Source organism: Alexandromys fortis, unplaced genomic scaffold (genome assembly GCF_014885135.2).
Source record: "Alexandromys fortis isolate MF-2015 unplaced genomic scaffold, M_Fortis_MF-2015_v1.1 scaffold_229, whole genome shotgun sequence".
NCBI classification, from domain to species: Eukaryota; Metazoa; Chordata; class Mammalia; order Rodentia; family Cricetidae; genus Alexandromys; species Alexandromys fortis.
The window spans coordinates 299,514-371,602 of record NW_026068122.1 but is presented as its reverse complement, the minus strand read 5'-3'; the positions used below and the strand labels follow the sequence as shown (position 1 = coordinate 371,602).

General features: G+C 40.1%; 2 protein-coding genes across 3 annotated transcripts in view; both read right to left on the bottom strand.

Moving 5' to 3' along the window:
* Nucleotides 1-27,136: 27,136 nt before the first annotated feature.
* On the bottom strand, nt 27,137-55,584 carry Ccdc34 (coiled-coil domain containing 34). Its single transcript, XM_050125368.1, has 6 exons — nt 55,179-55,584; nt 50,851-50,986; nt 43,259-43,366; nt 31,945-32,103; nt 31,265-31,406; nt 27,137-27,613 (listed from the first exon to the last, which is right to left on the bottom strand). The coding sequence occupies exons 1-6, from the start codon at nt 55,523-55,525 to the stop codon at nt 27,399-27,401; spliced, it is 1,107 nt and encodes a 368-aa protein (XP_049981325.1). The 5' UTR covers nt 55,526-55,584; the 3' UTR covers nt 27,137-27,398.
* A 3,320-nt stretch (nt 55,585-58,904) lies between these two features.
* Lgr4 (leucine rich repeat containing G protein-coupled receptor 4) overlaps nt 58,905-72,089 on the bottom strand; it is a 102,278-nt gene continuing 89,093 nt past the window's right edge. For both annotated transcript variants that reach the window (XM_050125365.1, XM_050125366.1), the window contains 8 exons: nt 70,708-70,779; nt 69,656-69,721; nt 68,640-68,711; nt 66,472-66,543; nt 65,802-65,927; nt 64,886-65,001; nt 64,442-64,525; nt 58,905-61,922 (listed from right to left, as the gene is read on the bottom strand). In XM_050125365.1, coding sequence (XP_049981322.1) covers nt 60,646-61,922; nt 64,442-64,525; nt 64,886-65,001; nt 65,802-65,927; nt 66,472-66,543; nt 68,640-68,711; nt 69,656-69,721; nt 70,708-70,779 — 1,885 coding nt within the window. In that variant the 3' untranslated portion in view covers nt 58,905-60,645. The remainder of the gene's footprint in view (nt 61,923-64,441; nt 64,526-64,885; nt 65,002-65,801; nt 65,928-66,471; nt 66,544-68,639; nt 68,712-69,655; nt 69,722-70,707; nt 70,780-72,089) is intronic.

The window sequence follows — 72,089 nt, the reverse complement described above, 5'->3', positions numbered from 1 at the left end:
TCTGAAATGCAAGATAGACTACTCAAGAAAAACACGAAATTCCTCCATACCAGGAAAAAGGCTCATCTTTCCCCAAAAAGCAAAAATGGGACTGGTTTCCCGGTGATAGGGGGGAGACAAAAATACATGATTTAGAGTCAAAATGGGGCAGGTCAATGACAAGATAATTGCCTAGAAAGAGAAAAACAAGCAGGGAGTGAAGGAGAAAGGGAGGGAGGGAGGGAGGGAGGGAGGGAGGGAGGGAGGGAGGGAGGGAGGGAAGGAGGGAAGAAGAAGCAAAAAACACTGGCTCACAGTATCTCATCCAATCCATAGCTGTTCCTGCTTGAAAGCTGTACCTGAGCATGCTCACCAACAATAAAACCCTCAAAGAGCTGCTTCACAGTTTCTTTGGGGGGAAGAAAGGTCTGCTGAATTCTGTTTGTTGTATATATGTGCTTTACAGGTCTGCCTTCACTATTTTCATTTCTAAGAAATTAGACGTCAAAGACCTGGCTAGCCAATCATTATTTAATTCAGAAGTTTGAATCTGTGAGCTCGTGATTTTCCATGGGCCCTAAAATCATGGCATATTTATTCTCAATTTCTAAGTCCCAGGTGATCAGATTAGAAAAGGTACTCCTCATCATACTAAAATTATGCATCAGCCTAAAACAGGAAATAAAGATTAAATCACTTGAAGCTTGCTAGTCCTGACCAAAGACTAACTACCTTGGCATCTGGGAGAGCCTTAGCAATACAGGATCTCAGCTCCATCTCTAACACGACTTCCATACCTACAAAATCTGGGCCTGAATTTTAAGAAGATACCAGGGATCCCCATGTATATGAAAATACGTTAAGTCCCGACATTGGCAAGAATATCATCTTATTGCTTCCCTTTGGACTTTCACTGTTCAATGGCTTTACAAATGCATGCGGATGAAAAGGTGAGTAAATCTAAGAGCTTAGTGTTCCTGCCACATGTCTCCATCTGTGATGTGGGGACACGGTCTAGTCATTGGGGTGCAGTCTACACACCGAAAGCTCACAAGATTCTCTCTCTCTCTCTCTCTCTCTCTCTCTCTCTCTCTCTCTCTCTCTCTCTGTGTGTGTGTCTCCCTGTGTGTGTGTTTGTGTACGTGTGTGTAAAAATGGAGTAGATGTGTGTCTATCTGAATCAAAGAGAAAAAAGTGATACCTCAAAAGGGGGTATCACCCTCCCAGCCCTTCAAAGTCAGTGAGATTCTGATTGCCTAACAAGTCTGGTGTCTTTCACCTCCTCCATCAGACTATCCTGGTACCCTGCGATGTAACAGTAACTCCCTTTTAAGGAGCTAAGAGTCTGGTCACTTTGGCTTTAACATGCCAATTAAGAGCCTCATGGGGGCACCACCAAAAAAGGCAAAGCAGAAGTTTGACAATGTACTTTTTCTTTTTGCTGGGTACAGAATTCCTGAAACATTGTCACAGACCGTCAAATTAACCATGAAATAGTTTCAGGAAAGAAAGTAACTTTTTTCTCATCCACTAGCTTTCTATAAAGTTCCATTTTCTAGTCTTATGCTAAAATTGATCCTCCGGGCTGATGAAATGGCTCGGCGGGTAAAGGAGCTTGCTGCCAAGCCTGACCACCTCAATTTGATCCCTGGACCCCACAGGCTGAAAGGAGAGAACCAACCCCAACAAACTGCCCTCTGACCCACACATGCGTTCCACAGTTCATGGGCACCTACACTAAATAAAAAGAAACGAAAATATTTAAATTTATTTTCCCCAAACCAAATTCAAATTGACCATTAAAAGTTGGAAGAAAGAAGCCAAATGGCAAAGTTTTTTTTTTCTATTTTAAAAAAAAAGTATTAATGTGTGACTGGAGAAATGGCTCCCTGGTTAAGAATGTGTACCACTCTTACAGAGGACCTGAGTTCTATTCTCAGAACCCACACTGGGAAACTCATAATTGTCTGTAACTCCAGCTCTTTGGGGAATCTATCGCCTCTGACCTCAGTTGGCACTGCTCACCACACACATGCACGCACACACACACACACACACGCACACGCATACACATATATGGAGGGTACAGGAAGACTTTGTAGAGTCCATTCTCTCTATCTTCATGTGGGTTCCAAGGACTGAACTAAGGTGGTGAGGCTTGCTTGGCAAGTGCCTTTGTCTACTGAAAGACCTCACGAATTCTAAAACAGATTTTGTTTGAAGAAAGTTGTTGGAAATCAGTGTGGCAGTTTCTCAGAAAATTGGGAGTCGACCTACCTCAAGATCCAGCAATACCACTCTTGGGAATATACCCAAAAGATGCCCAATCATACTACAAAAGCATTTGTTCAACTATGTTCATAGCAGCATTAATTGTAATAGCCAGAACCTGGAAACAACCTAGATGCCCCTCAGTTGAAGAACGGATAAAGAAAGTGTGGCACATCTACACATTAGAATACTACTCAGCGGTAAAAAAACAATGACATCTTGAATTTTGCATGCAAATGGATGGAAGTAGAAAACACTATCCTAAGTGAGATAACCCAGACCCAAAAATATGAATACGGTATATATTCACTCATTAGTGGATTCTAGCCATAAGCAAAGGACATTGAGCCTATAGTTCATGATCCTAAAAAAGCTAATTGAGGGAACCATTTTGGGATTGGCAAGAAGCCTGGCACTGGAAGGGTTCCCAGGAGTCCACGGGGATGACCCCAGCTAGGACCCTGGGCAGTGGAGGAGAGGGTGCCTGAACTGACCTTGTCCCATAATCAGAATGATGACTATCTTGAATATCATCATAGAACCTTCATTTAGCGATGGATGGAGACAGAGACAGAGACCCACATTGAAGCACTGGACTGAGCTTCCAAGGTCCAGTTGAAGAGCAGAAGGAGGGAGAATATGAGCAAGGAAGTCAGGACCATGAAGGGTTCACCCACTGAGACAGTGTGCCTGAGCTAATGGGAGCTCACTAACTCCAGATGGACTGGGAATGAACAAGTATGGGATCAAACTAGTCCCTCTGAATGTGGTTGACAGTTGGGGCAGACTGAGGGGTCCTGGGATTTGTCTCTACTGCATGTACTGCTTTTGGGGATCTTATTCTCTTTGGATGCATACCTTACTCAGCCTGGATGTAGGGGGAGGACCTTGGACTTCCCACAGGGCAGGGTGCCTTGACCTCTCTTAGGACTGGAGAGGGTGAAAGGGGGGGGGGGGCATGGGAGGGAAGTGGGAGGAGGGGAGGAAGTGGGAATTTTGATTGGTATTATTTTTAAAGTAATAATAAAGTAATTGTAAAAAAAAAGAATGCCAAAGTGAAACCTAACTGAGTATAGTAATGAAAATTATCATTTTAAAAAGAAAGAAGAATTCTGTGGGCTAATGGGGGGTGCCACAATAAAAATTATAGCCATATTTGCTTTTACAGATTTTTGACTGAATTCTAAAAATCTAAGTGCCTTTTTAAAAAATGTACTTTTCTTTTTAAAGAAGTGATTCTTCGTGAGGCCTCGAGCTGTTGAGAACCGATACCATTGGCTTATCTCTCCCCTGAATCCTAAAGCTCCCTCTAGTGACCAAGGACATATGCCAACTACAGGTCTGGACATGAAACACCTTCTACAGCTTCCTACCTTAAATAATACCTTGCTTCTCTGGCATTTCCACAAATGTCAGCTCGTTTGACACAAGTCTTATGAACTGCCATTTCCCCTGGTCAGTACAGTAAACGGAGGCTGAAATGGGTCTGGTTCCGCACAGGTACTTGGCTAGTGGCCAGGAAACTGGCGCCTGAAGCCAGATCTACTGGAGTCCGCCATGAGGCACGCTCCGTTTTCCACAAGCATTGTGTAAGGTCACCCGTGGATATTCTCACAGACACTGCGATGCTTTCTCCTTAATGGGAGCCCTTCTAAGAGAGTTACAAGAGTGATTCTTGACTTTCAAGACAAGGAATTATGGACCTCTACTTACAAATGATTCTATGTGGTATCAGGAATTTCAGGACCATGTAGGACTCCAAGGACCCTCCGCCCCAAGTTAAGATTCCTTCAACATTTGAATGCAATCTTGGGATACTGAGAACTTAAGGATGATGAAATTTGAAGTTCTTCCCTCTTTCCCTTAATTAGAATGTTTTTCAAGCTCATTATTCAGACCACTTAGAATGATTAAGCAAATTAGTATGTATTTGTTAAGAGTTAAGAAAAAGTGAGTGGATGTTGCTATCAAGGAAACCAACATTCCCACAGGCATGTCTAGGATTAGGGGCAGACTAAAATATTTCAAGAAAAGTAGCAATTTGGAAGCACTTTTTTCAAATACAAGAGCATACAATAGTCTGACTGGCTGGTGCTATCTAACTGAAACAACAACATCGCAGACACAGAAGGGCTTTATTCAGTGAAGAAAACTCAGTGTTGTCTTTAAATTCTTAGCTCTTTTCAACCTGCTGTTTCCCACAGTTCTGGAAAAGCCAGAATGAACAGACAAGGCTCACCAGTTCACCTAAATGTCTCCCCCCACAAACCTAAACCCCATTTTAGTTTTTCATAAGGGGGGCAGGTTTTTGCCACGTAGCCCAGATTGGCCTCCAACTTGCTGTCCTATTATCTCTGATTCTTGAGTGCTGAGGTCATAGGTGTGCCTTCTTCCTAAGTTTTTCCATGTAGAGTCCAGGAGAGGGGCAGTGTCTGTACTACTCATTCGCATTCCTTACAGCCAAAAATGTCTCTGGCAGCCGTACACATCCAACAAATATTTAATGACTGAATGTGTAAATGGCCTTTAATGGGTCAGCTTCTCTGGGAGACTGCTCATGTCCTTTCCCGCAGTCAGGCAGTGGCCCCTGATTACCTAAGGCATTCCCCTAGAATCCTCCACATTGGTTGTTAACCTCAGGATATAGATCAATGGTTCTCAACTTTCTTAATATGGTGGTCCTTTAGTACAGTTCTTCATGCTGAGACGAGCCTCAACCATAAAATTATATTATTATTATTATTATTATTATTATTATGGTTTTTCAAGACAAAGTTCCTCTGTGTAGCTTTGGTGCCTGTCCTGAAACTAGCTCTTGCAGACCAGGCTAGCCTCAAGCTCAGAGATCTGCCTGCCTCTGCCTCCTGAGTGCTGGAATTAAAGACAGACATGTGCCACCACCACTCGGCCCATAAAATTATTTTCATTTCTACCTCATAACTGTAATTTTGCTATTGTTGTGAATCCTGATGTAAACAGCTGTGTTTTCCAATGGTCTAAGGCAACCCCTGTGAAGGGGGGGTCATTTGACCCCCAAAAGGGACCATGACCCACAGGTTGAGAACCATTGATACAGATACTTGGCCATGTTTATAAAAAGGTCTGTTCTCAAGCCAGAGAGATGGTTCAGCAGATAAAGGTGCTAGTTCTGCAATCCTAAGGGCCTGAGTTCAATCCCCAGTATCTACATAAAAAGTTAAATATGGTGGAATACATATATAATCCCTCCCAGCACTCTACAGAAAGCTGGGAGGTGAAAGCAGAACTTCCCAGGCACTCAAGGGCTGAGAGGACCACGCAGATGCCATAACAAGAGGTTCAGTCCTCTGTTGGCCTCAATTTTAGTTTCCTGAGATAGAGCAAGAAGTTTCTGAAAAAAAAAAAAAAAAAAACACAAAGGACAATCTCTAACATTCTCAACAGCAAGGCAAAGAGGCAAGGTTGCCCAAGCCATAACCAAATGATGATAACCACAGCTCAAGATGATATCCAAATAAGGACAAAGCCTGGAACTTGTCCAGGCCTGCCCCCAAATGGAAAACTAAAGCCCTGACCAGATGTGCTCAAGGACATATTTGTGTGGTCATTTTGATAGATGCTGAGTTTTTCTTTTTATAAAATCCAGTATCTCTTCATGTTCACCTGAGTTAACCCATAATAGAATAAATATGCCTCAATATAATAAAGGCAATATAGGACAAACCTGCAGCCAGCACTGTGTAAATAGGGGGAAATTCAAAGAATTTATAATAATAAGAGAAGGGTATCCACTTTCTCCGCTCTTATTCAATGTAGTGTTAGAATATTTATCTAGAACAAAATGCAACAGAAGCAAATAACAGGAGAACAAATCTCCCAAGCACCAGGATTCCAAACATACACCATTCTGGCTGGCTCTTTATGATCTGGGGATTAGATCCATGGCCTCACGCTTACAAGGCAAGCACTTAATCAGCTGAGCAATCTTCCCAGTCCCTACACCGTGGAGTTTTGTTCAGATACAAAGAAAATGGAATTATGTCACTTATTGGGATATGGATAGAACTAGAGGCCAGTTTATTAAATGAAATAAACCAGGCAGAAAAAGACAAATACTGTATCTTTTCTCTCCTTTGTAGAACCATGTTGCGTATAGACATATATAACCAGATTCACATGAAAACAGAAGGGATACCCCTTGAAGGGGAGAGAGGAAACCAGCAGAAGGGCAAAATGGAAGGGAGAGGGAAATGTCAGTTCTTGAGGAGTGAGAATGGAGGGTCTAGGGGGACGATGAATGTCACCGAAGTACATTGTAGCATGAACCCAGAGACAGATCATGTAGTTCAATCTGAAGATCAGAAAAGCAAAGCAGCTAAGCTACTAGAGACCTTTTAACTCTGTGAAAGCTTCAGACTAAAAGAGAGTGAGTTTCTGTCTCATCCTGCCTTATATTCCTCTCTAGTGCTGACTTCACAAATCACTTGCTGTCTATGAGAGACCATTTCACTTTTGCTCATATACTTAACTCTTGTCTTTTAAATCCCAATTCTTGTATTAATTCACCCAGCCAGTTTGCCTTGATGTCTAACCATCCCTCCTCTCTACACTTCTAGACAAAGCCATGTGCTAAATAAATGAAAATACAAGTTGAGAAAATAAATAAGTGAAACATAATAGTTAAAAAAATTTCAAAAAAGCATATTTTATTTTACAACTGACAAGTCAAAATGTATTTAAACAGTTTCTGGCAGATAAAAAAATTTCTAATCCAATGAACAGGCAAACAGTAGAGAAGATGACTGAGTGGCATGAGCTATGCAAAGTTTCTCAAGGTGCTTGGGATATAGTAAACCTCCTGCTAATTTCAGTTCTCACAGCAATTGATATTATTAATGTATTACAGAACTCAACTCCTCTGGTGGTGAGAAGAACAAATACCAAAACAACTTAAGACATGGCAGTGACAGGAAATTTATGACACAGATGTGACTACCAGGGAGTTTCCTTCCTGAGGATGAGTTCACCGCATACTTTCCCTGCATCACAGACGCTGCCTGGCCCTGGAAGATAGCTGTTGACTGGGCTAGAGAAACAAGGCTTGCAAAGCTATGGCATCTTCCAACTGAAGATCCAAAAGTCCGAGTCTACTCCAAAAACTCCCTCGTTTCAGCTTTGGTGTTTTTGTGCACTTTACATAAGGACATGTATAAGTGGGGTGATGACGGACAAGGGAGGAGTACACATAGAGTTTCAAACAACAGACACACTGTCTAGAGTTTTCTTTGGTATGAGAGCAAAGGAATGATGGATAGCAGCTTTACACACACCGCATGTTGGCACAGTAATTATCTTAATGATTGATCTTGGGTTCTTCGTTAATGCCCAAGATTTTTTTTTTTACAGGGCAGTAAACCTTTTTGGCTTCTACATACTGTTTCCAAATATTCCTTGGCTTTTGAATTTTTTTTTCAGAATCATGTGTTTTTAAAACCTTATTTTTGTGAAGGCGTAAGTCACGAACAAGGCCACACCAGTTTGGAGTTATGATTAATAGGGTGTTATTTATTTAAAGGGGAAAACTTACAGATCACCGTCCCAGACAACAGCCATCTGTACAACCAGGAAGGGAGTCTAGTCTCCGGCGGAGCAGGAAGTGAAGAGAGCGAGCAGAGGAAACAGCCGCTTTTTTAAAGGGAGAGAGACCACGCCCCAATGGGCTGGTATCACAGCAGCTATTGGTTGGAGGGGCGGAAGGACCTCCCGCAACATTTTTGCATAGTTTTCTCCTCCTTCTCCCCCCTCTTGTGTGTGTGTGTGTTATTAAAAACATAAAAAATGCTTAAATAAAAGATAGGAATAAAAAGAATACAGGTATTAGAGAATAGTTATATTTTAAATGTACACTCATGTGGCAATCATTCATGGACCAAAATGACAGATAGCAAAATCTGCCAAAGGAAAACAGTCCCCAAATTGAATTCAAGATCCTTTACTGGCTCAATCCATGTAAGTGACAGTGGCTGATCACACACAAGTGTGTAGGCATATGTGTAGATATGGTTATCTCTTACTCACTGTGTTTTACTGAGCTGGGCTCTCTTGCTTTGCCCCATTGATGAGAGACAGTGGTGACTGCCAGAGATAAAATAAGATTTGCTAAAAGGCACTATATTTCTCTCTGATTTCATCTTGATAGATTTCGATCGCCCAGGTATCCGGTGCTTTCTATGTCCATATCCAAAGGTTATCCTTGTGAGTAACTGTGAAAGAATGACCATGACTCTGCTATGTCCAAGCACTTCCCTCCCTGGCTGCTGCTGACAGTGACTGTTATCAGGTGTCTTTAGACATTGGGTGTTATGCTAGGCACATGGAAACCCAGTTCTGCTATTAACTAACAAGATAATGTTTTCTTGTTGCCAAAAAATACTGATAATAGAAAATACCCATGTAATAGGGTGATCATAACAAGTTAGTACCAAGTGCTTTAAGTAACAGAGGTATGTATTAAATAATATGTACAGTGTTCAGAAATTTAGGTAGCTTGCATGGGACCTTCTGTATGTGGGTGACAGTTATGTAGTTTGATCTGTTTACAGGGCTCCTAGTAGTAGGATCAGGACCTGTCCCTGGCACTTGGGCTGGCTTTTGGGAACCTATTCCCCATGCTGGGTTGCCTCACCCAGCCTTGATGCAGGGGGCAGAGGGAGCTTGGTCCTACCTCATCTTGATGTGCCATGCTTGATTGATGCCCATGAAAGGCCTGCCCCTTTCTGAGGAGACTGAGGAGGAGTAGATGGGGAAAAGGGTAGAGGGGAGGCAATTGAATGCAAAATAAATAAAAATTTTAATTAATAAAGTGTCCAGTGTTACTATTACTTACAACTATTTAAGTCAACCACCCTTTGATGTAGGAATAGTGATTCTATTTTATGGATGAGAGGATATCTAGCTTCAAACTCCCATGAAACGTGCTGTTCCTCAGTAAACGATGGATCAGTTAGAGTCTGATCCATTTCTCTTTGCTTCTGAAGCTCTTTACTGTTACACTGCCTCTTCAGTCTGATACATTTTCATTCTTACTCGGGATAGAATGACCTGCATTTCTGTCTCTGTTTTCTCATCTGTAGTACTGGAACAATACCAGTACCTAACTCCTGGGTCTATGAGTGTCACTTAATAAATACCATTCTGAGGTTTGTCCTATTGACACTCCTTTTTGAACTTAGCACCGCCTTCAGACTTTCTACACAAGAAAAACAAAGGTTTTTGCCCGCACAGTAAAGGCATGACCAGCTTTAACCTCATCTTTTACACAGTGACAGGAACGTTATATTGAAGGTCCTTTTAATCTGTTTAACATTTTACTTCTAACTCTCTCTTTGAACCTCTCTTGGAAAACTCTTACCATCTTTATGTAAGAACAACAGACTCAAACCACCTGAAATAACAGAAGTGGGGATTTTTAAAGGGAGATCTGTTTGTTCTGGAATACCATGAAAGCAGTCAGCTAATTCGGCAGATTAATAGCTTCAAAGCAGTTCAATTGGACCAACTCAAAGCCAAAACAGTCCTCACGGTCAGCATGCTAATGTTAACTAACGGTTGGCCTGACCAGTACATCATAAAGCTGCCTGAAATACAAGAGTGAAGTGGGGCCAGAGTTCGTACGCGGCTGTTCCGTGTTTGATTGTCTCAGCAGTTGTGTTAGGACTTGATGATCTGCAGCCCGGCTCAGGTTGTTAGTCCCGGCCAACTCTTTCTTCCCCCTCCTCATTGGAGAATTTCAAATGCTTTTCTGAAATTCATAGGAATCCTGTAAAAATACTCTTGTCAGAACTAGCAGAATTCTCTACTTCTACAGGAATTTAAACGCCGAGACATGACTCAAAGGGCCCACTTATACACAGCATCATCAGCATTAGATTGAAAACATTAGTGGAGGTGACCAGTGACCCAGATAATCCACAAAGAGTTGATTCTGGGATGTATCCTGGTATTTGCATTTGATCCTAGATATATCTGGAGTTCTTGGAATTGAGACCTGAACCAAAACAATGAGCTCACGCTGTTTAACTCAAAGAACCAGGAAACACATTTTTGATACCCTCTCTACCTTGAACTTGACCTCACCTCTACCTGCTACCATGTCCATCCAGAGTTGAGTTGCCCTATTCCAGACCAGCAACTTAAGTAGCCTGGGTTTTTTGTTCTATTTTGTTCTGTTTGTTTGTTTGATTTTGTTAGCCTTCAAACTTTGTAGCACACAGAAAAGGGAAATTTGCAATCAAGAGAGGAAAGGTCATTTCTAGTGGACTGCTAATGTGGCTGCATAGTGTATAAAGGGAGAATCAGACAGAGAAGGGGCGATCTTTGCTGGGCTTCTGTCTTTGCTTTTCTGTCTTTGCATACTGATTAGTGAGGGCTACACTAATGAAGGTTCCACAAGATGGTGAGGTACTCAACCTATGGCTTGTTGCACAATTAATTTTATTAAATTAAAGCATTACTCCATTGTTTTACCTTGAGGTTAAAAGCAGGACTGCTCTGTCATGTCACAAGATCAATTATCAGTACATAAATGCAAGTTAGATAGGATCTAGGATCCCATAAGAAAATGTTCTAAGTGTCTTTACTTCACAACTGATTCATGATCCAATGACAAACTATAAAAGGTTTCTTGCTGATGCTGTTGTTGCTGTTGACAAAGTCTCATGTGTACCTGGAATCTCTATGTCACAGAGGATGTCCTTGGACCCCTATGATCCTTCTCTCTCTACCTGCAGAGTTCTGGGGTGATAATTATTTGCCACTGGGCTTGAACACAGGGTTTGATGCGTTGTTGGCAAGCACTCTACCAACTCACCTGCATCTGTATCTCTAAAGCACTGTTTTAAAAACCTTTGTTGATTTTTAGAGTGTATGTTTCCATGTGTGTGTACACATGGGCACAGATGAATGCCTGGATAAGTCAGAGGGTAACTTGTGGGAGTTGATTCTCCTACTGTTTGAGTCACAATAATCAAACTCAGGTTGTCAGACTTGGCAGTCAATGCCTTTTCTATCTAACCTATCTCATTGATTCCCCAAGGATTATTTTCAAGATTGTGTGGGTGTTTCTGGAGGCCCTCAGATCTCTTGAAGCAGGAGTTATGAGTGGCAGGGACACGTGGGCACTGGGATCTAAACTCTGGTTGTGTGGAAAAACAGGAAACACTCTTAACTTTGGCTATCTCTCTGGCCTCAGTTTCCAAGATCTTAATTCTTTATTATCAAAACTATATATTAGTAACATTTATTTGTATACTAATAGCAAAAATCTAACTTTCCAGAGATCAGTTTAAAATACTATTAACATGCAATTAATTTTTCTGTTTTCCTCTATAGAGCTTATGTTGACAATTTAATGTATCCAGATCATTTCAAATTGAGCTGACAGCCGGGCGATGGTGGCGCACGCCTTTAATCCCAGCACTCGGGAGGCAGAGGCAGGTGGATCTCTGTGAGTTCGAGACCAGCCTGGTCTACAGAGCTAGTTCCAGGACAGGCTCCAAAGCCACAGAGAAACCCTGTCTCGAAAAAACAAAAAACAAAAAACAAAAACAAAAAAAAACTGAGCTGACATAGTGGGTAAAAGTTCTTGCTGTATAAGCGTAAGAACCTGAGTTCAACTCCCCAGCACCCATATAAAAAGTTAAGCAAGTGTGGTGGTTTAAATGAAAATGGACCCCAGGGGCTCATGTATTTGCATGCTTAGTCCTCACTGGACAAACTGGGAAAGATTAGGAGGTGGGCCTTGTCTGAGTGGGTGTGGCCTTGTTGGAGGAAGTGTGCCACTGAAGGTGGGCTTTCAGGTTTTCAAAAGCCCAAGCCAGGCCTAGAGTCTTTCTCTTCCTGCTGCCTACAGATCAGGATGTAAGCTCTCAGCTACTTCTCCAGCATCATGCTTTCATGCCTCACACCATGATGATAATGGATTAACCCTCTGAAACTGTAAACAAGCCCCCAGTTAAATGCTTCTTTTTATACTAGCCTTGGTCACAGTGTCTCTTCACAGCAGAGAACACTAACTAAGACAGCATGGTTGCATACGCCTGTAACCCTAGCATTGGGAAAAAGAGAGAGGCAGATCATTGGGTAGCTAGATTAGCCTGAAAACAGCAAACTTTCAACACAATTAGTCTGGAACAAGGGGATAAAGCAGAGAGCAACAGAAGACAACATCTGATGTTATTCTCAGGCCTCTGATGTGCATACATGGACAAGCACAGTTACACACTCATGTGCACGCACCACACACATACAAGCACATAATTTCTTAAAGGGTATCCTTTTGTTAAGCAATGCTTGTCATTCTCAAAATTTAGAGAATAAGACTCCATGATAGCTTTTTTAAAAAATGCAGACTTCTCAGTTCTAATACCACTGTATTAGAATATAAGTTTTATAAGTTTAGGGATGGTGCTTAGGGCCCCACACTTTAAAGCAACACCACAGGCAATTCTGATGTAGGTGTTTTGCAACATGTGTTTAGAATCACAAATGCACAGTAATAGATTAATTAGGAATTAAAAAGTATATTAGTTGTTTTATCACAAAACTTGTATTTTCAAATTATTGTCTTACCAAACCTGATTATAACAACTGTATTTAAAATAATACCAAATACTTGAAAACTTTTTAAACTTTATAATGTCAAGAAATTAGGTACACTGTAAACTGGTATTTTCTGATTTGGCGAGCCACTAATGTGAATACTTACTGCACACATGTTACTGTTTTTTTTTTTCTGAACTGAATCATTTAAAAAAATGGAAACAAAATCAGATTCTGTTCAGTGGGCTTTGTAATCTAGCTGGGGAGACAAGCTATAACCACACAGAAGTAAAGTTATGTGACTTAGAATGAAAATGAGAAATTGAAGGTGTAATTGATGAGGGATGGAGGAAAGGGGAAAGGAAGAGGGGCAAGACAGGCCTTGAGGTAGTGGTACAAAAGGTCAGAGAAGTATATCTGCATCTGAGTGACCAGATTCCACTATTTTGAATACTACCCATTAATACAAAAAAATTTCAGATTGTGTCAGTGGGAACATATTCCAAGGTTAAATGCAGCTCAGAGGCCCCGATGTCTAAGCTCCGGCATCACCAATAGTTTTTGTGGTGTAGGGCTCATTTACATTGTTTATGATCTCATATTTTTAGATGTGGAGTAAATAAACTTGATTTTACATGAAAACACACTCATGTGCTGGGCTTGTATTATGGGATATTTGTACACGTTGTGAAGATGTATTTGTTGTGATTGGTGCAATTAAAAAGTTTACCATAAATAAATAGCTAGGCAGGAGGTATAGGTGGGACTTCCAGACAGAGAGAGAGAAAAAAAAAATGAGAGGAGGAACCTAGGCTCAGGGATGTGGTCAGCAGACTCAGAAGAAGTTGGACGTGACATACTAAGAAGGGGTAACTGAGCCACATGGCAGAAAGTAGATTTTATAAAAGCTAGTTGGGCAAAGGCCTAAGCTAAGTCTAAACTTTCATAATTAATAATATGTCTCATTATTTTTGAGCTGGCGGTCCAGAGATAGATGGACAAGAAAGCTTGCCATGGACTTGAGTCTATTTTTGTTTTGGCAGTGTTGGGAGCAAACCAAAGTCAACCTCCGAACACGTCCATTTCCACTCTCTCTACCGTCACAGGAAAATCATTTCAACGCTTACAAAGAAAAGAAGATCATAAAAATGGGTCCAAAATAAGTTTACACTATATCTCAGACAAACGTGGTAACTTCTAAATTATGAACAAATACTTTGAACTTCCTGTACTACATTACTGCTCTTTTCATGAGCTAAGATTGACAAAAGCTACTTACAAATCTGCATCCGTCTCCCAGAAAAACTTAAATCACCATTTTTTTTTTATTTTTGAAGCTAGAACATTTTCATTGCTTTCCCAAATTCTTTAATTTGAAAAGGGAATAAATGAAGTGCAGTAAGAAACAGAAGCCAGAGTAAGACAGGTGGATGAGGTGAATCAACTGTCGGCCACCGTTAGTGAGGGAGGCCACTCATAAGTCACTGGGGTGCAGCACAGTGGCAAACAACCCCAAGTTAGTAACTTGGTTAGTCCATAGGCAGGAATCCAGGATGTGTTCAGGCCGAAAACATTTGGAAGCACAAGGGAATGTTTCTTATTGCTCTTTAGAAGGTGAAAAGAAAACCAAGAATTTTTTTTTTTCTAATGTCTTCATGGGATTAAGCCTGCTAAAACCTGAGCAGGGAGACAGCTCTTATCTGTCAAGTATGTCACTGTCCTCATGACCTGAGCTCGCTTCAATATCTAATAGTGAAATCATGTTCTGATATAAAGGCGAGGGGATAGGAGAGTGTGTGAAATTGAATGCACATATGCAGTTTTCTGAGAACACTGTCTAACTATCAAGACTTGGTGATTTTTTAAAAGCTGTGCTCTCAGAAATTCAAGTCACTCAAGTGTAGGTTATGGCCGAGAGGCTGAATGTTTCCCTAAATATCTCTAATCTGATTCCAAGAGGCTTAGAATCCTCTCCAGTGGATGCTCCTTCTTAGAGCAGAGTCACAACAGAGAGGAACTACATCACTTAGTGTCTTATCTAAGCCTCTTATGGAGAACTCACCTAGTTTTTGTTTTGTTTTGTCTTGTTCTTTGAGACAAGTTCTCCATAAGTCAGGCTGGCCATGAACTTGCAATCTTCTTATCTCCTCTGAGTCAGGTATTGTAGGTATGTATCACAAAGCCAAGCTACTCCCTGTTTCTTAAAACACCCCTTTCACTAGTTTTTTTGGTTTTGTTGTTGTTGTTTTTAACTGTGCTGCAGAGTCTGTTCTGTGTTCTTAATTAACTACTTCTCATCATTTCTTGATTTCTAGACACTGGTCTAAAAATAGGTCTTCTCACTTTTGTTTGTTTTTTCATAATCTTTCCCTTGGATCTTGAACTACATTTCTTTTTCTCTTTTCGTCTTTATGGTCTATGGTTTTACATGTTTACATAGTAAATTTGAGCTGTTCTTACCCACTCTCCTTCCTTCCCTACTGAAACCCTTCTTCCCAGTGTTTCCCCTCTACTTTTATGCTTTTCTTGTGTGTGATGCAGTACATTTAAATAGTTTCTTGATGGAACACAGGTGAAAGGTTACTAGCACAAGGGCAGTGTATCAGTGGCTACACCACTGAAGAAAATATCACCACCACTCTCCTACCCTCAGATCTCAACTGGCAGTAGTCCTCCGGGACAGGAAAGGTCTCATGGGTTCCTCTCCCACCTACGATAAGATGTTGATGTGCAGAAAACTATATTGGATACATTTTATTAAGTTCTAAATCAGTGGTACTAGGGCACTGTGCTGTGTTGTACTACACAGCCATTTAAAGCATGAGGAGATCTTTCCATTTGGATAGCATCCTCCTCAATCTTAGTAGCATTACACACACACACACACGCACACACACACACACACACACACACCACTTTTATGATTAAATAAAATTATTTCAAAGTCTCCTCTAGTCTGAAAGAATGCTGATGTCATAAAATTGAGGTTAGGATCACAGTTACCAGATGCTGGACCAAATAAGTAACCGATAAAGGGTATTGTGCTACTTAGTTAGGAGTTGTAGTTGGTATTGTGTAGGTGGTGACTATAGATCACAATAATGTAACTTGAAGATTTTGAATGTTTTCCTCAAAAAGATAGTGTTTAATGCAATAGAAATATCTACTAAAACTTAAACATGATGCAATGTATACATGCATCAAAATACCACATGATATGCCATAGGGTGTGAGTTTTATGTATTAGTTAAAATTTAATTTAAAGTCACCTCCAATGTTGCTGTTTTACTAGTTTCTAAATTCACTGAATTTATAAGTAAGGGAGACCCAAGAAGTTAATGCGAATAAAAAATGCCTAAAATTCACAGTGTAAATGTATGAAATGTCAAAGGATAAAAAGTATTATAGAAAATTAAATGTAGCTATTATGAAAAAAGTTGCTATGAACATAGTTGAGCAAATGTACTTGTGATAGGATGGAGCATCCTTTGGGTATATGTTCAGGAGTGGTATAGCTGGGACTTCAGGTAGATTAATTATCAATTTTCTGAGAATCAGCCAAAATGATTTAAAAAGTGGCTCAACAAATGTCCACTCCCACCAGTGGTAGAAGAGTGTTCCCCTTGCTCCACATCCTTCCCAATATGAGCTGTCATTTGTGGTTTTGATCTTAATTATTCTGACAGGTATAAGATGGAATCTCAAAGTTGTTTTGAATTGTGTTTCCCTGAAGGTTAGGGATGCTGAACACTTTTCTTTTTTATTAACACTCTTTTTTTTATTGATTTTTGATTGAGCTTGATAATTTTCTCTGCTCCCCTCCCTACTTCTGCCCTCCCCTTCAACCCTCTCCCAAGGTTCCAACGCTCCTAATTTACTTAGGAGATCTTGTCTTTTTCTACTTTCCATGTAGATCAGATCTATGCATGTCTCTCTTAGAGTCCTAATTGTTGTCTAGGTTCTCTGGGATTGTTATAGTTATAGTTTTACTTAGTATTGATAAAAGATAAAATAGATATAAATATTGTAACTGTAATTCTTGCTTGATAACTGTTCTATTATATGTAATTTTACTATGTTAAAGTGAAAGCCTTTCTTTTTTGTTTAAACAGAAAAGGGGAAATGGTGTAGGAGGTCCTTCTGTATTTGTGTTGCTTTCATTGGTTATTAAAGAAACTTCTTTGGCATAGTTGATAGGGTGAAACTCAAGTAGGCAGGGAAGACAGAATAGAATTCTGCGAGGAAGAAAGCAGCAGATAGAAATAGCCACCATGGAGATGCCAGGTCAGACATGCTAAATCTTTTCCGGTAAGCCACAACCTCGTGGTTCTACATAGATTATTAGAAATGGGTTGAATCAAAATGTGAGAGTTAGCCAATAAGAGCCTAAAGATAATGGCCAGACAGTAATTTAATTAATACAATTTCTGTGTGGTTATTTTGGGTATAAGCTACTGGGGCGGCGGGATGCAGCTTGCTCCTCCTACTACAGGTTACCTCACTCAAAATGATATTTTCTTTTTATTTATTTATTTATTAAAGATTTCTGTCTCTTCCCCACCGCCGCCTCCCCTTTCCCTCCCCCTCTCCCAATCAAGTCCCCCTCCCTCGTCAGCCCAAAGAGCAATCAGGGTTCCCTGCCCTGTGGGAAGTCCAAGGACCACCCACCTCCATCCAGGTCTAGTAAGGTGAGCATCCACGAAACTGCCTAGGCTCCCACGAAACCAATAGGTACAGTAGGATCAAAAACCCATTGCCATTGTTCTTGAGGTCTTAGTAGTCCTCATTGTCCGCTATGTTCAGCAAGACCGGTTTTAACCCAGGCTTTTTCAGACCCAGGCCAGCTGGCCTTGGTGAGTTCCCGATAGAACATCCCCCTTGTCTCAGTGTATGGGTGCACCCCTCGCGGTCCTGAGTTCCTTGCTTGTGCTCGCTCTCCTTCTGCTTCTGATTTGGACCTTGAGATTTCAGTCCACAATGGAGCACCGAACTGAAATCTCAAGGTCAAAATGATATTTTCTAGCTCTATCCATTTGCCTGAAAAATTCAAGATGTCATTATTTTTCTGCTGTATAATACTTCATTGTATAAAGTTACCACATTTTCCTTATCCATTCCTTGGTCAAAGGGCATTTAGGTTGTTTCCAGGTTCTGGTTATGACAAACAATGCTTCTATGAACATAGTTGAGCACATGTCCTTGTGGCATGATTAGAATCCTTTGGATATATACCCAAAAGTGATATTACTGGGTCTTGAGGAAGGTTGTTTCCTAATTTTCTAAGAAATCACCACACTGATATCCAAGGGGGCTGTACCAGCTTGCACTCCCACCAGTAATGCAAGAATGTTCCCTTTATCCCACAACCTCTCCAGCATAAATTGTCATTGGGATTTTTGATCCTGGCCATTCCTACAGGTATAAGATGGAATCTCAGAGTTGTTTTGATTTGCATTTCTCTGATGACTAAAATTGTTGAGCATTTCCTTAAGTGTCTCTCAGCCATTTTAGATTCTTCTGTTGAGAGTTTTCTGTTTAGGTCTGTACTCCATTTTTATTGGATTATTTGTTTTTTTTAATACCAATTTTTTTTAGTTCTTTGTATAATTTGGAGATAAGACCTCTGTCTGATGTGGGGTTGGTGAAAATCTTTTCCCATTCTGTAGGCTGTCATTTTGTCTTATTGACCATGTCCTTTGCTTTACAAAAGCTTCTCAGTTTCAGGAGGTTCCATTTATTAATTATTTCTCTCAGTGTCTGTGCTGCTGGGGTTATATTTAGAAAGTGGTCTCCTGTGCCAATGCATTCAAGTATACTTCCCACTTTCTCTTCTATGAGGCTCATTGTGGCTGGGCTACATGGCATCTCTCTGACTCTGCCTCCTTTCTCCCAGCATACAGCCTAGCTTTCCCTGCCTAGTTCTGTTTCCCTGCCATAAGCTCAAAGCAGTTCTTTATTCATTAACCAATAAAAGCAACACATAGACAGAAGGACCTCCCACACCATTTTCCCTTATCTGTTTAAACAAAAAGGAAGGCTTTAACTTTAACATAGTAAAATTACATATAACGAAACAGTTATCAAGCAAGAATTACATTTACAATATTTATATCTACTTTATCTTTTATCATAGCTAAGGAACACTATATCTATTCTTCAACTCCATCAAAGACTCCAGAAGGATACAATATTACTTAAGTAAACAAAAAATACATTGCAAACAACTTCCAAAATTCTAGAATTGACAGATACCTCTAACTGCCTGGAAAGTCACCCAAACTTCTTCTGTATCATTGGGGTATCCATCTTTAGCCTACAGGCCCATAGTATCCAGCAGACTTTTCCATGGAGCAGGAAATTTCAAAGATAGTTCCACCTATACTGGCAGTTTGTCCGTCACATTTTTCTGTCCTTAAGAATGTCTAGCAGACATTTTCATGAAGCAGGAACCCCAAAGATTGTCTCACCTTTATGCAAGTTTAGTAGTCATTTCTCTGTGGTTTCTGCATGTTCAGTTTATCAGGCAGTCTAGGCAAGAGCAGTTCCTTGCCAAATGACCAACCAATTCCATAAAGAGCCTCTTCAATGCATATCATCCTCTTTAAGGAGCTTGGTGCTGCCAGGAGCAGCTGTGTCTCACTATCATGAAAAGTCTTAAGTTTTTAAATATTTTAAATGCTATATTCTGAAGGTCTCTGATTTGAAACATACCTAATCAACTGAAATATATCTTTATACATATGGGAAAATCTAACATGACTATAATCTAGACTATTATAGATGATTATCTATTAACCTATATTTCTTAATTATACATTAAATTTTTAAATAAACTATGCAATCACAATACCTTAATCAAGAGCAGAATATACATATAACAAGACTGACCTTAAATTTGTATCAGTAAGCCAAGATTTATACCAATCAAAATCTCTATAGTATATCCCCTTTTAAATATAAAGAAGCATTTACAAACAATATTTGGGAATATGGGCATACTTTTGTCCAAACTTATTCCTGCTGTTGATTGGGCAAAGTAATTTTTGCCCAGTAGATAGACCTCTCAGGGGGTCATGGTCTATCAAACCATATTAACCTATAATGAATCCACAGATTCTCATCCTTTTTGAAAACAAAAGAACCTCTTTTTCAAAGCAACATATCCTTAAACCCAAATTCTGAAGTCAACATATGTAGAAAGAGCTGTGGGCTGCATTCCTGCCACCCAGCTACTGGCTGCCTGGCTAGCTTATGCCCCAAAATAATTACATGGAAACTGTATTCTTTTAAACACTGCTTGGCCCATTAGTTTCAGCCTCTTATTGGCTAATTCTCACATCCTGATTAACCCATTCTAATAATCTGTGTAGCACCACGAGGTGGTGGCTTACCAGGAAGATTCTTAACTTGCATCCATCTTGGAGAGGAGAGCTATAGCGTCTGTCTCACTGCCTTCTTCCTCCCAGCATTCAGTTCTGTTTACTCAGCCTATCTAAGCTGCTGTCCTATCAAAAGCCAAGGCAGTTTCTTTATTAACCAATGAAAGTAATACATAGACAAATGACCCTCTTACATCAAAAATACCTTTACAAATATACATGCTGGTTCAGCTATGTTTTCATGTGTCTGGGCTTTCTAGAATAAGTATTGCTTTTGACTTCTAGTTTTAAGCCATGGTCATCCAATAAGATACATGGGGTTACTCCAGTTTTTAGTACCTATTGAGGTTTGTTTTGTTTCTGAATATGTGGTCAACTTTTAAGATTCCATGAAGTGCTGAGAAGAAGGTATATTCTTTTATGTTTAGATGGAATATTCTATAGATGTCTGTTAAGTCCATCTGAGTCATAACATGTTAGTTCCCTTATTTTCTGTTAATTTTTTTTGAGTGACCTGTCCAGTAATGAGAGTGGAGTGTTGAAGTTTCCCACTATTAGTGTGTGGGGTTTAATGTATGGCTTAAGCTTTATAAGTGTTTCTTTTACATATGAGGGTGCCCTTGTTTTGGGGGCATAGATGTTCAATATTGAGATTTCCACTTGATGGATTTTGCCTGTGACTATTATGAAATGTCCCTCTTTGTCTCTTTTGATTGATTTTAGTTTGGACTATTTTGTGAGATATTAGAATAGCTACACGACCTTGTTTCTTAGGTCCATTTGTTTGGAATTTTTTTCCCAACCCTTTACTCTGAGGCAACATCTGTCTTTGAGGTTGAGGCATGATTCTTATATGCAGCAGAAGGATGGGTTCTGTTTTCTTGGGTTTGATCTTTTCATGGTGTTCCTTATTTCCTGGATATTTTGTGTTAAGCTTTTGTTATATTTAATGTTTTCTTTGACTGATGAGTCTATTTCCTCTGTTGTATCTTCAGTGCTTGAGATTCTCTCTTCCATCTCTTGTATTCTGCTGTTTATGTTTGCATTTGTGGTTCTCATGATTTCTGTTTCTATAATTCCCTTGACTTTTGTTTTCTTTGTCTCTATTTCAGTGTTCCACTCTTGAATAGTTTCTCTCATATATTTGATTACTTTTTCTTCATTTTAAGGAATTTGCTGATGTCTTCCAATCTTTTGTCTTTTCCTCCATTTCTTTGAGGGAATTTCTCATATCCTCTTTAAGAGTCTCAAACATTCTCCTGAAGTTATTTTTTTAGGTCATTTTCTTCTGCTTCATCTATATTTTGTTGTTCAAGTCTTGCTGTTTTAGGGTCACTAGATTTTACTGGTGTTATGTTGTTCTTTGTGCTGTTGCATCTGTTCTTACCTTGTCTACTCATCTTTCCCTCTACTTGCTGTGGTTGGGGCTGTCTTTGACTCTGGTGATTAATCTTCTAGGTGCCAGTGGATCCAAGGCTCAGGTGGTTGTTCCTCATAGTACAGTCATTGCCATGGTTCTAGTTACCCTGATGGTCATTTCGTGTTCCTGGAGGTCGCTCAGCACTCCTGAGGTTTGCTCAGCTCTCATGAAATTTGCTGTCTTGGACCTGCTCTTGTCTAGGTTGCCGGCTCAGACCTGTTTCTGTAAATGTCCCTGGTCTGGATCTGCTCTTACGGAGGTCCCTGGCTTGGGGTTGGTCCTGCAAATGTCTCTGGCTCAGGCCTACTCCCTCTGAGGTCCTAGACTCAGGCCTGGACCCACAGAGGTTTCCGGTTTTTGCCTACTTCCTCAGAGGTCCCAGATCTACGCCCAGACCCACAGAGGTCCCGGCTCAGGCCTAGTTCCTCGGAGGTCCCAGACTGACTCCCAGACCCACAAGGGTCCTGGCTCAGGTCTACTCCCTTGAAGGTCCCAGATTCATGCCAGAACAGGCAGCAGTCTCTGGCTCTGTTGCTCCCCTGTACCTGTTCCTGTGGAGTTCACTGTATTGGGTCTTCTCAAGCCCAGGTTGCTGGCTCAAGGCTCAATCCTGCCTCTACAAATGTCCCTGGTCTGAATCTGCTCTTCTCCCGTGAAACTTGCCATCTCAGGCCTGCTCCAGCCTAGGTCCCTGGCCCAGTCCTGCTTCTGTAAATGTCCTTTGTCTGGATATGCTCCTGATCCTGTGGAGTTCACCTTCCTAGGTTCGCTCTGACCCAGGTCACTGACTCAGTCCTGCTCTTGTGGAGTTTGCTACCTCAGGCATGCTCTGGCTTAATTTACTGGCTCAGTCCTGTACCTGTTGAGTTAGCTGCCTCAGGCCTGCCCTTGCTGGACATTACTTTAAGTGTTTCTTGGCCATTTGAGATCCCTCTGTTGAGAATTCTATTTATACATGGATCCCATTTTTAACTGGATTATTTATGCAGTGGAATATTACTCAACTGTTAAAAACAATGACATTGTAAAATTTATTGGCAAATGGATGGAACTAGAAGAAAACCATCTTGCGTGAGGTAACCCAGACCCAGAAAGACAAATATGGAATGTACTCACTTTTAAGTGGATATTAATGTAAATTAAAAGATAATCATGCTACAGTCCACTGACCCAGAAAGGCTAAGTAACAAGAAAGGTCGAAGGAGGGACATAAAAATATCCCTGGGAAGGGTAAATTGATTTCATAGGTGGGCTGGGGGAGAGTAGCGTTGGGAGCAAGAGAGATTCAGTTTGGGGTTGAGGGAGGGAGAAAATACTGGGAGAAACAGCTGGAATTAGGGACATTTGGGGGGTAAGGTGGAAACCTGATGCAATGGAAACTCCATGGATTCCACAAGAGTAATCCTAGCAAAGACTCCTAGTAGTGAGGAACATAGTGCCTGAACTGGCCATCTGTAACCAGGCAAGGCCTCACATGGAAGGACTGGGACACCACCCCAGTCACAAAACCTTTTACTTACAGTTTGTTCTGGGAATTTGTCCTCAAAGAAACCAGAGAGACTTCACCCAGCAGCTGTTGGGAACAGATGCAGTCTCATAGCCAAACATTAGGCAGAGCCTGGAGAATCCTGCAAAGGAGGAGGATGGATTGGAGGAACTGGAGTGCTCAGGGATACCACAAGAACACAGCCCTCAGAAACAACTGCAAAGAACTCATAAATCAGGGAACCTGTACGGGTCTGACCCGGGTCCTCTGCATATATGTTACAGTTGAATAGCTTGGTGTTCTTGTGGGACTCCTAACAGTGGGAACAGTGACTGTCTCTGACTCTTTTGCCTGCTTGTGGGATCCTTTTCCTTCTCCTGAGTTGCATTTGATATCATGGTATGTACCTGGTCTTATTGTAGCTTGTTATGCTGTGTTTGGCTGATATCCCTGGAAGCCTGCTCTTTTCTGAGGGTAAGTATATGTGTGTGTGTGTGTGTGTGTGGGGATTCTGGGATGGGGAGAGGAGAAGGAAGGGGGGGAAGAGGTGGGGAACTGCCATCTGGATCCAATATATGAGAGGGAAAAATCCAAAAATTATACATTTAATCAAATATTATTTAAAGTGTTCAGCTTTGCCAAGCTTTGTCTAAATATTATATAGTAGCTAAAATAATCAGGCTAGTGAAACTGACCTCAGTGTCTCTTAATCATATTTGGAGGTCTATACTTATGCAGTCAAGAGGGATCAAGAGAGACAGTCTTTGTTTGCACCTTCCCCTCTGTGGTGGTTTGAGTGGGTATGGCCCCCATAGGCTCATTTATTTGAATGTTTAGTCATCAGGGAGTGGCACTATTTGAGAAAAATTCGGAGGTGTGTCCTTGTTGGAGGAAGTGTGTCACTGGAGGTGAGCTCTGAGATTTCAGGGATCCAAACCAGGTCCAGTCTCCTCTCACCTTTCTTCCCTTCCTCCCTCCTTTCCTGCCACCCTCTCTGCCTGATACCTTCAGTTTAAGACGTAGAACTCTCTCCTTCTCCATGTCTGTTTGTGTGCCACCACGCTCCCCTTTATGAGGATAATGAACCTCTTGGCTTGGTTGAGTGATGTGCTTGCTGTACAAATATAAGCGTCTGAGTATGGATTCCCAAAACTCAAGTAGAAAGCCAGGCAAGATGGCATGATCCCTGTGGTGGGAAACAGAGACAAGAGAGGGCCACAAGCCTCACTGGCCTGGTCATTTCAATTGGTGAGCTCCCAGATCCAATTTCAAAATGATTTGATAAGGTGGAGGATCAATGAGATGGCTGAGAGTAAAGGCATTTGCTGTCAAGGCTGTTGAAGCCAACTCTGGTTTATCCTAGAGTCCACATCATCAAAGGAGAGAAGTGACCTCTACAGGTTGTACTCTGACCTGCACTCACATTTGTGGCTGTATGTGTGTGTGAGCATGCACACATACACACATGTACATATATACACACACATACACAAGATTTAAAGATAATAAAATAAACAAAGCCTAAAGAAAACACAAGTAATAGTTCAGAATACAGATATCCCTACTCCCATCCTAGGCACTGAGGAGACCATAGCTTATATACTACCTAGAAAGAAAACTGGCAAAGTGAGTGTGTGTAATTAGCTATGATACTCACAAACACCTTCTTAGGTCAGCCAGGCTTCTACTGCAAATGAACACCCTTAGGAGAAAAGGATTTCGGGTGTCTGAATGTCTCCAGCAAAACATGAAGTCCAGCATCAACCAACAGCTCCCATGCCTAGACACTTCTATCCAGCTCTTCCGTTATTCCATGTGGGTAGAGATTTGCACTGAGAGCATCAAGTGTGGAGGAATTAACAAATGTTTGAGGAAAATCTCCAAAAACAAAAATAAGAGTGGTGAAAGAAGAAAGATGGTACCAGAAGAAACAGAAATAAAAAAGTAATTTTAGAGGGCTGGAGAGATGGCTCAGTGGTTAAGAGCACAGGCTGCTCTTTCAGAGGTCCTGAGTTCAATTCCCAGCAACCACATGGTGGCTCACAGTCATCTATAATGAGACCTGGTACCCCCTTCTGGCTTGTGGGCACACATGGAAGGAACGCTGTACACATAACAAATAAATATTTTAATTAAAAAAAGTAATTTTAGCTAATGTCCTTAGAGAAGGTATGTCCACAAAGTAAGTAGAATACAAAAGAGAAACAGAAAAAAATGTCTAGAATTTAAAATAAGGATCCAGCTGGGCAGTGGTGGCGCATGCCTTTAATCCCAGCACTCAGGAGGCAGAGACAGGCAGATCTCTGTAGTTCGAGGCCAGCCTGGTCTACAAGAGCTAGTTCCAGGACAGGCTCCAAAGCCACAGAGAAACCCTGTCTCGAAAAAACAAAAAAATAAAAAGTAAAAAATAAAATAAAATAAGGATCCATCAGAATTACTCAAGAATTAGAATGACCAAGGAGTCTTGCACACCAGGGTAGAGGATGGGGCAGTGAAGGCCTGGGTTTTCTTCTACTTTATTAAAGGCTCATGTTTTAGGATCTTTGCTGGCTACTTAATGTCAGCTCCTTTTTACTGCCTAAATTCTTCCTTGGGAACCTGGTCAAGTTCCTTGTTGATGTTGGTATTGCAAATTTAGCAATATCTACGACAGATTTCTTAAAGACCTCCCTAACTCCCAAATCCATTCCCACTTCTTACCATGTAGCTGTTGCCACCTTAATCCAACCATTATGACATATTTGGTAGATAATGCCAAAATCTCTCAAATGTGTTCTCCTGCCTGTGCTTTGTCCTACTACAGGCCAACCTCCCCACAACAGCCAGAATAATCACAAAGTAGAGACGAGATCTTGCCAACACCTTGCATAATCTTCCAGAGACTTCTCATTACAATTGAATATAATTAAGCTTCTGATTCAGTGACTAATAGCCACATAACTTCTTGAAAAGTAGTATGATTGATACTAAAGAATTAGAGCTAATAGCTAATCTTGTCTGCGAAATAGGTTTATAAATGTATCTAAAATGTCTAGGAAGTCAGGTGTAACCTTAAGAATATTGCCACCATGGAAAATTATCCATCTTCCATATTCTCTATAAATGTTGGTTCAAATAGAATAATCAGGCCTCTAAAACTTTTAACCTAATAAAACTGAATCTTAATTATCTGTCCCAAATCTGTGATGACACAAATACCCTTCAAAGATGTTACTGGTATTTCCTTACCAAGTACTACTATCAACCACTGGAAACTTGATACTACACATCTAGCAAAAACAGATATATTTCAAATAGAAATCATATTTAAATAAATTTTCATTTCTTGATCATCCCCTGAAAAATAGACATCCAAAACAAATGGAGATTTTGAGAACTTATCAGAAAGTTCTGAGTTATACTTAACATGTAAGATGGCTAATATTACAAAAACTCTAAAGTTAATACTAATTTCAAAGCTAGCAATCCAATTATAATTAGTATATGAAAAGGGTTTTATATAGTGTGACAAAATATTATCGGTGCCTCGACAGTATGAAAGCATCAGTCTCAGAGCTACAGCACAAAACAGTATTTTAATTTTCTCTCAAAAACTCCAACCCTTATTTCTGTGTTTCAGAGAAGTCTTTCAATTAGTTTTTAAAAAAATATCCACACAAGGGACCAGTGAGATGACCTGGCTGGTAAAGGCGCTGCTGTGCAAGCCTGGCGACCTGAGTCCCGTCCTCGGGACCCACACAGCTCCCAGTCGTCCTCGCATCCCCACACCCGTGTTGCAGCACATGCATGCCCACAGTATGAACACGCCTACAAAAATAAACAAATGTAAAAAGAAATGAAAAGCTTAAAAATACCTTCATGGAAAACTGTACGAAAAACCATTAAGAGACATTGTAAACACTAAAGGATATTACTCTTGGTTTCTACCGCATTGAAGTAAGCTTTAAAAGTGTTTGTTTGAACAAATTAATCTCATGTTCATAGGTATAAATCACAAGCAAATAACAAAGAGTACAAAAGAACACAAGAAAAACTGTTGGTTTATTGATATTACAGTTAGTTTTAATAAAAAGTAAAATACAATCATTAGATCAATCATAACGACTTATAAAAACCAAAAAGTAAAAACTATCTTTAGCGCTAAGGATTCCATATACAAATTAAAAATTTGGTACCTGTCAATTATCACATCAAATGATGACTTACTGATTGAGAAGTGCTAAGCAAAACTGTTCTGAGCTTCCTAAGAAGCTCCAGGTAGAAAGGTATGCTATGTCCCCATGCTCTATCTCTGTATCTGGCACAGAGTTCCAAGGCAAAGGTTGCTCTTGGCTTTGTGAACCACTAGAGACGATGATGTGAGTGGCTGGCTCATCACAGGTCGTTTACTCTTCTTTCCCGTTCCACTCTTAGCTTCTTTTGGAGGGGGCATATGAATTGGTTTCCATGGAATTGGGTTATAAAAAGTTGGTTCTGGGTAGGAATTTCCACTGTAAAAACCTATAATCATTAAAAAACGAGAATGAACAATAAATAAAATTCTTAGATCAAAGAAATCAATTATTTTTAATTGCTAAAATATTAAAATGGCAACAGGACAAAATATCATTGATACATCGATATACTAACTTAAAACTTGAAGCCTGAAATGTTTTAAAAGAAATAATATTGTTCTAATGTAGTACTGTGTAAACAGAGACTCCGCTTTCATTTCCTGGCCGCCCAGACCCGAATAATCACACAGAAACTATATTAATTACCACACTGCTTCACTCAGGTGCATTCCTAGCTAGTTCTTACATCTTAAATTAATCCATTTCTATCAATCTGTGTATCACCACAAGGCTGTGGCTTACCAGTAAGGTTCTGGCATCTTTCTCCTTTGGCAGCTACATGGCGATTCCTTGACTCTGCCTACCCTCTCTCTATATCTCTGTTCAGATTTCCCGCCTGGCTTTACTCTGTTAAGCCACTGGCCAAAACAGCTTTATGCATCAACCAACAAAAGCAACACATACACAGAATGACATCCCACATCATCACTGTAGCAAACATTAAAAAATTGTGAGCATTTGAATAATACTATGAAAACCTACCTAAATAAAAATGTCTACAAAAGTTTTACTATGTAATTTCTTTTATAACTCTTAAAACCTTTAGGCAAAGACAAAAACAAACAAACAAAAAACCTTTATGCTTTTAATTCAGTCTTGGAAATAGCTAATTGTGTGATAGCTTCCCTTATCAGATACTAAAGTTTATATATAAAAAAAGACTTTATTTCATGTAAGTGCCCACAATAGCTCAAGATTCCTACTTAGAACCACTCAGCTTCTGCATTACTGTCAAATTAGGATTCTGACCACTAGCTGGCATTCATTCTGCTAATGCACGCCAAGTGTTTACAGAATGGTGACATCTGACAGCCCATGATGGGGTGCAGGGAGAACACATTGTGAATTGCCTCCGAGTCCTCCACTCACTGTGGAGACAGAAATTTCTCTACTGTGTAATTTGTAACAATGAGATGGACATAAAGAATGGAGATGGGAGAAGCACAGTGTTTGCTGAAAAACAAGCTGTGTGTGAGAATTAAGTTCATTCAAATTCAAAAGCATTGAGATAATAATCCATTATTTTGGTAATTAACTTCTAGTCAATATCTCCATTCTCACTTTACTATCTGGTCATTAGGTTAAAATAATTGCTTATCACCCTTTTTCCAAACAATTTTTTTAATTCCAAGGCATATGTCATGCCAGTGCTCAGTATCCATACAGATGATCCTATGACATATAAGAGAGGCCTAGCCCTGACAGCAGGAATGTGTCTTTCAGACACTCCCAGTCCTCTTTGACTGCAAAGATATGTCAACACACACTTCACCAAGACAGTCAAAACAAAGTCTGCAGTATGTTCTAGTGTGTGAACAAAACAGAATGGGAGTATTTAATAATAAATCACTTAAACAAGTGAAGGCAGCTGTCAGCAAGGTATGAATTTCCAACATGAAGCACAAAGAAAAACATGCATTGCCATTATAATCAGACCAAGTCTAAGGGCAAACTGGGTACACTTGGTCATGTGCTGTCTAGTATTCTGCTCTTCAAAACAAATGCACTGGACTCTGGAAGCTCTGTTTTGGTGACTGGTAGAAAGAGAAACAGCAAAATGACCCTGTGAACAACCTCAGTTGAGGTTCGATGATCCAATAAATAAGATAATTTATTTTGGAGTCCTGGGGCCTAAGCGCAGAGTCAGGCATATGCTAAAGTACTGAGCTACACCGCCTAGCATGAGAATTTTTGTTTGCTAACATTAGAAACGATTGCTTTAAAATGTAGGTTTGTGGCTGGCCAGTGGTAGCACACAATTTTAATTCCAGCACTCGGGTGGATCTCCGTGAGTTTGAGGCCAGCCAGCCTAGTCTACAGAGTAAGTTCAGAGACAACCAGAGCTACAAAGGGAAACCTTGTCTCAATCCCATCACCTCCAAAAAAAAAAAAAAAAAAAGTAAGTCTGCAAACTGTAATGATGGCTGCTGGGAAAAGAATGAAACCATAACCCCTTTACACACCTTGAAAAAAAAATGGGCCAGAGGCTTTAATGTCAAACCTGAAACTTTCAAAACTGCAGAAGAAAATGTCTACAACACGTCAGGGTACAAGCCCAGGCAAGGACTTTCCAAAAATGATGCAGCGGCACAGGAAATAATCCCAAGAATCAACAATTGGGATGACACAAATTAAGACACGTCAGCAGAGCACAGGAAACAATTACCAGAGCAAAGAAACAACAAGCGGAGTGGGAAAGCCTTTGCCAACAACACAGTTTCACATAAAATACACAATCTTAGTCTAAAAAGAATTACAAAATGAAATACCCAAAGAACAAAACATCCCATCAACAAATGGGCTGACGAAATGAAAAGGGCATTCTCTAAGTATGAATAGTCAAGGGATTTGACAGAGTTGCCAGCCAGGCTTGCTAGTATACATCTTAATTACAGCACTTGGGAAGCAGAGGTGGGTTATCTCTGTGAGTTCTAGGCTCACAATGAGACTTTGTCTCAAAAATATATAGTTTTTAAGTTCTCAGCATCCTTAGTTTTGAAGCAATTAAGAACACTTTGAGGTCTATCTTACCCTAGTCAGAATGGCTGTCATCAAGAAAACAAATTCTGGCAAGGGAGTGGGGAAAGAGGAGCCTTCTGAGGGTGGCAATGTAAACTGATACAGTCACTTCAGAAAGCAGATTGGAGGCTTCTAAAAAAAAGAGAGAGAGAGAGAGAAAGACAGAAAGACAGGGAGAGAAAGATAGAGAAAGAGACAGAGAGAGAGAAATAGAACTTCCATATGATCCAGCTCTGGAGTATACACTCAAAGGATTTAAAGTCAGCATACCATAAAGATACCTGTACATCATGTTTATTTTTGCATGAATCACAATAGCTAGGAAATGGAATCAGCTTAGATGCCCATCAAAAGATGAATGGATAAAGAAAATGTGGTTCATATGCATAATGGAAATTTTATTCCAGCAGAAAGAAAAATGAAATCATGACCCTTTGAGGAAAATGGATAAAACTGGAAGTCATATTAAGTGAAACAAGCTATCTGTAAATCCTTAAAAGCCTAGATTTAGAACTCTGTAGATGTGCATGCTGTGTAGACATCCTGAGAGGTGATCACGAGAGGGAAGGACTACATCAGCGGGTGGGAGAAAGACAGTGGGACACATGTAACACAGGAGAAAGAAGGAACCTGGAGCAAGGCGGGAAGAAGACCAATGGGAATAGGGTATATATGTGTGAATACCTGTGAGCCCAGGACTCAGGAAGGTGAGACAGGAAGATTGGAGTTTGAGGCCAGTCTGGGCAACAAAGGAAGATTGTTTCAAAGAAACATAAACAAACAAAATGTAAAATAAAGTGTAAGTATGCAGTTTTGCAACTGTTGCCTTTAAGAAATATATTTATATATGAAATGCAGAGAATAAATTTACAGCACTTCTTTAGCAACACACAGTTACAATATTCTAGAAAATACTTACTTTTACACATTTCTATTTCTATCAAAGGAAAAAAAAACATTTATATAGCATTTCCTTCTGCAACCATACTTATGCAATCCACACAACATAAAAACTAACCTGTAAGCTTCCCACTGGCATAACCATAGCTTTTTGCAGCTGGACGAGGTTTATTTTTTGCATTTTTCAACCATTCCTTAAACTTCTTTTCTGCTATTTCCTTTTTCTCTTGTAATTCTGCTTGCCGTTGCTTTTCTTTTTCCTTAAAATGACAAGACCAAAGAATTCCCTCGGGTATTCTGTAACTAAATATTCCAGCCAAGTCTTAACTGTTTGTTTGTCTTCCCCTCGGTTGCTTTCTGGCCCCATGACACACTGGCCATAAAACTGAACTATGTTTCTATAATCAAAGAGCAAAAGTAAACATGATCAAGGAAGGCATTAAAGTGTCTCCCAGTGAACAACAATAAGATAGCAAATCCATAAAACAAAACAATGCCAGTCTGTCTTAGAGGAACTTACAGGGAGTAAAACGTCTACTAAAAAACTGTCAAAAATGGTTAAAAAGCAGTAATAAAAATTTTGAACCTGGCTGATAAATATCCACAGGCTTATTAATAATTTTCAAAGAATATCAGAAATGTAATTTCATTTTTGAAGCTTAAACATAAGATAACAGAAGTAAGACTAGTTTGTGTATTTTATACTAAAACAGTGTTAACTAATTATACTTGTGTTTCTAAAGTACACATTTAAATACCAAAGTATGCATTCTGACTAGTCACTTTAATTAAAAATACCTTCTCCTTTTTCTTTTTCTCACATTCTTCAGCATTCTTTTTCTTCAACCATTCTTGGTATTTTGCTTTTGCTTTTTCTTGCAAATGTTCTTTCTCCAGTTTCTTTGCTGCTTTTTCTTCCATTTCTTTATTAATTTTTTGTTCCCTTTCTTTCCTTTCCTTAATAAAAATGAAGGAATTTTAATTGAAGTATTTGTAATTACTTTTATAGGAGGAAGGCTCCTCAGAGCTTGGGACAGTGACTGATAGGTACTCAAGAAAGACTAGCTGCATTACCACATAAAAGCGACAAGCTACTGAATTTTAGCATGGTTTCATGGGCATCCCTTGACTCTGAATATGAATCACACATGCACACATTTCCTCAACAGTGCAAATACTTGTATAAATCATCACTGTCAGCAAGTTACAGAGAAAAAATCCACATTGCTTGTTTGGCTCCACAATCCCTACATAGATTCAAAGTCAATAGCCAGTTCACACCCATCACCCCAACATTTAGGAAGCAAGGGTAAGACTAACATGAATTTGTAAGTCTTGGCTACAAAGTTAAGTTCTAGGCCAAGCTGGGCTAGAAAGTGAGATAGAGAAATTAGGGGAGGGGAAGAGAGGAGAGGTTGGCAAATGAAGGCATAAAAGTCAAATCTGGTCTACAAGCCCCCTACAATTTTTTTTTATTGAAAACGTTGCTAACACAGACAAATCAAAACAAATAAGCAATCACCAGAGTGAAGAGACAGCCTGCATAATGAGGAAAAACAAATTTTGCCAACTGCACATCAGACGGCTTCAAATCTAGAATCTTTAAAGAAGTGCAAAAGTGAAAAATCAAAGAATAAATCCAATCAATAAATGGGCTGATGAACTCAACTGACAGTTCTCAACAGAACAAACAAAAGTGGTCAATAAAGACCTGAAAACAGTTTTAAGCACCCTTAGCCATTAGGTCAATGAATTAAAACTTATTTGAGATTATCTTATTCTCGTCAAAATGTCTGTCATCAAGAAAACAAATACTGGGCAGGCGGCAGGGACCAGCGCGCAACACCGAGAGCAGATCGCCCCACTACAATTAAATCAAAGAGGTAGGCCTTTGGTTGGCGAGGGCCCTGGCAAACGGGGAGCCGGGACCGGTTCCGGAAAACCCTTCTTAGGGGTGAGAGGGTTCTTGGCCCCCAGCAGGAGCCAGGAAACAGAGCGAGGGCAATTAGTAAGAGAAGCCTCTGGCCAGCAGAGAAACCTGATCTGATTTTAAAAGACCAATTAGATAGCATTGAAAGGAGGAGATGGGCAGGCGCCAAGGCAGAACATCACCCATTAATCAGAAAAACAACATGAAAACACCAGATCCCAAAGATCTTACAACAGAAAGATTTGAACACCCTAACACAGAAGAAGTGGAAAAAATTGACTTTATGAAAGCAATAGAATCCCTTAAAAAATATGTAATAAACACCCTTATAGAAATGGATGAGAAGAATAACAAAAAGTTCGAAGAATTAAGTAAATATGTACATGAGACCCTGGGAAACCAAGAAAAAACGATCAAACAGGTAATGGAAACAGTGCAAGAATTGAAAACTGAAAGGGAAGCAAGGAAGAGAACACAAAGGGAAGAACAGCTGGATATGGAAAATCTAGGCCAACGAGCAGAGTCTACAGAAACAAGCATAATCAATAGACTACAAGAGATAGAAGAAAGAATCTCAGATGCTGAGGACACCATAGAGAAAATAAATGCACTGATCAAAGAAAACAGCAAAGCCAACAAATTCTCATCACAAAACATTCAAGAAATATGGGACACAATAAAAAGACCAAACCTAAGAATTATAGGAATAGAAGAAGGAGAAGAATCACAGCTCGAAGGCCCAGAAAATATTTTTAACAAAATTATGGAAGAAAACTTTCCCAACATAAAGAAAGTTATCCCCTTGAATATTCAAGAAGCATACAGAACACCAAACAGACTGGATCAAAGAAAAACTTCCCCTCGCCATATAATAATCAAAACACAAAATAGACAGGTTAAAGAAAGAATATTAAGAGCTGCAAAGGAAAAAGGCCAAGTAACCTATAAAGGTAAACCGATCAGAATTACACCTGACTTCTCTATGGAAACCATGAAAGCCAGAAGGTCCTGGATAGAGGTACTTCAAAAGCTAAGAGACCATGGATGCAAACCCAAACTTCTGTACCCTGCCAAGCTAGTGTTCACTATCAATGGAGAAAACAAGACATTCCAGGATAAGAACAAATTTAAACAATACGTAGCCACAAATCCAGCTCTACAGAAAGTAATAGAAGGAAAATCGCAACCCAAGGAATCCAACAATGCCAACACTGACTACAATAACTCAGGCATCTAGTGAACCTTCACCAGCACAACTCAAAGAAGGGACACACACACAAACTCTACTACCAAAAAAACAATAAGAATAACCGGAGTAAACAACAATTGGTCATTAATATCACTTAATATTAATGGTCTCAATTCACCTATAAAAAGGCACAGGCTAAGAGATTGGATACGAAAACAGGATCCAACATTCTGCTGTTTGCAAGAAACACATCTCAACCACAAAGACAGGCATCTACTCAGAGTAAAAGGTTGGGAAAAGGTCTTTCAAGCAAATGGTCCTAAGAAAAAAGCAGGTGTGGCCGTACTAATTTCCAACAAAACGGACTTCAAACTAAAATCAATCAGAAGAGATCGAGAAGGACACTTTATACTCATAACAGGAACAATTCATCAGGATGACATCTCAATTCTGAATATCTATGCCCCTAATATAAAAGCACCCACTTATATAAAAGAAATATTACTAGAACTCAAGGCAGACATCAAACCACACACACTAATAGTAGGAGACTTCAACACACCTCTCTCTCCAATGGACAGGTCAATCAGACAGAAACCTAATAGAGAATTAAGAGAATTACTGGAGGTAATGAAACAAATGGACTTAACAGACATCTATAGAACACTCCACCCAAATAGGAAAGAATATACCTTCTTCTCTGCAGCTCATGGAACCTTCTCAAAAATTGACCATATACTCGGAAACAAAGGAAGCCTCCACAGATACAAAAGAATATCAGTGTCCACCTGTGTCTTATCAGATCACCACGGATTAAAGTTAGAAGGCAACAACAATGCTGCCCCCAGAAAGCCGACAAACTCATGGAAACTGAACAATCAACTACTGAACCACACCTGGGTGAAGGAAGAAATTAAGAAGGAAATTAAAGTCTTCCTTGAATTTAATGAAAATAAAGAGACAACATACTCAAACCTATGGGACACGATGAAAGCAGTGCTAAGAGGAAAGTTCATAGCACTAAGTGCCCACTTAAAGAAAACGGAGAAAGCATACATTGGGGACTTAACAGCACACCTGAAAGCTTTAGAAAAAAAAGAAGCAGATGTGCCCAGAAGGAGTAGAAGACTGGAAATAATCAAACTGAGGGCAGAAATCAACAAAATAGAAACACAGAAAACAGTCCAAAGAATCAATGAAACAAAAAGTTGGTTCTTGGAGAAAATCAACAAGATAGACAAACCCCTATCCAAACTAATTAAACAACAGAGGGAGAACACGCAAATAAATAAGATCAGAAATGAAAAGGGGGACATAACCACAGACACAGAGGAAATTCAGAGAATCATTAGATCTTACTACAGGAGCCTGTATGCCACAAAACTGGAAAATACAAAAGAAATGGACATCTTTTTAGATAAGTACCATATACCAAAGCTAAACCAAGACCAGGTGAAAGATCTAAATAGACCTGTTAGTCGCGAAGAACTTGAAGCAGTTATCAAAAATCTGCCCTCTAAAAAAAGCCCAGGACCAGATGGTTTCAATGCAGAATTCTACCAGAACTTCCAAGAAGAGCTAATACCTATTCTCCTTAATGTATTTCACAGTATAGAAACAGAAAAGTCATTGCCAAATTCCTTTTATGAAGCTACAGTTACCCTGATACCAAAACCACACAAAGACCCAACCAAGAAAGAGAACTACAGGCCTATCTCACTCATGAATATCGACGCAAAAATTCTTAATAAAATACTGGCAAACCGAATTCAAGAACACATTAGAAAAATTATCCATTATGATCAAGTAGGCTTCATCCCAGAGATGCAGGGCTGGTTCAACATACGCAAATCTATCAATGTAATCCACCATATAAATAAAATGAAAGAAAAAAACCATATGATCATTTCATTAGATGCTGAAAAAGCATTCGACAAAATCCAACACCCCTTTATGATAAAGGTATTGGAGAGACTAGGGATACAAGGGTCATACCTAAATATAATAAAAGCTATTTACAGCAAACCGACAGCTAACATTAAATTAAACGGAGAAAAACTCAAAGCCATCCCACTAAAATCAGGAACAAGACAAGGATGTCCACTCTCTCCATACCTCTTCAATATAGTGCTTGAAGTTCTAGCAATAGCAATAAGACAACATAAGGGGATCAAAGGGATTCGTATTGGAAAGGAAGAAGTTAAGCTTTCGTTATTTGCAGATGATATGATAGTATACATAAGCGACCCCAAAAACTCTACCAAAGAACTCCTACAGCTGATAAACACCTTCAGTAATGTGGCAGGATACAAGATCAACTCGAAAAAATCAGTTGCCTTCCTATACAGTAAGGATAAGGAAACAGAGAGGGAAATCAGAGAAGCATCACCTTTCATGATAGCCACAAAGAGCATAAAATATCTTGGGGTAACCCTGACCAAGGAAGTGAAAGATCTATATGACAAGAACTTTAAGACTTTGAAGAACGAAATAGAAGAAGACACCAGAAAATGGAAGGATCTCCCTTGCTCTTGGATTGGGAGGATCAACATAGTAAAAATGGCAATTCTTCCAAAAGCAATATATAGATTCAATGCAATCCCCATCAAAATCCCATCAAAATTCTTCACAGATCTGGAGAAGACAATAATCAACTTTATATGGAAAAATAAAAAACCCAGGATAGCCAAAACAATCTTATACAATAAAGGAACGTCTGGAGGCATTACCATCCCTGACTTCAAACTCTATTACAGAGCTACAGTATTAAAAACAGCTTGGTATTGGCATAAAAACAGAGAAGTCGACCAATGGAACCGTATAGAAGACCCTGACTTTAATCCACAAACCTATGAGCAACTGATTTTCGATAAAGGAGCTAAAACTATACAATGGAAAAAAGAGAGCATCTTCAACAAATTGTGCTGGCAAAACTGGATTTCAATCTGTACAAAAATGAAAATAGATCCATGTCTGTCACCATGCACAAAACTCAAGTCCAAGTGGATTAAAGACCTCAATATCAGTCTGAACACACTGAACCTGATAGGAGAGAAAGTGGGAACTACACTACAACAAGTGGGCACAGGAGACCGCTTCCTACGTATAACATCAGCAGCACAGACAGTAAGGGCCTCATTGAATAAATGGGACCTCATGAGACTGAGAAGCTTCTGTAAAGCAAAGGACACTGTCGCTAAGACAGAAAGGCAACCCACTGACTGGGAGAAGATCTTCACCAACCCCGCAACTGACAAAGGTCTGATCTCCAAAATATATAAAGAACTTAAGAAACTAGACTGTAAAAGGCTAATCAACCCAATTATAAAATGGGGCACTGAGCTGAACAGAGATCTCTCAACAGAAGAAGTTCAAATGGCCAAAAGACACCTAAGGTCATGCTCAACTTCCTTAGCGATCAGGGAAATGCAAATCAAGACAACTTTAAGATACCATCTTACACCTGTCAGAATGGCTAAAATCAAAAACACCAATGATAGCCTATGCTGGAGAGGTTGTGGAGAAAGGGGTACACTTATCCATTGCTGGTGGGAATGCAAACTTGTACAACCACTCTGGAAAGCAGTGTGGCGGTTTCTCAGAAAATTTGGGATCAACCTACCCATGGACCCAGCAATACCACTCTTGGGAATATACCCAAGAGAGGCCTTATCATGCAACAAAAATATATGCTCTACTATGTTCATAGCAGCATTGTTTGTAATAGCCAGAACCTGGAAACAACCTAGATGCCCCTCAATTGAAGAATGGATGAAGAAAGTATGGAATATATACATATTAGAGTACTACTCAGCAGTAAAAAACAAGGACTTCTTGAAGTTTGCAGGCAAATGGATGGAAATAGAAAACACTATCCTGAGTGAGGTAAGCCAGACCCAAAAAGAGGAACATGGGATGTTCTCACTCATATTTGGTTTCTAGCCATAAATAAAGGACATTGAGCCTACAATTCGGGTTCTTAGAGAAGCTAAAGAAGAAGGAGAACCCAAAGAAAAACATATAGGCATCCTCCTGAATATTAACCTTCATCAGGCGATGAAAGGAGACAGAGACAGAGACCCACATTGGAGCACCGGACTGAAATCTCAAGGTCCAAATCAGGAGCAGAAGGAGAGCGAACATGAGCAAGGAACTCAGGACCGCGAGGGGTGCACCCACACACTGAGACAATGGAGATGCTCTATCGGGAACTCACCAAGGCCAGCTGACCTGGGTCTGAAAAAGCCTGGGTTAAAACCGGTCTCACTGAACATAGCGGACAATGAGGACTACTGAGACATCAAGAACAATGGCAATGGGTTTTTGATCCTACTGCATGTAGTGGCTTTGTGGGAGCCTAGGATGTTTGGATGCTCACCTTACGAGACCTGGACGGAGGAGGGTTTTCCTTGGACTTCCCACGGGACGGAGAGCCCTGATTGCTCTTTGGGCTGACGAGGGAGGGGGAATGGATTGGGGGAGGGGGAGGGAAAGGGGAGGCGGAGGTGGGGAAGAGACAGAAATATTTAATAAAGAAAGAAAGAAAGAAAAAAAGAAAAAAAAAGAAAAAAAAAAAAAAGAAAACAAATACTGGCAAGGATGTGGGGAAAGATGAACCTTCCCATTCTGATGGTGGTAATGTAAATTAGTACACAGCCTCTTAGGGGGTCTGGGCAGCCAGGAAACGAATAAGCAGCCTCCTACAACACCAGAGGACAGGCTTAGGAGTAGAGGGACAATATTTAGGCAATGGGAATAAATTGAAACAAAATACATTGACTCTACATATGAAAATACTGTCATGAGACCCATATTTTGTATGCTACTTTAAAAATTAAAATAAAAACAAAAACCAGGGGCTAGATAGATGGTTCAGAGGTTAAGAGCAGTGGCTGCTCTTCCAAAAATCCTGAGTTCAATTCCCAGCAACCATATGGTGGCTCACAAATGATCTATAATGAGATCTGCTAGCATCTTCCAGTGTGTAGGTATACATACATGCAGAATACTGTATACATAATAAATAAATAAATCTTAAAAAACAAAAACAAACCATAAACATTAAATTTTGGACCTGGAGTCATGGCTTAGTGGTCAAGAGCACTAGCTATTCTTCAACAGGACTCAGGTTCAATTTTAGAACCCACATGGTAGCACACAACTGTCTGTGTAAGTTTTAGGATATCCAATTCTTTCTGCTGGCATCTGTAGGCACCAAGCATGCGTGTGGTGTACAGACATATATACAGAACACTCATATATATTAATAATATATGTGTGTATATTAATTTTTAAAGAACAATTAAACAGTAAAAAGTATTTGCAGCACATATATCTGCCAAGAGACTTGTGCCTGGATAAAAAGTTCCAGGGCCAGAGATCTCTCTTAAAGCCCTATACTGGCATATGCATGTTAAATTACCAGTACTATAAAAACAAAATCCAGAGACAGCTATGGTAGCACAGCTGTGCATAGTAGTAGCTTCTCAGAAGAGAAAGAGAATTGCTTGGGTGCAGGAGTTCAAAGAATACATGGACAATATGATAACCCCATCTCAAACAGATATGATCCTATTTTTATATCTTTAGAAAGAGGATGAGGCTGGGATTAAATCTAGACATTTATGCATGCTAAGTAGAAGCTAGGTCACTGAGCCAAATTTCTGCATGAATAACAACTTCTTAATACATTGCAAAAACAGGCAAAAGATAACACAAAACAAAACAAAAGTCAACTACAAAAGAGACAGCCAAACAGCGTTACTGACCTATTTTGCTCCTCTGCATTTCTGTATTGCTGTCATAATTCCCAGCATGATTACATTTAAGGTAGCTGAACTGAAATGAAGTTATAATGGTGGAATCTGTATCCTACAGTATTAGTGTACTTATACGAAAAGGAAATGATACTGGGATGTATCCCATGCAAGGAACAAAACGCAACTGTTTTTTTTTTTCTTCTGCAAACCAATCATTATGAGTAGTCAAACCTGCATATCCTTTCTTCGAGATTTTAGGCTCCCAAGCCTTAAGAAACTTAACTTCTATGTTTAAAAAACACCTAACTAGACTAGTAAAATACGTCTCCCAGTGAGATTAATACAATAAGAAAAAATGCTAAACACCATTCATATGTGAATAATGAGAACATAAATAATGAGAAAATGAATACAAGCATTTCAGAAAGGTTTGATGATTTCCATAAAGTTTAAACACAGCTTCCATGTAGCCTAGTAACTGAGTTCTAAAGCATTTGTCTAACACAAATGGAAACAAACTTCCATTTGTGTGTGAGTACAAACTGAAAACAGTCCAATTTCCTTTAGCTAGTGGATGAATAAGTAATTTGTGCAATTCCATAGGATATTAGAATAACAGGGATCAAGAATATATAAAATACTATGATAAAATTAAAAACAAAAGCAAATTAACTCAAAGGAGTGTATACCCTTATCATTTTATTTAAAGAAATTCTAGAAAAGGCAAATCTGACTTCCAGAACAGTATTAGTTTGCTGCCTTGTTGCTGGGGCCTACCTGGGGTAAGGAGCAGGGTGCTGAGTGTAAGTGGACATAGGGAAATTTCCGGAATGACAGCAATGCTCTTATCACTGACTATAGCGCTGCTGGGTTGCTTGCACAGGTATATAGGTTTATAAAGCTTCACAAACTTACAACTGATATATTATACGGAAATTATAGCCTAAAGATATAAGACTGCAGGAGAGGTGACAGCAATGAGAACTGGACAGGATCAAGTAGATGACAGGCATGCAAAAAAGTGACACTGTGAATCCAGAACTCTGAATAAACATGCTAATAACAAGTTTGGAGGTAAGGAATATAAGCATACAAATGCTTTTTAAAAATTGGACAGGCTGTCACCAGGACCTAAAGAGAGAGATGAATGTCTGTGGACAGCAGAGGAACAGAGAGTGAAGCCCAGTAAGGGACTTCAGGGTTTTCTAGCATACTGAATCCTACATAACCAGGCACACAAGACAGTTTACAGAAGAAAACAATGAGACTACCTACAACTTTGTGGTTGTGAACTCTGCTTCCTTTAACAGCACCTGCCCCACACAGAAGAAAGGGTGAGCAAACATCAGCTGACAGCTTGAAGGACACACTGATAGCACCACCATCAGTCACAGGTCTCGCTGAGCTGCAGCTACAATTCACACGAAATACCACTTGTGCTGAACAGTTAAAACTTGTTTTCTTTTTAAGTTACCTTAAAGCACTGAAAATACAGTCCTTTCTCACAAAATATGTATTAACGCTAAAAACTAAGTCAAGAGAAAGAACTAGCACGACACATATACAAAAGTTTCCGATGAGATATGTCCTTTGTTTAAAAAGAACTCAGCAATTTACAGTTATAAGGAACCAACTTTGCTAATGGATTCATAAATTCTTTTTGTCTGATTTTCTGATAGAGTACAGTGAAACGACAGAGCAGGCAGCAGGCTAGGGCTGAGCGAGCCTGAAGCTGAGGCAGCAGAGGACCACACACCATGAAATGTAAACAGAGGAGCAAATCCTAGATGCCAGACTGGAAAAGAAGCAGGAGAGTGTCTTTCCAAACAGAGGTAAGTGTAGGGAAGGCTGGAAAAAGAAACTCAGTAGTTTTAAAAGGAAAAGGGGTGGGGGAGCAGGAGGAGAAGAAATGAAAAAGAAAAGAGCCATCAATTATTCCTTAACAGGCACAAGTTTGCTATAGAATACTGGCTAAATACAACTTTTCAGGGTTTATTTTTTAACCAGTTCTCAACCTTCTGGAACAGCAATTTTATCAGGGCAAGCTTCTTCATCACCCTGCTCCTCACCAAAAAAAAAAAAAAAGGAAAAAATAAAAGGAATTATTTTTTTCCCCAATAATTGGATTGGTCTTCTATCACGAACTAAAACAGCAAGTATATCATTGCTGTCAGTATTTCCTCTATTCTTAGACAAATAACAACTATGCATGATAGGCATGGCAAAATTAGCTTAAAGGAGTTGAATACAAGAGAGGCTTCTAGGTGACAACACAACACTCTGCACAGGTAGAACTATTCTGACTCATAATCATATCTATGAACTTCTAAAGAGTATCACCCAAAGTTTTGTTCCAGTCACATACTTATGTTGATCTTGGCATTTATTCACAGAGAGTATCTTTTGTTATATTACGGAAGAAGCAAGCAAGCAAAATCTACAAATGACTTCTGAAGGAGGGCAGAAATTTGCAGACATACACAACTAGCCAATTCCTTCTTATACTCACACCCACCTGCAGCTATTGGTCCTCTTAGTAACACAACTAGGCATGAAAGTTAACAGTAAGGACAGAATTATAATCAAACATTTTAAATCTATGTCCTGCAAATTAAATATTTGTTTCAATTCATAAAAGTAGATTATAACCAGCACCATTATAAACAAAGAACTACAAGACAAATTTATAATAACATTTTGTTCATTTATCTCCCCCCACCCCCCATTTGACTGCTTGTAAGCTTGCTTGCTGAGGAGTTAACTCTGGGCCTGCATACTCAGGCAAGCATTCTGTTACTGAAATACACCCCCAGCCCCAGTAGCTTAAAACTTTCTGATATATGATTCAACACAAGTGTGTATTAAATTGAAATAGGGACTAAGAGTACACAGCTCAATGGTCCAACTACAGCTCTATAAAGGGACAATGGCACCTAGTCATTGGTTGCTCCAGGTGTTACAACTTAGAAGTGCCAGTGTGAAAGTCCAGGACCATGAAATTCCACTAATTCCACTAAAATTAGTCTTAGTCATGGCAGGGAGATACTAGTAGAATCCCAGGAAAAGAAGTAGAAGGCAAAGGGCAGAAGATAAGACACTTGATAAGTATCTATGAAAACAGGGGGAAACCCAACAAATCGAAAACAAAAAGCAAAAGATGACTAATCTTAGATAATGGGGAGGAAGAAAGACATTGTAAAGATGTGAAGTGTGCACATTTGTATTTCTTTTTACCTGTTCATTTTTCTTCTGAACCCATTCCTTGTGCTTTTCTTCAGCGATTATCTTTCTTTTTTCACGTTCTTCCATTTCTTTTCTTTTTTCTATTTGTTGATTTAATTCCTATGGGATTTTATTTAAACGAAAAGCAGCACTTAATAGACATACCCAAATCACATAATTGAAAAAAAGGCTGAGACTAAATTAAACATGAACACAATTTCTCTTATAGAACATATACCATAGTGACAATATCTTACTTAAGTAACTGTAGGATAAAACACTGGTACCACACATAAGTCATTCTGCAGGAACACAAACAATTGGTTGGTGGCAAAACACTAGTTTCTTAAACTAACCTTCAGCAAAATTACCCAAATTGAAATCAACTTTACCATGCATAAATTTTGGCATCAACTGTGAGCTACTGGCAGTAGCTCAAGAGAATTATAACTTTCACTTTACAGTTATTTAAAAAAAAATAGATTCTTGATAAAAATAAAGGATAAGAATGAAATAATCCTTAAATTTTTAAGTCATAGCTACACTAAAGAAATGTAAAGAAGCTATTTACTTTCTTAGAGGAAAAAAAAAGGAATTTGGAGTTTTCTTCATTGATTTTTCAGCTGCTAGGATATAAAACAAAACCATGTTCCGATCCCAGATTACTCAACTGCTTTGCTGTCACTAAAATCAACGTGTCTGGGCATTTCCTCGGGAGAAACAAATGAAGAAACTCTGGCCAATAAATTACTACATAACCTGCTACTCATCAGTTAAATCTATGCATTGGTTAAGAAAACTGCTCAAACTAGACTTCTCTAGGATTCTCTGCTCAATCACTGCTATCTGTCCCCTTTCCTTAGTTATTAATAATCAGATACATTTACACACCTTCCATTGGTCTACTCTCTCACCCAGCCTCCCCTTTCCCTGAGACCTACCTCTCTGAACATACAGAGCAATAAGAAGGGCAATTTTCTCCCAGACTAATTCCAGTATCTTAAATGAAGATAAGATGTAGACAGAAACAAAGGTTTTGGACTTCAGAACAAAACCACAAGCTGTCTATCATGAGTGCTTGTCTAAATTCCACTGGATAGAAGACAGCTGCCTCCTTCACTCCATAACTCTCAACTTTTAAACAATGTCCCTCTAAAAGCAAATTTTTATCTTGGTATTAAGACTTTTTTACTAACTAGCTATTCCTTGATTACTCATGCAATACATTTTTTATAGAATGCTTGCTATATAACTAACAAGAACTGGGTGGTGGTGGTAGTGTGTGTGTGTGCGCGTGCACGCACACACACGCGCAGGGGGGGGCGCACGAGTGTGCATGAGCATATGTGGGTGCCTATATATATGCAAGTGCTCACGTAATGCATGTGGAGGCCAGAGGACAGCTTTCAAGAGTTGGTTTACCCCTTCTACTGTGGGATCTGAGGATCAAACCTAGGTCATCAGGCTGTTAGGCAAGCCCCTTTACCCACTGAGTGAACTCACCAGCCCCACCTTGCTTTTTCAGGTCTCAGCTCTGTTTCCCTAGCACTGGATTGATAAGCACACTCTACCACAAGTGGCTTTTTGTTGCTTTGTTTGAGATAGGGTCACTTTTAAAATCATTTATTTCATTTTATGAGCATTTATTGGTGTTTTGCTTGCATGTATAGCTGTGTTGAGAATGTCAGATTTTCTATAATTGGAGTCACAGATAGTTGTGAGCTGCCTTACAGTGCTAGGAATTGAACCCTGGTCCTCTGGAATTCACAGAGCCATCTCTCCAGCCCCCATGTGTAATCGGAGACTTAGCTTTGTTTCCTGGCTGCCCAGACCCGAATACTCACACAGAAACTATATTACTAACAACACTGCTTTGCCAGCTGCTTAGGCATATTTCTACCTAGCTCTTATATCTTAAATTAACTCTTTTCTATTAATCTGTGTATCACCATGAGGCTGTGGCCTACTGTAAGGTTCTGGCACTTGTGTCCTTCAGCAGATACATGATGTCTCCTGGTCTCCGCCTACTCTTTATCTCTCTGTTCAGATTTCCTACCTGACTTTGGACAAATTCTGCTAAGTCAATGGACAAAACAGCTTTATTCATTAACCAATAAAAAGCAACACATACAGAAAAACATCCCACATCCTTTTCCTTTTTTTTTTTTTCTTTTTTTCTTTTGGTTTTTTGATTCTTAGAGATCACTCTGGCTATCCTGAAACTCACTCTGTAGAGCAGGCTGACCTCAAACTCACAGAGATCCACCTGCCTCTGCCTCCCAAGTGCTGGGATTAAAGGTGTGCACCACTAGCACCCAGCACGAATGGCTTTTTTAAAGGTCTGGGAAATCACACTCAGGCCTGGGTGTGTGCACAGTACACTTTGTGGACAGTGCTATCTCCTCAACCAACAAATTACTCTTAAAAATAAAATCAGGGATGTTATGGGAAGTTATGTTTACATAACTATCAGATCTATATGTAAAGACTTGTATATGCATATGTATTCGTATGCATATATACGAGTGTGTATACTGTATATTTTTCTCCTGTTTTCTGACATAACTCCAGATGGTCTTCCCCTTATAACATGTACTTCAGTAATTTCCTAGTCAGTTTTCCTCAGAATAGTTTTCAAGCCATTAATCACTGTCACCAGCCTTTGTCATTAAGAACTCTAAATCACCCCTCTGCCATGAAGTCTTGCTTCATAGTGTTCAATTTATGCCAGCTTTCTCAAAATGAAGAAATTGATACCACTCTCTACTTTTCTAACATCTCCACCCCACCATCTTGCCCTGTAAAGCCATGTCCTCACAGTTGAAAGCAGGTTCACAGTGTAGATGTACAACTAGGTATGAATGATCATACTTATATCCTTTTAAAGGTTCTTTGAATAATGAACAATTGCAGAGGGGGTTACTCAGATCTTATGTCCTGTTTTATAGTTGTCAATTTTCAGTTAGTTTAAGGGCTAAAGAAGACCCAGTAATACCTAGAAAATGCTACCACTGACCTCCCTAGTGGTCTAATTTTAGAGGATCTGTTTTAATCAGTTTATTTTATACAAATTAAATAATTAAATAGTTAAGCTAACTGTAGGAGCTTACTAATCAAAATCCCAACATTTGGGAGGTGAGGCAGGAAGAACATTGAGTTTGGGGTCAGACAATCTGGGATATAAAAAATACACTGAATATTACATCTTGATATTGTAGGAAAATGCACTTATATTAGTAATCAATTCCAGTCCTAACTTTAATACTAACTGAAACTTCAACCAAGTTACTTCTCTATCTTCCTGGGTTTTTTTTTAGCTTTAGTAGGGTCGGCCTACATGATGATATCCCTGGCATGCCCGGAACATAAGATTCAGACAAAAATACCTTAGTCATGTAAGAGTTAAGTAATAAGGTAGCATGAGAAAGGCCAAATAATTCATAACATGAAAAGGATTTAATCCTTACAAATAATTATACCCTCTGTATGCTTAATCATTGTGGCGTGGACTTTATATTAATTAACACCTTTCATACTCAGTAACAGCTAAGCTGTATTGAGTGTTTTCTATACATCTGGCCATATCCCAACAGCTTGTTCTCCCCTTCACCAGAGCACTGGAGAATATGCTCAAAGTCTAAGTTTTGAATGTAAGGCTCAAATGTATGCTATTAACCAGTCCTCTACTGCTAATGTCTGATTTGCAGATGAAGAGCCCAAGGCCAAGAGAATGTAAACAACTTTCCCAAGTTAAAATTTCAGTCTTACCAGGTAAGACTTTCAGTGAAAGGACTGGGACATTAAACCAATCACAAAACCTCTGACCTCAAATTTGCCCTGTCTATAAGATGTGCTAAGGTAAAGGTGGCACAGAAACTGTGGGAGTGGCCAACTAATGACTGGTCCAGTTTGAGAGCATACCATGAGAGGAAGCCCATCCCTTATACTGCCTGGAGGGCCAGGACCCAAAGCATAGACAGTCCAGAGACCTATGAGAGAACTAAAGTCAGTGACCTGATTCCCAATGATATTCTGCTATACTCATAGATTGATGCTTTGTCTGATTGTCATCAGAGCTTCTTCACAGAGCAACTGATGGAAACAGATACAGAGACCCACAGCCAAATGTAAGATGGAGCTCTTTGGGGAATCCTCCTCAATACAGGGAAGAAGGATTGTAGGAGCCAGAGGGGTCAAGGAAACTATAAGAAAACCTACCAAATGAACTAACCTGGGCTCATAGGGGCTCAAAGAGACTGAAACACAAACCAGGGAGACAGCATGGGTCTGACCTAGGCCCTCTGCCTATGTGTTACAGTTGTGAGGCTTGGTCCTCTTGTGGGACTTCAACAGTGGGAGCAGGGGCCAACTTTGACTCTGTTGCCTGCTTTGAGAACCTTTCTTCCTACCGGATTGCCTCATCTAGCCTCAAAAGGAGAAAGAGCATAGTCTCACTGCAACTTGATATGCCATGGCTGGCTGCCCTTTTCTGAAAAGGAGGATGAGTCTATGGCGGGGGTGGGGGGTGGGGGGTGTAGTGCAGTTGGGATGTAAAAAGAAAAATATCAGCCTAGTTGTATATGACTCCACAGTTCAGATTTTCTTACTACTTTTCTCTAATTTAAGAAACTTCTTGCTTTGTATACTGAGTAAAAATAATTTGAAGTAACTCCTTTTTTCTTAACAAGTACTTTGTTGGAGGGTCCAGACAAAGTCATAAATAGCTCATTGACCTCTGTTTTACCACAAAGTCATAAATCAGACAGTGAGTCTAATATCAATTCAATGGGTTAAAAACAAGCAAACCCAAAATACATTTATGCTGTCGCATAAAACTGAGACATTTCAGATACATATGTATATGTATACATATATACATATACATATACGTTTTCTGTGTGACAAAAAGAATAGATTTGTTACTGTGGGTATTTCTTAAAAAAAAAAAAACACAAAAAAAAAAACCCCAACACCACCACTAACAACAACAAAAAAACCTCCTCCAGATGACCTTGAACTTCTGATCCTTCCAACTGCACTTCTTAAATACTGGAATTGCAGGTTGAGAAACAGGCATGCACCATCATCACTCCTGCAGAGTGTATGCCATTCTGGGAAAGGACCCAGGGCTTCATGAATGCTAGGTAAGTATTCTACCAATTAAGCTACATCTTCAGACCTGAACAAATATTTTTAAGGGTTACTGTACTGAGACTATGGGTGTGGGTCGGTAGCAGAATCTTTTTCTAGCATGTACAGGGTCCTAGATTTGATACCCAGTACTGTGAGGGGAGGGGAAATATGCTAGGCTAAGAAGATAAGATAAGACTATCATCTGGGGTCTCAAAAATACAAATTAATATGCAAAATAAATAAAAAAGCATTAAGAGCATGATGGCAATGATATAAATAATACCAGTAAAAACAAAACCAGTCACCTTCATACTTGGTTTCATTTAATCTTTACAAAAGTCCTGTGACAAGTACAATTTCATCCCTTTTGTACAGATGGCGAAACTGAAGTACAGAAGGTTAAAAAACTTAGCTAATGTCAAGCAGCAAGGGAAAAAGCCACAACTAGGCTCTTATTAATCCTTCCTGACACTAAACCATAAGGTCTTTCTTAAATCCTGTTAACAAGGCAGGGCTTCTCTCACAGAGCACCTTTCCAGGAACAGATTTACATCCTAGAATACAGAGTAGCCTGTAATAGGAACCAGCCAAATGGATTGGTAGCTGTAATATCTGAGTTATGCCAAGCCACCTGAGTTGTGACTGTCTACCTAGTTAGAAATTTAACACAAATAATTAGTTATAAAACTGATAAGGAATTATTCTAATACTATAAAGGCTTTAGTTTCCATGATTTTGATGTTAACACGTTTACTAACAGATGAAAATAAACTAAAATTTCTACATAGTGAACAAATTTTGATACAATAATACATTCTCTTTATAATATTATCAGGAAACCACTTTAAAATGATACTAAAAATATTAAATAAGGGCTGGGAGTGTAACACAAAGGGAAGAGCACTTGGCTAGCATGTTCAAGGCCCTTGCTTAAATTCTCAGAACAAAGATGTATTTTCAATGATATGGAAATATACTGATATCTAAAAGGCAGAAAATGCAGGTTATAATTTGATTAAGCCAGGCGGTGGTGGCGCATAAACTGGGTAGTGTTGGTGAATGCCTTTAATCCCAGCATGTGGGAGGCAGAGGCAAGCAGAGATCTGTGAGGCCAGCCTGATCTACATAGAGAGTTCCAGAAGAGCCAAGGCTGTTTCACAGAGAAACTGTCTCAATCAAAAAAAAAAAAAAAAAAAAAAATCAAAAAGTTTGATTCTATTTCCTTAAAAATCAGAAGTACCCTTTAATATTCTTTGACCTCGATGTTTAGATATGAAGAATTAAAATTAAGTAAAAGAGAAAGGTTGAGTGCACACTTTTAATTCCAGCACTCAGGAAGCAGAGGCAAGTGGATCTCTGTGAGGACAGCCTGGAGCCTGGTCTACATACTGATTTCTTGGACAGTCAGAGCTCTATAGTCAAAAAAAAAAAAAAAAAAAAAAAAAAAAGGATAGAAAGTTTGGATAATGAGTTTGGAGAATGTCAAACTATACAAATCTAAAACTAATTTGTTTTTTGAGTCTAGACAGAGTTCAAAAAAAGATTCGCATCGCACACAGAAAAATGTCCTTGAGCAATGCTGAGAGCAGAGAAACATAAACACCTAAAACCCAGCAGGTGCCCAGGACACACTCACTTTAGGAAACGCTCTTTGTGAGGTGAGGGGTAGTTGTCTCTGCTTCAGCTTCTCTGTCATTTCTGTACTCATTACAGTTAGATTTCTACCAGTTAAATGGACATACGCTAAGGGTCCATTGGATGTGCCTGTTTATACACATTAGTACATAGCTTTATATCACTGGTTTTATGAATTCAACTAAGAATGGATCAAAACTATACAGAGAAAATTGTGCTCATATCTATTATAGACAGTTTTTCTTATATCAGCCCCTAAAGACTACAGCATAACAACTACTAACACAGTATTTACATTATATTCAATAATATAAACAATCTAGAGATGATGTAAAGTATGAAAAGAGATGTGTATAGGTTACTAAGAAGTGTTATGCCATTTTGTATATAGGCTTTCATATCCGTGGATCTGGGCATCCTTTATAGTTAGTTACTCTTTAAATTACAAAAAAAAAAATCTGGACTGCTACATGCCATAATATCAGACTATTTACCCACAGGTGCTGAAGAAGCCTCATTTCTTAATGGTACTTAGCTTGTTTTCAGACCCTCTCCTAATGAGAAAATAGTCTTTCTCCCTTTCTCTCTTTCTCTGGTTTTTTGAGACAGGGTTTCTCTGAGTAGCCTGCCTCCGCCTCCCAAGTGCTGGAATTAAAGATGTTTGCTACTACCACCTGGTGAGAAAATACTATTTCTAAACAAGATTTATTAAAACTGACATAGTACTCCCCATGCAAGAGCACAAACATTATTTCAAGGACAACAGCATTAACACTGATAAAAGTAGTCAGTCTATGAACTCAGGATTCAATGACAAGATCGTTGTGTAGTTTTACCTCCAGGACTTTCTGTTGTAGTCGGCCACGCTCTTCTTTTTCTTTGCCAACAAACCACATCTCCCACGGTGTCAGGCTGCTTTCCCGTAACTGCATCTGCTTCTGCTCTTGTGTATCCTGGGACCCAGCTTCACAGCTACAAGAGAACAAAGGGCAGCACTCGCCACAGAGAACTTTTCTTTTCTAGAGTACAATTCACTTAGCTGTACAATAGAAGCAAAATGGGACATGGCTAACAGCTTGATTTTTACAAATCCATATGAATTACACATAATTTCTATTAAAATTATAAAACTCAATCTTTGAATTAGTTTATCATCAAACTGCCTTTATTTCTAAACCACACTATTTAAGAAGCCATAGGAGTATCCCAAACCCAATCCATCTGTCTCAAGTCCTATTTAGACAGCTAATTACCACATGTAATCCTAACCAGACCCTTTCCCTTTTCCTTCCTTAAACCGTACAAAGGAAAAAATAATGTGCACACACACTGAGCAAGCATAAGGCAAATGTGCTAACAATCAGGAATTCTGTGTATAAGGTAAATGGAAAATTGTAAGATTCTCTTTCAACTTTTTGTAAATTTGAAATTGTTTTAAAATACAAAGTTACCAAGAAAATGACAATTCTCTATTACTATGCACTTTTCTGTTTTCTCTAGCTGCAAATTGAACCCAGGGTCTGGAGCATACTAAGTATGCAGCATGAACTACAAAGAACTACACCCAAGTTAATATTATATATAGTTCATTCCCTATGCCAATTATCTTAGAGCATCCATAACTCCCCACCCTAGTGGTCTCCTGTCAGTTTATATTTCCACCATATACATCTTCTGTAACTCTTCTGGGCACGGAAATCTAAGAGCAGAGCAACTTGGCTAGATGCACAAAGCTCACAAATCTTAGGGAACGCTTAACAACCAGACTCCAGTGAGAGACTGCTCAGGATCCAAAGTAGCTCCAAAGACTGGGCTGTACTGTGTTTGTTGTTGTTAATGTATTGTTTATGTGTATGTGTCTGTATGTACCTGTGAGTGCACATGAGCAGAGTGCCAAGAGAGGCCACTGGATGCCCTGAAGCTGGGTTACAGGCAGTTGTGATTCAGCTGTGAATGCTGGGTACTACACTTAGATCCTTTGTAACAGCAATGTGAGCTCTTAACCACTGAGCAATCTCTCCAGCCTCCTTTTTAACTCTGTGTGTGTGTGTGTGTGTGTGTGTGTGTGTGAGAGAGAGAGAGAGAGAGAGAGAGAGAGAGAGAGAGAGGCTGATGATTAAATATAGTGCTTAGATAGGCATTCTGACAGACCCATCTCCTTCACTCCTAAAATCAAGTTTATTATAGACTAGTTCCTTGTCTTTTATATTGTTAATTCTAGCAAACAATGTCTTTAACAACTGCTTAATATAATTTTTTCTACCTCATAGATCCAGTTCACTCATTTTCCTGCTATTATTCATTTATTCACACCCTTATAGAATCTGCATTCTGGTAGGAAAGAGGTATCGCTGATGTATTATTTATACACTTCCTGCTTTCTCAGTTTTGCAGAATGACCTTACCTTGTCCTACATCACCAATATCACACATCTTCTTAGTCCCACATTGGCAATATAGCTCTGCCTTTTACCTTGGGTTCCAGACTTTTCCAATCACCAGACTATCAAAATCAGTATAAAATAAACTCAGTCATTGGAGCATTCACCCTTCAGTCTCCCAATAAAAGTTCACTTCTCTTAGAACCCTTAGCGAGAGTACCAGCACCCCCAACCAGTTACCAAAGCCAGAAATTCATCCACTTGTTATGTCGTCTCTACAGCCTTCATTATTTTCAAGTCATTCTCTTCTCTAACCCTATAATTGCTCTGAATATAAATGGTTTCTCCTCTTTCTTTCAAACCACTCAACAGCTATATTCTGGTTCACCTCTTAAACAAACCCTTGTATCATCTCAAAGTTCTTCACTGTACTGTATTACCTTCAGCATACAATCCAAACCACTAAGCCTGACCACTCATGAATTGGTTCCTTCTCTTGTAGCAAACTGATGCAGACTTCTGATTTCAGGTTTGCCGAACTGCAGGCTGATGATGTTATATCATTGTGTTCTCTATAGCTTTTCCCTAAAAGTGAGATTCCTTTCTGTAACAAGCTTTCTTGTCATACTATCTTTGGATCACCAGCCCGCAAATAACCCAGAGACTTATTGTCAATTACAAAAGCTTGGCCTTAGATGTTTTTTTCCCAACTAGTTCTTATAATTTGATTAACCCATAATTCTTATCTATTTAGCCATGTGGCTTGGTATCTTTTCTCAGTAAGGCATTCTCATCTTGCTTCCTCTGTACCTGGCTTGCGACTGCATCTCTGCCTTTCCTCTTCTCAGAATTCTATCTTTACAGTGGAAACAAATATTCTGCAACACCTTTCCTTTGTCTCCACAAGGCCTGACGAAGTCTGCATTCTTTTTCCAAATGCAGTCTTAACTAGTCCTTTGGCCCAGGGCTGAAGTGTGAAAGTAAGCTAAACTTAGGTGTTATCAGCTCATTCGGTTTTTAAATGAGACCCAAATATGCCTAATTCCTCCCTTGCACGCTCCCTTTTAGTTTTCTGGCTCTTGGAAGCTAATGCAAATCTTAGTAGTTGAGCTGTATTTGGATGGCCTTTATTCCTTCTGCTGCTCAACTATGACATGCTGCTTGGTTCTTTTGAGTATTATTACAAAGTATTTATCAAAGCCTTCAAATTGATTTTTTTTATGTGCATTGGTATTTTGTTGCCTGCATGTATGTCTGCGTGAGGGTGTTGGATCCCCTAGAACTGAAGTTACAGACAGTTGCGAGTTGCCACATGTGTGCTAGGAATGGAACCCGGGTCCTCTGGAAGAGCAGGCTGGGCTCTTAACCACTAAGCCATCTCTCCAGCCCCTCAAATTTACTTATAAAATATGTGAAACCCACTCTGTCCTGAAAGCTCCCATGAAAAGACTCCTAAAATTCTAATTCAAAGTTCTATCAGGCTAATCAGAGAAGGCCTATTTCCTGTTGCTATCAGCAGTCTGCAGAAGTGGCTTACTTGCTTACTCTATGTGACCACCATCCTCCCCAACACACACATTTCACCTCTCACCCTTACCAAGCTGTTCATGCATGTGAGTGACTTCATGTGGGTCCACATCTAATCCCACTCTCATTTGGGTGCCTTATACTGAAGGGAGCTATCTTGCTGCTTATACAAAAAGCCTGGGCTCGCTGGCCTGAGTTTCTTACATCTCCCATACTGTGCCTGACACCCCTTGACGTTCAGAAACTTGTAAGTACTTCCTGAAGAAAACACAAGGAATATATCCTAAAATGAAGTTGTCTTCAAAATACAAGGACAGGGCCTTTGCTCCCGTTTCCACATACCCAAGAATGAGGACATAGGTATAAGGAAAAGTGAACCTGACCGGAGAACCTGAGTACTGAGCCCTGGACTGCTTTTAACTGTCTGCCTTTGAGTCAGGCCTAGAAACACATTATCTTCCTCTGCTTTTTAAAAGGCTTGCTTTTATTTATGTGTATACATGTGTACGTGTAAGTTTATGTGCATCAAGTGCAAGCACACAGGTGCCAGCAGGGCACCAGATGGTGCCAGATCTCCTGGAACTAAAGTTACAGGTAGTCATGAACCACAAGTCAGACCTTTTATCTGTATTCAGATACAGTTCTGTTATTTGTAAATTGATCGATTTGGGCTTTCATTTCGATAGTGAAAGCCTTGTATATCTCATTTATCGTCCCTATACCTACACTAGTATGTGGCAAGATGGTAAATGTTTGTTGAATTGATCAGTGTAAATAAAAATATTAAGATGGTGTTACACTTGATGAACATACACTATTCCATTAAATGTCCCTGTTCAGACAGTGTTAATCTGTCCCTGCAGAGTAAACACAATACTGGCTGGTGATCATACTCAGCTCTTTATATAAAAGCACCTACTTACTACAACCTCGTACCTACTACACATTTTGACAAGCGCTCTGGAGTCAACGATATGTGCTTTGAGGATTTTTAAGACTCCTGGCAGCAAAGTTTTGTGTGCTCGTTTCTATGTACAGTAAGTTTCCATGGAGATTGCAATAATCACTCTCAGGAGGAGGGACGAAGAATCATGGGAAATCACTGGTCCTTTGTAAGAATTTGCCCAGCACTCCAGGATGGAGATGCAGACTTAAGAAGACAGGAGGCGGTGGGGGAAGGGTGGGCGGTAAAGGGTTCTGAGCACCAACTCTCAGGAGTGTTGACAAGGGCTGTGAGGGCCGGGCCTTGAGATTACCTGGAGTGCCCCTGTAACTCCGTTGTTCCTTCCAGGCTCGCCACCTTGGCCTCTGACTCACGGGCATCTTCGTCCACTGCCTCTTCATCCTCCCCTTCACTGTCGTCCTCGCCAAAAGGAAAGCTCTGGTGGCCAAGAGGAGACAACAAGGACAGGGTGGAGTTGCTGCAGCTCAGAGGCGGCGACAAGCACACGGTCAACGCCACGTCCTCCAGTCCTGGGTCCTGGGAGTCCGCTATGAGGTCGGCGACAGAGCTCGAAGAGGGCCGGGAGCCCGGCCTGCACCGGGCCAGGAAGCGTGTGCGCGGGACGGCAGAGACAGCCCGCCATGGCCCGGCCGCCCGCATCAGGCCCGCCAAGTTCAAACGGCCCGAGCGGGACCGGAGGCGACTTCTCCCAGCAGGCACCGCGCGCGGCCGCTGGCCAATCAGCGCCGGCCTGGTCCCGCGTTGTCATAGCAACGCTTGGAGACTGCGAAGAGCTTTGTCCCAGCCTGTGGACCAGGACTTCCGCAGTCTGGAGCTCCAAGGTTCCCACTGAGAGCGTCAGCTCAGCGCCTCCCGGGTCGCCTGCCAGGTCCTGGCGTCCTCCTGACTACTGTGTTTGCTGTGGTGCTGTAGGCCATTTGGTTCTCTACACGTGTCGGTGTCACTAAGGCAGATCCTTTTAAAGGAAAAGGCAGAAGCAGGAAGCCATGATTATTTCCCCTCCCTCATAGAAGGTCAAGATCATAAAAAATTAGCAATCGTGATTAGCTGTATTTGTTTTGTCTTGACATCAGGCTGCATTTAAGGGAAGAGAACTTTTTATCAGAGACTTGTCTTTGAGCACCGTCTTTCACTGTATTGGCAGCGACTGTCAACGCAGTTTGTCAGGGCGTGCGAACTTTCTGGCCTTTAAAAGCGTTTGTGTCCAGCATGTTCACACCAGAGCAACCTTAAAATCCCTCGTTCTTTTTATAACAAAAACTCCACAAACTGTGCTGCAAGGTATTTTTCTAGAACCTTGAGGCACTCTCCTTTTTAGGACTGGGAATCTAGGTGAAGCGCTCAAGGAAAAACTGGCAGACACTGAAACTGGGCATGTTATTCAAGCTTGGAAAACTGCACATACAGCTTTGTCTCGCTCCTGTTGTACATTACTCTCAGAAACAACATAAGTGAAAAATGAGACCGACACAGCACACAACTTTAATGCTCAAAGAAACAAAATCTGATGAGATTTGTATGTGTAGGCTTTTTACAGGGCATTGAGATAGGATAAAAAATACCAGCACGCAAAGGTGAAGCAAAGGCCACGGTGACTACAATATGACGTGCTAGCAGGGTCACATAGCCCTGGGGTACAGCACTATTTGTTCAAATTTTTAGAAAAAAAAACAGTGACATTGGAAGACAATTGTACAGCTAAGGAAAGTGACTTAGTAGAATTATTTTCATTCTTGAGTCGTTATGGGGTATTGGCATATCTAGTTAAGACCTTTCATCAGAAAACACTTTTAGTAACTCGAGACACTGCCTTACAGATGCACAAGGATGGAAGCTTGAGAAACAATTTATTAACAGAAATTACCTAATGGTGTTAGGGAAGGGGAAAGAAACTGGTTTTGAACCAGGAGTTTCCCTCTTAATAAGTGTCCTTAAATAAATTATTTGACCTCAATGATCTTAATTCAATCGTCTCCAAAATAAGCTACCCTACTACCCTATTTTTCTCATTAATCCTCAGCTACCTCAGGACCTGGCATCTATAATGGTAAACCCTCTTAAACCCTGGCAATTTCCCACATTAAACCTCTTGGTATGAGAATCTTATATACCTTCTTTACCCACTTAATGTTTTATTAAAGCATTCTTGATAATCTATTATCACCGTGTCCGCCAAGTACAGTATGCTTTAGCAATACAGGAGCCTTAAAAGCTCCAAGGGTGTTACATGGCCCGAGGCTATGGTTGTGTGACTGTAATAAAGGCCCCTCAATGGTTTCTGTTTACAGTGCTATTTGTTACTTGGGCTGAGAGGCAATAGTCAAGATGGGTAGGAGTATACAAATGCACAAATTAGCTCTCCCCTAAGTTATGAGGTTCAGACTCAACAATGCCTTTTTTTTTAAGATTTATTTATTTATTATACAACATTCTGCCTCCATGTATGCCCACATGCCAGAAGAGGGCACCAGGTCCCATTACAGATGGTTGTGAGTCTCCATGTGGTTGCTGGGAATTGAACTCAGGACCTCTGGAAGAGCAGCCAGTGCTCTTAACCACTGAGCCATCTCTCCAGCCCCAATGTCTTCTTCATATTCATTTATTTTCACTTTAATCGGCTTCTGTAAAAGTGACTTTTGCTTAAAAATATGTAACTACATTACAAAACTAATACCTTTGCCAGTTAGCCTTATGACAATTCTATGCTATGGCTTCAAAACGTCTTTCTGCACACGCTGAAGTATTAACAGATGAAGTAATATGATGTTTTAGCTTGCCTCCAAATAATCCTGGAGGCAGAGGGATTGAAGGGGTTTAGTGAATGTGAAGATGCAAGATTTATTGTGTGCTGTGGAAAATTGTCAGAGCTGTAGTGGGTACTTGGTGAAAGGTGTGGGTGAAGGGTAATTAATTATACTGTGCTTTCTGCTATAGAGGCTTCCAACATTCGGAGTTTAACTCAAACTCACTACTAAATCCAGAATTAGGATGAATGGGACTAGGGGGAGGATTCGGTCAGTAAAGGGCCTGCCTACCTTGCAAGCACGAGCACCGGAATTCAATTCCCAGCACCCACTTAAAACTGCTGGTGTGGTGGCAGAAGCTTGGGCCAGTCAGTCTGGCTAACCAGTCTAGCCTAATCAGTCAGTTTAGCTAACCAGTCAGTCTAGCCTAACCAGCCAGTCTAGCCTAATCAGTCAGCCTAGCTAACCAGTCAGTCTGGCTAACAAGCCAGTCTAGCCTAATTGTCAGTCTGGCTAACTAGCCAGTCTAGCCTAATCAGTGAGTTTCAAACTAATCAGAGAACCTGTTCCAGCAAAGGTGGGCAGCCTCCCCAAAGATGTTAAACGAAGTTTTCTCCAGGCAAGAGTACACCTGCATGCACCCCCCCCTCCCCTTATAAGATAAAATATAAACACAGAGAATTGGGTTTGGATCTTATGCTTCTCAAGGATTTACTGAAATTCTCTGTAGTTTGATGTTTTTCTCTTTTGAAAACTGAGGGCAGTCCTAAGCAACTAGGCAAGTGATTGCATTTAGTATCATGCAGGTTGTTAATCATTTGCCTTTAAATAAAGATCTAATTAACAGTATTATCGTTAACACCATAATGTGTTTTTAATTGTTTTCATTGAGCTATACATTTTTTTTCTGCTCCCCTCCCTTCCACAATTTGTTTTAAGCTGTTCTTTGGATTTGGGATAAAACTTTAATTTTTCTAAATTTCAATACAGTGTCCTAGACTTTTATAGACAGCATGAAAATTTTGTTTCCAGTGGTTATCTCCAACAATTCTTTAGTATCCTCTACTTGAAAACTTTATGTAGCTGCTATCCTCTTTTTGTTTTATTTGTTTTGCTTGTTTTTTTGTTTTGTTTTTGAGACTTGGTCTCTCTACAGAGCCCTGGCCTTGAACTCTCAGAGATCTGCCTGCCTCTGCCTCTGGAGTGCTAGGATTAAAAGCATGCGTCACCATGCCTGACCTATTTCTTAAAAGAACAAAAAAGTTTTCAATAACTTGAATTTTAGGAAGAAAGCCTTTAATTGGGATTTCCTTACGAAGTTATGATTTAATATTTATCAGCTGTGTAAATATATTTTATTTAAGTTGTAAATAGATGACCTTACAAAATTACAACACACGGTAAATAAATCCCTCCCACATTTTATACAAACTACATGATTTTGATATACAAAGATTCTGTTTTTATTCCACTGACAATGTACAGCCAAGACTATTTACAATGTCAAAAAAAAAAAGGGGGAAAATAAAAACCACACACACAAAAACACATATATAAACCACAATTTAACATTCTGCTACTGGCAGCCACTATAGTTTAGGAGGTAGCTTTAATTAAACAAAATGAACAGAAGCCACATTTCCCAACCTGTGTTCTAAAAATAATTTACATAAGATAAAAATTCATCATATCCACAGTATGTACAGTTTAATCATCAAACTGCAATGTAGCTTAAGTTTTCGTGTAACCAGAATAACTAACATGGCAGTGGGTTTGCTACTGACTTAACACAGTGTTAAGTCTCCTTATAGGAACACATCAGAAGCCTACAGGTAAGAATCAAATCAATAAAAAGAATTTAAAGACATAGGACAAGCTTTGATCTCCCCACTCTTAATGTGTGTTCTTGTTTAACCAAAGCATCTGAGCTACAAGGTGGGCTTAAAAAAAAAAAAAAGATTACTGGGTGGAAAAAAACATATGGAAGTTTTCATGTAACACCACAGGAGACTAGCTCACTACAAAATAAATGTAAGTGCTTTGTGTTATGATTACTACCAATTTCTTCCAATTAAATAAAACTACCCAAATTTACTTTTTGTATAATCCAAACTACAGATAACATGTCAACAAAACTGGAAATGTCAGAGCAGCCAGTGGCATTAGGAACTGTCTATTAATGGGAACATTGCATGGAGCCATCAAACCCCTTGGATACATTAAAATCTCAGTATTACTTAGTAGTTTGTCATCTCTACGAGGGCCACATAGTAAATTTGCCTTTTGCCTTGTCCTAGTACTGTGATTGTAAAACACTGAAGGGGTGGAATCACTGATTTCACCAAAGTAATATATAATGAACAAAAATAAATGTTCTGCTATTTTAAAAAATCTAACAGCTGTTAATATTGTCTTTAAAACATCTCCAGGTTTTAGATTTATAAATCATTTGAACCAAACCTTTGATTTATGGACACAGAAAACACATGAAGGTAATGCCTGTTGGAACTCTCATAGCTCTAGCTGGGAGACAATCCCTTTTTTGGCCCTGAAGTAAGTCGTCCTGAGATTAATGATGAAACATTAGGTAAAATTAGCAAGGCTTTTTCTCAGTTTTATAAATTCACATTTTCAATTAAAAAATATTAACAGCTGTCCTTTATCTTGTGCTTAATTCAGAAACAGGTTGAACTTTGCACCCGATGAATCAGAAAAAAAAAAACTAATTTTATATTGCTATGCCATATATCAAATCATTTTAAAGTTGTATTTATTTCAAATAGACCACACATCGCCGGGGCATGGCAATTCTTTTTTCAACAACATATTATGTAGGCACCCATTCTTCACAAATGTCTGGTTTGAGAAATAAACTGCCACCGTCCTTCCTCTTCTTCTGAGTGACTCCAGGCAGTGATGACAGAAGTGCTTCCCAGATGAAAGGTCAAAAGATGGACAGCTCTCTCTGCAAGCGCTGCGATTTGGTTGACGGGGGAAACGGTCAGACACAGTAGTTCAGTCTCTGACTCTGGGCAGGTTATAAGCGTAGCGCACCAGAGGGAAGCCACGACTCTGGTAGAAGCAGGCTCGTCCACAGGCCTGCACCTGGTCAGAACTGTCGGAGACAAAGGAATCCTCTTCATCCGCATAGTCAGAGTGGGCTGACTGTGTGCCGCAGTCAGACCAATAGCCCTCCGGTCTTTGGCAAGAGGCCACTGTCAACACAGGACAACTGTGTGATTTTATTAAGTGTTTGCAGGATACTGGCTTTGTCAAGAGAAATGCCTCACAGCAGTCGCACACGGTCAGGTTGCCCTGCAAGTGGGAATACATGCCACAGTCATAGTAGAAATCCTGTTCCCCACAGCCACCTTGGCTGCTGATGGAAACCGAAACAGATCCGTGTTTCCTGGTCACGCGCCGTTTCAGTAGCTTCCAGTCTTCCTTAAACTTTGGGTTGAAGAAAACATAGAGGACTGGATTCAGGCAAGCAGGCAACGGGAAGAATATCAGTGTAACAGACTTCATTATTTCGGGGCTGATCGAGATTGCCGTGATCAATGGCGCAAATGAGAAAAACGCAACAGGGCAGAAAAAGATGCAGTTGGTGAAGATCAGCCAAGCCACGTGCTTAATCATGCTAGACTGTGAGTTTTCCGACAGGTCTTCCTTCTCCAAGTTGCAATAGAGTTTCGTGTAGATGATGGCCATTAATAAAAACGCTAGTGAGTTTAACAGCACTAAGGTCACGGTAAATCCTAATGATGATGTTTCCCCGGTAGGGAACGGCAAGCACAGGGGAGATGCTGAATACTCCCCTCTGTGGAAAAGGGGGAAGCAGCCTGCTACAGCAGCACCGAGCAGAGCTAAGAGGGCGGCAACCCGAAAGTGTTTAAGGTGACTGCTTTTCCCGTTTTTCATTATTTCCTTTGCAGACAAACTCCTCTCCACGGCTGCCAGCGTTAACAGGAACACGGCGCTCTCTGAGGAGAAGACCGCCAGAGACCCAGCCACCTTGCAGCCACTGCCGGTCTCCCACCAGATGCCAAATTCAGCAAATCGGCCCCAGGACACAGCATCAAGAAAAGTAAGGATGCCAGTATAGATGCCCATGAGTAAGTTGGACACAGAAATCAAGCCTATGAAGAGTGTGGAGGCGGGCAGCGACGAGCAGGACGCAAACACGGTTACAATGACCAGCGTGTTGAAAAGCAAGGCAACCAGGAAAATAAACCACACTGTAAGGCGGATCATCCAGCTCCCCAGGAGATATTCACAGGGCTTGAAAGCACCTAGAAATGAGAAAGAAAAGGATACGATGAAAGACAGTTGGAGAACACTGGATCATATGGTCTGGCTTAGCAATTAAATCCAGAATAAGCCTGCCACCTGCAAAGTCAAAGATTACCACTTCTAAGATACTATAGTCACAGACAAGCTCATTTAAAAAATAAACAGCCCTTAAATTTTTGAAACTAAATATCTGGTAAAGTCACATGGAGATAACCGAAAGAAATTTTAGTTTATGTAAAATTGATACACATAGCACAATGTCCAGCTAATAAAAGGTACTTGGTCCAAACACTGAAATCTGTAATCAGAGGGCTTGTATCTTGCTGTCCTTCCTCTTAGACTGTACAGATTCCATCCTATCCCTTGTGGACCATAATGCCTGTTTCACAGAATGCGCAGCGTACACAGAAGCAGGCTGAGTAGACTTAATCGGCTGCCACGTGTATTGTTAACTTCGGTAAATACTGGCTCCCTCTCTTGCTGGTCTCTACGTATGTATGCACACATATTTTGCTAACACATTTCAACCCAGAGAGGAAGATTAAGCTAGGTACAGTTAACCTGATCTTCAAAGAAACTGACATTTGAAAGCCTTCAATTGGCTTGACGAAGGCGACTCACTAAGCTAGTATAACTAAGGTTAAATCACACAGATATTAACTATTCATAACTAATCTTGGTATAAAAACAGACTGGGTTTCAATGAATACTCATTCAGTAGCTGAGCTGTTTGTCCTTTTTTCCCCTTAGCCCTAGCTGTCCTGGAATTTGACGTATAGACTAAGCTAACCTTAAACTCACAGAGCAGTCTGCTTCTGCCTCTTAAATGCGGGAATTACAGGGATAAGCCATCATTCTGGATGAACTACTTATCTTAGCCGTTAATTTTCATATGCTAGTTATATCACAAATAATGAGTGTTTTGTTTAAAATTTCAAAATAAAAAAATCTGACTATGAAGCTGAGCAAAACTATATACTGTAGCTGGTTAAAGGCATATTTTATTTTCCTGAGCTGTCATAGGAATTTATACATCCAATAAAGTATCTTATTTTTAAACAATACATTTTTAAAAATTACATGTACATTTATTTATCTTGCACCTAGAGTGTATAGTGTATATATGACATGGTGCATGCTTAGAGGTAAGAGGACAACTTGCTAGCCCTGATTCTGTCCTTCCACCATGTATATCCTGGGGGTTGAACTCAGGTCATCAGACTTAGCAGTAAGTCCCCTTACTCCTGAGCCATCTAATCATCCCCATCTTAATCAGATAAAGTCAATTCTACACAGTTTTTGATTTCCATGTAACAAAAGCTTTTGAAATTGTGTTGTACTACCCTTAGGGAGTTCTACAAGAGAGTACCTTTTTTGGCCTTTATTTCCAAATCAGAACTCAGACCTCTATAAAAATAAGAGCAGATCTGGGCAAGATGGAGCACCTTTAATCAGCAGAGTAAGGTGATTTCTGAGTTTGTGGCCACCTTGGTCTACACAGTGAGTTCCAGGCAACCAGAGATATATAGTGAAACCCTGTCTCAAACAAAACAAAATAACAAACAGGAAAAAAAAAACAACCACCACCAACACAAGCCAGAAGAGAGCTCGTCTGGCAAGAACACCATCCTTTGGGAACTGCTTCTCAGACGGGTGGGGCTACTTTCCTAACAATTGGACTCTGTCTTTGGAAGCCTACTGCTTCCTTCAGAAAGCATCTGATTTCACAGAAGGATCTGGAGTTTATTGCAAACTGCTTCTGTCTTAGGGTATCTGTCAGAATTTCTGTGTTTCTATAACTCAGGTAAGGAGAATATGCCACTATAATCGCAACCAAATAAATGGCAGCAGTTTGGTAACTTTCGCAGAACTAATACAATCGAGGAAGTAAGTAACAAAGAAAGGCAAATTTGCATTTAAAAAATTAAGACAGACTGTGGTAATGGCACACGCCTTTTATCCCAGCACTTGGTAGGCAGAGGCAGGTGGATCTCTGAGTGTGACACCAGCCTGGTAGACAGAGTGAGTTCCAGGACATCCTGGATTGCTACACAGGGAAACTCTGTCTCTACAAACAAAAAAAGAAAGAAAGAGATGAAGGAGCAAGGGAGCTAGCTCCTCTGGTAGAGTGCCTGCAGCACAGGAACAGGGAGTGGGATCTGTATCCCAACATCCTCATAAAAAACCTGGCGTAGAGGCCCATGTCTGTTACTCCCGCACTGGAGGAGGTGGCAGTAGACAGGTGGATTTCTCCAGTTCAGTGGCCAGTTGGTTGAGCCAAATCAATGTATTCCAGGTTCAGTAAAAGACTCTGACTCAAAAAAACATGGTGGGGTAATTCACACACATACACACCTTGAGCACATCCCTGCTGAACCCGAAGTGACTTTCCAAACTAGTTAGGCTGAGTGAGAAAGATGGTTTTTATCAGGTCACCTTACCCCTCCCCAGACATTTAGGTCTATCTGCCCATTGTTACTTAAAGTGAGAGATGGCAGGCACACAGGTTGGACACTACCTGTCGAAGGTGTACAGTGGATGATTATTTGGCTATGTTCTTCATTTTCAGCAGTGCTGGTGACATTTGCTGCGTCAGCGGCACCTGAATAGAAAACAAAGTACACCCAGCTCAAATGATACACAGTTCAGCAGGAACCAACTTCCTGACAACTTTCTCTGGTGTCACAAGTGCAAGATCCGCTTATAGAAGGCTTGATAGCATTAAAGACGGAGGTAAAAAGTATTGAGGGGAGGGAGCCAGGGGGAATGGGGAGGGCACTAGGGTTGGATATACATTATATACATGTATAAAACTGTCCAAGAATACATAAAATATTCTTTTTTATGAAGGTGACACAGTAAATGCAACTTTCCTCACATTTTGATCCTTTTCAAACTGATTACCAGACAGGCTGATTAATGCCTTAGGGAGGTCTCTGTTTCTCAGAGTGGACACACTTGCCTTTTTCCTTTGTCACACTGTGGTCTTGGAGGTTGTTATCTTCTGTGTTTAAATTTGCATAAGAGTCACACCCCCAAAATGCACAACACTGATAAGCATAGGGCACTGATAGAGACCTGGGAAAAGAATCATAAAACACACACTGAATTCCAGATTCGCAGACAGGACTTAGTCCTGCAAAAGCTCTGAGCCCAGGCAAGGCACCAGAAACACTTGGCACATGCCTTCAGTTGGCTATGTACCCTCCCCAGACCAGTTTCCTCATCTGTGAAAAGAGTTCTGGTAAACCTCAAGAACACAGCTGAGAGGTCCCCCTTTTATGAGTTGTTTCTTAATATTCGGATGCAAATTAAGCCATAAGCTAAAATTTCATAGCCATGCAGCAATTTAAATATCTCAGTGATCCTTTTATACATGTCTGAACCATGCCCAGTGTGTCATAGGAAATAAACAGTCTATTTAAAATCAATACCCCAGGTCATCTGTTACTTTACTCATATAAACGAAGTAAACATATTCTCTGTTTGTATAAGAATATGCTCAAGCCCTTTGTCTGCTGCATCTAAGGAACCCCCCAAAATTTGCAGTCTCTAGGACAGTTTTCCTGTCAGTTCACACATAGGACATTTCACGTATCTTGTTGCTGATGACAGGTTCATTTAAAAAAAAAAAAACCTGACAAACATTATCTGAGAGTATTCAGAGCTTAATTCATGCTCTTGACCATGATGGGACACTGCTCATGTTCTATTTTCACCAAGTTTGCAAGGTTAGAGGTAGCAGAGATAGAAAATATTCCTAAATTACAACCTACCAGAAAAATCTGGAAACCACAGGGGGAGAGAAAAATAGGAGGCTCAGTAATTTGAGGCCTACTATAACTAGAAGAAGGAAGAGTGGGCACAAACAAACACACCTGAGATTAGCAAAGTCTCTTGCTGCCAGGGCGCCTTTCAGCTTGAAGTTGCCCACCAGTTTTAGTTGATTGAGCCCACTTAGGCCTTCCGTAGGAAGCGAAGTTAATTCATTGAAACTTACATCCCTGAAATATGAAAGATACTTCACGTTAACCCTCCAAGACACAAGTCACATGCAAACCTCTCCATCAGGTTGCCAAGACAGCTCAGCTGATGGGGCGCTGTGAAGCCTGGCAACCTGAGTGCAATCTCCCAAATCCACAGTAGGCGAGAACCCACTTCCAAAGTCGCCTTTTAGCCTCCACATGCACATTGTGACAAGTACACATGTGCACACGCACGCATGCACAGAGCACATGTAAAAATAATAACAGGAAAATCTGTGTATATATATTAACATCGTAAATAGATATTTATGATATATAATTTTATCTTACTTAGGTATAATACTAGAAAACTATTAGTTATATTTTAGATAACTAAAATGAAGCTTAGATGTGTTAAAAAGATGGATCTAGCATGGGTCTTGACATTTAAGAAGCTGTAACTATACCATCACAGCTTAGCATTCAGATAACGAAAGAACTAACTAAATATTTGACCTGACCACAGGTTTGGTAGGCCGTTCACTCCTCGTGACAGTATTGCACAGACCATTCGTTTACTCACAGGTTAGTAATTGTCCCAAGGTTCGTGAAAGCTCTGCTGTGAATCTCACTGATTAGGTTTCTGCTCAGATCTCTGCAACCAAGAGCAACGTGTTAACTATTTCAAACAAACGCTCCAAACTCCAGGCAGTTACTCAGACTACACTCTATAACCTGGGGCAGCAACACAGTATCCCTTAACCAGGTCTTCCATCTTGCCTATCAACCTTTTGTAAATGTTTACAGTCTCTTTCACAACAGTCTTCTTAGAATGTGTTTGTTCCCTGTCGCATTAATTGTACCTGGCATCCCTCTAGAACCAGTTGTGAATTTTCTCACTTTATCATCCTGGTACCAGTTCCAAAACAGTGTGATATGATATCACCTTTGATACTATTAACCAGGCAGGAAAAGCCCAAGTCCTGACAAAGCTTTAAAAAAAAATAATAAATGGGCTTCATATTGTTTGCCTTCCCCAGGCCTAGCTGTGAGGCCACAAGAGAAGACTAATGATCGATAAGCAAACAAGAGCACTCAAAAGAGCTTCCGATATCATTCTTTCCCAAAGCAGGAAATAAAACGCCTATCAATGTTAGAGCTAGCCCTACGTTACAGGACACACCCTGAAAACTTCTGCTACCACAGCACTAACAAGCCACAGAAATAGTGCCACATTTAAATCGGACCTTATTGTTAATTAAAAGACTGAATAAATGTGTAGCACATGTCCTGCATAACAGAAACCCATGAAAAGACCGGCTTTCAGCTGTCGTCTACCAGTGCTCTAAAAGTGATGGCAGATAGGAGCTGCTCCTGTACCCTGAAAAATGAACTCAGTATTGTGTGTAAAAGGCAGACACAATGCCACCAAGGCACAACTCCAGCCTGGTTTTTTTATTAAAGGAAACCCACTAAAAAAGCAGATTCAATATGTGTAATTCCTCCTTAGTGCCAATTTTTCAAACCTTTTCTGTATTTAAAAATTGTGCACCAACTAAGTACATTATATTTTCTGTCTTTAGCCACCTCTATATTCTTAGGTTTAGTAGAGCGCCAGGCACAAATATGTCCTTAAATTTAGGTAGGGTTTTAAATGGGTACATCTGCTGCAAATGTACTATCTTTAACAGGGCAGGTACTCCAGAACAGGGCCAGCAAGCTTCTCTTTGCCGATTGCCAAAAAGTGGATCTTTTCATCTTCTGGATGACATGGTTTCTCCGGCTACTGCTCAATTGTGGCTCAGCATGAGAAAAGCAGCTTCAGTCAACATGTCAGCAAGAGGCCTGGCTGTGTTTCCACGATATTCCTGACTACAGGAGGCAAGCTGCAGATAGCACACGGGCTGAGGTCAGCCTTCCCTCAGGCTAATGAAGCACCAAACCTCGCTCTAACTTGAACACAAACAAGTTCTTACTTTGAAATTAGAAACATTTCACAGCTGAGGACCAATATCATAAATAAGCTATGAGGAAAAATACATTCTTTATAAAGTATCACAAGGTAAAGTCTAAATGTTGTTTACAAAATATCAAACATATTTGAAGTGTTATTAGTAACATGGAAATCATTGTGACAGTTTTCATTGTCAACAGGACACAATGTGGAATGCTCAGACAAGAGTGTCAATGAGGGACTGTCTACATCAGGCTAGCCTCTGGGTGTATTCATAGGGCATTCTCTTGATTCAATAATTGAGGTGTGAAGAACCACTCACTGTGGGTGGCACCATATCCTGGGTAGAGGATCCTGGATTGTAGAGTGGAGGAGACTAGCAGGTCAAGCATTTATTAACATCTCTGTCCTGGACTGTGAAGTCACATGACCTTGTCTGTTATGTCATATGACTTGGGCTGTGGATGTCATGTGATGTGGACTGTGATGTCATGTGACCCAGACTGTGATGTCATGTGACCTGGACTGTGATGTCATATGACCTGGAATGTGATGTCATATGACCTGGAATGTGAGGTCATATGGCTCAGACTGTGACATCATGTGACTAGGCTCTTTCAGTCCCTGCCACCTTGACTTCCCTCCAGTAACCACAACTTGGAATTTTGAGCCAAAGAAACCTTTCCTTCCCTTTGTCAGGGTATTTTACCAGAGCAGAAGGAAACCTAAGACAATCATGAAATGTAAATTTATAGTTTGACAAAGCTTTTGTCTTTAAATATCACAGAAAAACTTACAGAATCCTTAGGGATGAAAGGCCTTGAAAAGTGTTTTCCTTTATCATGTAGATTTGATTACGTTGCAATGAACTAAAACAAGGAAAGAAAGAAAGAATGGGGAAAGAGAGGAAAGGTAGGGATTAATAAACAAGAAGGAAAAATTCTATGTTGAAAAATAATGTTCTCTGTGAAGTTTTTTGTCTTTAAATTTTAACATTTATATATAACATTGACCTTGCAACTTCTTTATCTAGAAAATGAAAAAGTTAGACTAACTGATATTACGTCTCAAGTTATACTGAGAGTTAACTGGTACCCTATCTAAATTCCCACCAATCTTATTCAGATATGAGAGCAGAAAGATGACTAGTGAGAAAAGATTTGAGAACTTGCATAATAAATAGTATAGGAAGAAAAAGTAGGAGAGCAAAAGAGGAGGAGTAAGGAGATGAGAAGAGGAAGGGGTGAAAAGGGAAAGGGAGAAAGGGGAGGAAGGGAGGGGATAGAGGGAGGGAAGAGGAAAGGGAAAGAAGAGAGAGGAAAAGAGGAGAGGAGAGGGGAAGAAAGGAGAGGGGAGGAGAGGAGAGAAGAGAATGCAGGAGAGAGGAGGAGGAGAGAGAAGGAAGAAGAGGGGAGGGGAGAAGACAGGAGAGAAGGGAGAGAGGAGGGGAGAGGAGGGGAGGGGAGAAGAGAAGAGAGAAAGGGGTGAGGGGGAGAGGAAAGGAGGAGAGAAGGGGAGAGGAGGGGAGGGGAGGGGAGGGAAGGAGAGGAGAGGAGAGAAGAGGAGGAGAGAAGAGGAAAGAAGAGGGAAGAGGAGGAGAAGGGATATCTTCCAGGTAACAGAAAAACCCCCCCATTGTTACAAATCATAAAAGAAATGTTCACTGCAGTAACACATCAGACACAAGACATTTTATTTACAGGAACACTCGACTGTACAAACTTCTGATTTCTTGTAACAATTCATTATTTGAACTGACTGGTGACCTAACAGTATACCACAGTAAAATAGAATAAGTCAAAAGCCAACTTACATTTCTTCCAAAGCGTGACAACCATTGAAACTTGGAAGGTCTCTTATATTGTTGTAAGACAAGTCCCTAAAAACAACAGAACAACTTAAATGTCATTCTTAAAACACTACATTAAAAGTGCTGTGCCTAGAGGCATTGAAAGGAACACTAAGGTCTTCCAGAGAAGATAGCCGGGCAAGACAAACCAGCTTGGCTTTCCCGGATGCTTGTAGGCCCTCTAGCACAGACTTGAAATTTATAAAGTTAAAGGATGCAGTGCTGAGTGTAGACAATATAGAATATGTTAAGCTATATTAAGTTCTGCCACATATATGCAGCACAGCATGTGCATAAAGGTGTGTTGAGTAGCAAAGCAACAGACTTCTAGAAAAGTTCTATTTTTCCAGTACATTTTTATGTCATATGCTGTTCTTTAATGAAAATGCTTTGCTGCATCTTTTAGATCATTTATATAAAATTATGTCAGAGTCATTAACGTTTGGTGCCACTGGGTTTTTTGTCCATCACGGTCATCGCGTGTACGTTAGAGAATCTACTATAACATGTAATTACTCGGTCATCCATCGTTTATTTTGCTACCGCCTTTAAGTACTTAAATCAGGATCCAACTGTTTGTTGGGGTGAGAGTTTTACACCTTCACTTTTAATTTCTAGGTCAGCCTACACATCTGTGAAAGCTACAATTAGTCCATTCCTGACTCAATGCTTTGGGATCTGCTTAGTTACGGATGAGAAAGAAAATGTGTGCGCATGTGCCTGGGGGTGACGCCCAAGTGGAAACCAGAACAACTAGTCTTCTAGTTTACCTTGCTCCAAATAAAGTAACCAAACAACTCATACATAATAACATAACGCACAATCCCAAAATCAAAATTCAGATGCGTACCCCCTGCGCTGTGAAATAGTAAGCTCCTCACTTACATGAAAGGAACCAACAATAAATGGCATCAAGCATGAAGCCATCTTATGAACATAGTTCATTCAAAATAAGTGAGCATCTATAAATGCATAAAAGGGAGGCATACGGAGAAGGAGAGGATCACCCGACTCACAGAGTTCTCAGCATCTTTTGGTTCTGGCACAGATTATCAGGTATACTGCTTATCTTTGTCCCAGTCAAGGTTCTGTGGGAAAACAATTGTTCATCTAAGAGACAGTTCAAGTCAGGACAGTAAATGAAACGTTTCTCTCACATACAATAAGTGAATGATTCTATTCCAGTGTACAGGTGCCTGTGCACCCCGCTGCCTAACCACCCACTGAAGATAGGCATGGGGAAGGTGAACTTACTCTCAACACATCTTCACAAAAATGAAAAAGAGCTGTGGCCCAGTGTTAACACTGTCCAGGTAACAGGCTTGATTTCCTCCGACCTGTCATCTCTGCTCACACCTAGCACATTTGAGAGCACCCTGAACCCAAATGCAAATCACGTTTCTATCCTTTCCTTCTGTCAGCCAGCTCTGCACTCTGAAATATTCTTGCTCTTTCCTCTGCCTCTTTTCCCACTTGTAGTCAATCGCCAGCTATTTCTTCTAATAGAGTATGCTACTATCTGACCTTTCCTCTCCTTTCTTTTTGCTGCTATGCAGATCAAGGGTGAAATATTTCAATATTTCAGAAAGCAAGCAGTAAAAGAATCTGATCATGCCCTCTGTTCTAGAAGAACTGGATGCCTGGAGCACAGCTGACTGGTGCTATCTAGTCCCTGGGCTTTGGCCATGACATCATTGCTCTACACCTTGATCTCTTTACTGTACACTCTCCTCTCTCTACCTGGTCCAGTATTCTCAACATGCACAAACTACCTTAAGGACCAAATTGGAACTCTTTCTCGGTGCTTGGTGCTTCCCAACTTCTTTTATCCCCTACATGAAAATCTTAACACTAAAATAGCGCACCAGAGTAAAGCTTCTACAGATAATAGCCCTGGGCGACAAAGGCCCAAGGTGGCTGGCTATCTGGTAGGCTGAGGACAAAATCTCAAATGGACCTCTATGCCCTTCACCGGCCACTGACTAGGAATCTTGTTTGTAGCCAGATGTTCAGGGGCTCAAGACTTGGTCATTTTAAAATCTTGTCCCAAATCATTTTCCAAATGTCTCATCCCACATCCCATTCCATGTGATTCTTATCTATATTTAATCATCTGTATGATGCCTTAGTATATTTTTTTGTATTCGTAGTCTAATTATGAAAATTTAATTCTGAAAGACTTGACATTATTAATTTTCATATACTGCAACTCCTCTATGGTGGGCTTTTTTTTTTTGGTTTTTTTTTTTTTTTTTTGGTCCTGCTTTTGAATTTCTGAAGTTCTGCTTCTAATTAGCCATTTAGTTGCTACTTCTTATTCTCAGCAACCTTTTCAGATCTGTCCACAGTGGATGGAGGCTGCACTCTGTCTCAGCTACACAACCTCAAGCCTAATACA

Coding starts and splice junctions, on each gene's coding strand:
- Ccdc34 (XM_050125368.1), bottom strand. CDS start 55,525: ATGCGGGCGGCCGGGCCATGGCGGGCTGTCTCTGCCGTCCCGCGCACA. Junction 50,987..55,178: donor GAGTTACAGGGGCACTCCAG/GTAATCTCAAGG, acceptor GTTCTCTTGTAG/CTGTGAAGCTGGGTCCCAGG. Junction 27,614..31,264: donor TGCCAGTGGGAAGCTTACAG/GTTAGTTTTTAT, acceptor TAATGATTATAG/GTTTTTACAGTGGAAATTCC.